The 71,911-nt window shown below is 48.1% G+C and overlaps 4 pseudogenes and 1 gene segment (V, D, J or C); 4 read left to right on the top strand and 1 right to left on the bottom strand.

Annotated features, from left to right (window-relative positions):
* Positions 1-14,013: 14,013 nt before the first annotated feature.
* On the top strand, positions 14,014-14,483 carry LOC144273272 (Ig heavy chain V region PJ14-like). The segment is given in 2 exon segments: positions 14,014-14,059; positions 14,170-14,483. Coding segments are annotated over 2 exon segments (360 nt in total).
* A 22,386-nt stretch (positions 14,484-36,869) lies between these two features.
* On the top strand, positions 36,870-39,781 carry LOC144273271 (immunoglobulin heavy variable 4-61 pseudogene; annotated as a pseudogene).
* A 17,731-nt stretch (positions 39,782-57,512) lies between these two features.
* Positions 57,513-59,923, bottom strand: LOC144273269 (immunoglobulin heavy variable 4-59 pseudogene; annotated as a pseudogene).
* Positions 59,924-60,358: 435 nt separating this feature from the next.
* LOC144273268 (immunoglobulin heavy variable 4-38-2 pseudogene) lies at positions 60,359-61,877 on the top strand (annotated as a pseudogene).
* A 6,544-nt stretch (positions 61,878-68,421) lies between these two features.
* LOC144273267 (immunoglobulin heavy variable 4-59 pseudogene) lies at positions 68,422-70,361 on the top strand (annotated as a pseudogene). Its single transcript, XR_013347743.1, has 3 exons — positions 68,422-68,523; positions 68,619-68,946; positions 70,070-70,361. The product of XR_013347743.1 is annotated as an immunoglobulin heavy variable 4-59 pseudogene (transcript).
* The last annotated feature ends 1,550 nt before the right edge of the window (positions 70,362-71,911 follow it).

The raw sequence follows: 71,911 nt of genomic DNA, 5'->3' as shown, positions 1-71,911 counted from the left end.
GGCTCCTAGCCTCCTTGGGCGCTATTGGAAATTCCAGACTTTGCTGTCACAGAAAAGGTTCCATTAATTTCCCCAAATGTTCCCAAGAAATGCTCTATTGAAATTAAATGTGGCTGTGATGTTCCAAAAAGGTAAGTGAGAGTCAAGTGCCGAACCCCCTTGAGTTTCAATGGAATTTGGGCACCCAAATAAATCCCTTGCACCATTTCAGATTTCTCAGGCCCTGGCGGAAATCAGTTCACGGCCTCAGGCAAAGCCAGAGATCCCCCAGTGTATGCAGAGTTCACACTGTCATCTTTTATACCCACGCTGTGAAACCCGCATGCACATTCCTGCTTCCGGGGGTCTTGTTTAAATACAAACCCCCTGATTCTAGGAGCCGCCCTCGGTCTCTTCCCAGACACAGAACTGCCCGGTCCTGCCTGCTGGGGACATTTTCCACCTTCACCCATTAGGAACTTGCTACTGATATTCCTACCTATGCTGGGGCCCCCTTCCTGTGAGCTCCTGTGGGGAGATTTGCTGCTGGATTAATTCTAGTGGCCCAGATTGTCAGTGGGGGAGGAGTCCGGGGGGAGGTAAAAGAATGAAGAGCCCGAATCCCAAAGAAGTCAGTGGGTGTTGGGAACCTAACTCCCTTCAGCTCAGGGTTTTTTTTTATTTTCACACGTGCTCCTCCCCCAGGGGATAAAACTCATTTACGGTTTCCCTTTCCAGGAGTCCTCTCCCAAGTGCAGCTGAAGGAAACGGGCCCGGGAGCGGTGAAGCCCGGGGCGTCCCTTAAACTTTCCTGCACCAACTCTGGAGACTCGGTTTCTAGCACCAGCGCCACCTGGGACTGGGTCCGGCAGCCTGTGGGGAAAGGGCTGGAGTTTATGGGGAGCATCTGCGACAGACCTAGCAGGTGGTACATAGACTACGCCAGGTTTCTGCAGAGCCGAATGAGCATCGCACAGGGCACCGCCAAGAACCAGGTCTCCCTGCAGCTCCGCTCGCTGACAGCTGCGGACACCGCCACCTGTCCCTGCGCCAGAGGCAACGCTCAGGGACACACAAGCAGGCAGCTGTACAAAAACGGGAAGCGGGTTTTTCAATCGTGCAGCCAGACGTTGAGTACCCCGGGGAGACTTCAGGCGTGATTCTGCTTCGCCTTTACCCAGGCGGTGTCATTGGCAAGCTACAATGGAAGGGGAAGATATGAACTGGCTCTTAAAATCAATTAGCGACGAGGCCATTCACACTGCGTTCCTCTAGGGACATGGGCATCTTCACAGGAGAACATTCTTCTGGAGCGGGGGGAGGAGGATACGGACTGTAACTGCTTTCAAAATACAGTAGCAAACAAGCAAGGTGTGTTCCCTCCTCCTGCTGAGATAGATGTCAAATTCCGGTAACACAGAAAGTGACAAATCAGTGGGATAAACATATTGATTAAAAACGTCTTGGCGACCTGAAGTATTGATAAAGTCCTCTGTGTGCGTTTGATTTTTCATTACATGCATTATGATGTGAAAAAGGGAAAAAGAAAAGAGAGGGAATGGAGACTCCTCCACCTTGACTGCAACAGAGTACAATTTTATGAATGAGATAGAAAATGGGTCATTTCTCCTCTTATTCACCTTTGGTGTAACACGACCCAAAGATAAAAGTATCGTTCATGGCCTCGTGATCTCCTGTGGCAATGACACAAGTAAGTTGTGCGAAATTCTGCGGGAAACTATTCCCTTCAAAGAGGAGAAAAATGTTTGAGACAAACACTTGCAGTGGAGATGCTGGCCTTGCCTCTACAAATAGTTTTCAGCATCATGCTCTATTCTCTGGTATTCTACTCTCTGATAGTGCAATCATGAAACCAATGCTTGTATCCCTTCTCCTGATGGCCACCCCATTGCGTACGTATTGCGTGGGACAGATCTGCACACCACCAGGTGATGAATGGGTTGTGGGATTAATTCACAGGGCTCTGTCTTTTCCACAGGGGTCCTGTCACAAGTGCAGCTGGTGGAGTCAGGACCCGGGACTGTAAAACCCTCAGAGACTCTCAGCCTCACCCACTCCATCTCAGGGGCCTCCTCGGACACCCTGGGCGGTAATTATTGATGGTGGCTCTGGATCCGGCAGGGTCGCAGGAAAGGGCTAGAATGGATGAGGCGTATAGCGCAAGAGGGAGGCACAAACTATGCTGCTTCCCTCCAGAGTCGCATCAGCATCAACCTTCCAAGAACCAGGTCTCCCTGCAGCTCCGCTCGCTGGCAGCTGCGGACACCGCCAGCTAGTACTGCTCCAGAGACCCACAGTAACACGGAGCAAAGCAGGGGAAGCGGATTCTGAGCAGCCCAGGGAGACCAGTTTAACTCACTTGTCTACCACAACAATGAATCCACCCCTGCACTAGCCTGCTGCCGTCTAACTTTTGGGGTGTATCTTCATGACTGGGATTAGGAGCTTGTCAGAGCTCTCTCAGCTACTCCTGTTTCAAAGGGGACTAGACCAAAGAGTTCTAAGGAGCTATGAAAGCACATCCCAAGGGTGCCTTGCGTTTAGGAGGCAGTGTTGCTATGCTCCACCAACAAAGAGATGGTCTATGGAATGCAGACACCTGATAGTGTGCATAGATCTATGTTCTCTCAACATGTCTTTGGGAATCAGACCATTGAAATGGAAGGGGCTAATTTTTCAGGATGCCAGAAGATGAGGAAGCTTTAAAAAACAAACAGAAAAAAACAACAACAATGCATGTTACATGTTACCAGCAAGAACAAATGGATTTACACTGGCCATTGCCAAGTTTAGGCTTTACATTTGGGGAAGGTTTCTAACCATCAGAGGAGTGAAGTTCTGCAACAGCCTTCCAAGGGGAGAAGTGGGGGCAAAAAACCTAACTGGCTTCAAGAATGAGCTTGATAACTTTGTGGCGGGGATAATATGGTGAGTCTGCCTACAATGCCATGTATTCAATCTGCGACTGCTAGAAGCAGCTATCTCCAAGGGCTGGTGATCAGACACTAGATGGGGAGGGCTCTGAGTTACTACAGAGAATTCTTTCCCAGGTGTCTGCCTGCTGGGTCTTGCCCACATGCTCAGGGCTTAACTGATCACCATATTTGGGGTCGGGAAGGAATTTTTCCCCTGGTCAGATTGGCAGAGACTCTGTTTGTTTGTTTTTGCCTTGCTCTGCAGCATGAGGCACGGGTCACTTGCAGATTTAAACTAGTGTAAATGGTGGAGTCTCTCTAACTTGAAGTCTTTAAACCATGATTTGAGGACTTCAGTAACTCAGCCAGAGGTGAGGGGTCTTTTACAGGAGTGGGTGGGCAAGGTTCTGTGGTCTGCAATATGCAGAAGGTTAGAATAGATTATCATGATCTTCCATTCTGACTTTAAAGTCTATGAAAGCCCTGTCCTCAGTGAATACTCACTCACTGTTAAGTGACAAATGGCACACATTGCAAACGTTGGTATTCTTAGAATAATAACTTTTCAACAGTAGACCTCAAATCTCTTTACAAGGAGAGGGAAGAATTGTCCTCCTTCTTGTTATAGATGGGGAAACTGAGGCACAAGATAAGGACTTGCCCAAAGTCACCCTGCAAGCCACAGCGAGGGAAGACTCATAGGCTCATTGATGTTAGGGCCAACAGGGACCATCCTGATCATCTAGTCTAGTCACAGAACCTCACCCACCCATTCTGTGATAGACCCCTGACCTCTGGCTGAGTTACTGAAGTCCTAGAATCATGATTTAAGCACTGTCTGAGCTCAGAATAAACCCTTCGCTCCTCAACGTCTACTTAACCTACAATAAGCTTAACTGGGGGAAAAGAGACAATTCTAGGAACTCATTGATTTTATTTCATCTAATTCCTTTCCGTTAATTTAATATTGAATCCCAGTGATCAGATTAAACTCCTCACAAAGAGACAGTATTTCTTTGATAGGGAGCTTCTCTTCCTCCTCCTTTCACCTCCTCCTAACACACTCTGTTCCCACAACGAGCCTCAGATGTCTTATCAGGGAGGTTGCCTAGGGAGGCTGTGGAATCTCCATCATTGGAGATTTTTAAGAGCAGATTAAACAAACACCTGTCAGGGATGGTCTAGATGGCGCTGGTCCTGCCATGAAAGCAGGGGACTGGACTAGGTGACCTCTCGAGCTCCCTTCCAGTCCTATGATTGTACAAACGGGGAACAGTTTAAGTGAACTGGGAGCCTAAGTCCAACTTTCAGAAGTGACTTAAATTTAGCAGCCTAAATCCCAGAGAAAATTATTAGAATTTAGGTCCCCAAATCATTTAGTTACATCAAACCCAAAGCCCTGAGGCTTTGCCAATTCTAGATGAATAAACAGTGTTGCTGAAAGACACCACAGCCCCACTACCAGGGGTGGAGAATCCGCCGTCCCCAGTGTCTGTGCAGTGTCAGGCAGAACCCCAAGGCTCAGGAACATGCCACTCTGGCTACATTTCCTTCTGATTGCAACTGTTTCCGCTGGTACTTTGTTTTCCTGAAGACAACGGGGAGTCCCCTGGTTTTGTATAAATCTCGACAGGAGCCAGGTCTGCAGGGATTTCATTGTGTCTTTATTTGCTGGTGTCCGGTCCCAGGTCCACCTGTTGGAGTCCGGAGGGGGTGTGAAAAAGCCGGGAGACTCTCTGCGCCTCTCCTGCAAAGCCTCCAGGTTCACCTTCAGCAGCTACTGGATGAGCTGGGTCAGACAGGCCCCTGGGAAGGGACTGGAGTGCACAGGGGAAATACACCCAACTTCAACTACGCACAGACCTTCAAGGGACGCTTCACCATCTCCAAAGACAACCCCAACAACCTGCTGTATCTGCAGATGACCGGCCTGAAACCCGAGGACACCACCCGGTATCACTGTGCCTGACACACAGTGAGGGGAAACCGGCCTGAGCTTGGACTAAAACCTGCCCTGTCGCTTTCAGAATCTGGTAGCTGCTGGTGGGTATCAAGCACCAAAATCTGCAGAGGAGAAAAGGCAGAAAACAGGGGAATCTACCAATCCCTGTCCCTCACCTCCACTTTCGTGTTCTGGGCAATTTACCCAACGTAGAGGTTCACACTCATACAGGAAGGCATGTATGAGAGGGGCTTCCCCACCCCGTCCCCCTGCCACTTACACACCCGGGGGGGTCCCCTTCTCCACCCACCCCAGCCCACCCCACCATACCCAGCACCTCCAGATTCTCCATGTGCTGGGACTGATGCAACATAAATTATATCCGACAAACAGATCTTTGCGGGAGGGAACATCTGTGACGAAGTGGGACTGTTCTTAATGTTTCCTCTGATTAGTGTGGGGGTGCCTCAGTTTCCCCTAGGCAGTTCTTAAGTATCTAGGGGGTGGAGTAAGGGTGTATGATCGTTGCAGAGCCCTAGAGGGCATGTGTGTGCAGGAGTCTGGACACAGAGAATGGCCAACACCCTGTTTCCTGGCAACTGATGGCCTGGGCCCTCCCCCCCCGCAAGGTGAGAGCTGAAGGGTTGGAGAACAAAGGAATCAGGTGACCACCTGGCCCGGGAAAGGAACAAAGCCCAGAGGAGGAGGGGCTGGAGGGGGTTTTCAGTTTGGGGCTGGCTGGGACATGGAGTGAAGTGCAGACGTGGTTGTCTGGCTCACTGCCCCCCCAAAATGGACCCAGCTGAGGGGTCCTGTTCTCTGCACCTGCAAGCTCTGTTTTAGACCATGTTCCTGTCGTCTAATAAACCTTCTGTTTTACTGGCTGGCTGAGAGTCACGTCTGACTGCAAAGTTGGGGTGCAGGACCCTCTGGCTTCCTCAGGAGCCCCACCTGAGCGGACTCGCAGGGGGAAGCGCTCGGAGGGGCAGAGGATGCTGAATGCTCCGAGGTCAGACCCAGGAAAGTGGAAGCTGTGTGAGCTGTGTGTCCTGAAGACAGGCTGCTCACAGAAAGGAGACTGCCCCAGAGTCCTGACTGGCTTCATGGGGAGCAGTTCCAGAGCATCGCCCAGGGACTCTGTGACAACATCTGTTTGTCCTGAGATGGCCCAGGGCTTCGACTAATGGCGCCCGAAACGGGGCCCCCAGGCCCAACCTCAACAAAGGGAATAAATTACTATTAATTATTTATTATGATCCAGGATAATATTATAACTAAACAGCAGTGATTCAGGACTCACAGTTTTATCGCAGGTGCTAGTATGCCCCAAACTGAGGTAATGTATCAGCCCCCCACAATGCTTAATGTCGTTGCTTTCACAACGCCTCTGTGAGACAGGGAAATGCTGCTGCCCCCCTGTTCGAGATGAGGAACTATCGAGAATGAGTCTATAAAATATTTGCTGGCAAAGTTTGAGACTGCGCCAAAGCTGAGGAGGGGGAGGAGGATGAAGATCATGGTGATGCTGATTGAAAGGGGTCTAGAAGCGCTGGGCTGTCATTACCAGGGCTGCAGCTTCCTTTCTTGCTTTCTCTCTTTTCTGCTACAATCCCTCACTCCCGGCTTCCTCTCTTTCTGCTCTGACAGCCCTTTTCCGGATCCATGCAGGACCGGCTTCCCACTGTGGAGGACTCCACACAAACACATGGCACCTGATCCGATGTAGATCCAAGCCACCTAAAAATCCCCTGGGGTTTCAATGGGATTTGGGTCGGAACGCTACAACACATTGATACACATTTACCCTCTTCCCCTGGAATCAGAGGGCAGGAAATGAGATCACCCAGGGAAGCAGTTTGTGTGTCCTATAAGGTGCGGGACATGCAAATCAGAGTGACAGTTTCCTGTTTAAATCTCTGCCTCTCTCTGCCCAGGCTGCACCCGGAGACACAATCCGCAGCCCCTGGGTCTGTGCAGTGACCAGCCAGTCCCCTGAGAACTTTCCCCTTCAGCACCCGGGAAAATGAGGCTTTGGCTCTATTTAGGGTTCCTTACAGCAGCTTTGGAAGGTAATTTCAGCCTCTCACACCATTGGCGTGGCAGGGGAACAGTCTATCAGTCTATTAATTGCTCTTAATATTAATGCGAATTATATTGTGTTTCTATTCCCAGGTGTCCGGTCCCAGGTGCAGCTGGTGGAGTCCGGAGGGGGTGTGAAGAAGCCCGGAGACTCTCTCCGCCTCTCCTGCAAAGCCTCCGGCTTCACCTTCAGCAGCTATCACATGAGCTGGGTCCCTCAGGCTCCCGGGAAGGGGCTGGAGTGGGTCTCACTCATTTACACTGATGGGAGCCAACAATTTTACGCAGACTCAGTGAAAGGGAGATTCACCATCTCCAGGGACATCTCCAACAACCTGCTGTATCTGCAGATGACCGGCCTGAAGCCCGAGGACACCGCCCGGTACCACTGTGCGAGAGACACAGTGCGGGGAAGCCGGGCTGAGCTCAGACAAAAACCTGCCCTCGCTGGCTAAGGGCAAACTCGCCGCTGGGGGCGCTGCAGTTCTACAGCTCGCAGCGGGGAGAGCCGTGAAATTAATTACTCCTCCCTTGAGCTGCCTCGCTGTGGCTCTCTCTCACACACACAAATGCAGACATTGGCTAACCGCACTATTTGCAGAGACCAGCCCGCAACTTTCCCTTGTCCCCCAATACACTCTGTGCCCCACACTCCGCTCCTCCCCAACTTTCCTCACCCCCCTCCACCTCCCAATACCCCAGGCTGATAGAACCAACGTTAAAGTGTATGAATTAAAACGTGTTATGTAAACCCACCTCTAACAGCCAGGCTGAGGGTTTCCAAGCTGCCCTAGAGATACGCAAAAAGAAAAGGAGGACTTGTGGCACCTTAGAGACTAACCAATTTATTTGAGCATAAGTGAGCTGTAGCTCACGAAAGCTTATGCTCAAATAAATTGGTTAGTCTCTAAGGTGCCACAAGTCCTCCTTTTCTTTTTGCGAATACAGATTAACACGGCTGAAACCTAATAATACAGATTAACACGGTTTGTTACTCTGAAACCTAGAGATACGGACACCTCATGCCTATTATAACCCCTCGGGAGCTCTAGAAGACACATCTGCCTGATACCCCAGTACCCATTCACTCCTGTGCCACAGACAACTTATCCCTACCCCCATGTCCTCCCACTGCCCTCTTTGCAGGAGCCAATTTACCAGTTTTTAGAGCATTTCCCGTAAAGCGGTGCCTTCTCTGGCTCTGTACCCCAGATGCAGCCTCGTAGAACAGATTCATAACAAAATAAAAGTTTAGAGATCCCCTTTTAGAAGTGCACTGGGCTGCCTCAGAGGAATTTCGCAATCCCACTCAGATGTTTAGAGATGAACTATCCGGATTCTCCCCTGCTCTGCAACTTGCGTTCCATTTCTAACCTAGCCTGCAAAGCAGATGGGCTGTGGGCCTGTTCTGATGTTCAGCGCCTCCTACACTTTCAGAACAGGGGCAGATTCACCTCCCATTACTGGAGTGCACGTCAGCTGATATATAGAACAGGGGGAGAAACCCAATTTGTCAGGTGACGAGAGCCACAACATAAATAACCTGCTGATGAAGACTCCACGGGAACAGGGTCACAAACATGTCACAGGCTGAACTTTATTCATCTCCGCCAAGCCCAGGTACACAGAGTGTCAAGGTCACGTTACAAGCCGTTCCCTGGCTTAGAACAAGGGGGCTAGTTAGACCAAAACATTGCTCACCATGTATGTCTGCTACAGAGATGGACGGGGAAATCTTCAAAGTTACTCACACAGGCTGGGTGCCGCTCCCTTTCTTAGGGAGCCTGGATACCAAACTGCCCTTAGTAAATTTTCCTCCGAAAATGTTCCAATTCAATCGTTTAAAATAAAATATGCTTTTGTTTGTTTCCTCGTATTGAAATAGACACTATTTTCCTAGTGGTTTTAAATCTCTCAAATTGTGGGTGCCCAGCTTGGAATCCCTACATGGGGATTTCTCACCAGAAAATGCGCCACTCCCAAACTCGGAGAACCAAGCCCCTTCCAAAGCCTCTCCGACCCGCCGAGTTCAAAATTGAGGCAGTTCAAAGAGCTGTTTTTTTTGTTTGTTTGTTTGTTTTGTTTTGTTTTTTGTAAATCATGGCCAAGGAGCACAGCAGGAAAATGCGTGTTACCGTGCTAATGACTCCCAAGTTCTCTGTTAAGAGCAATGTTCTCTGTCTCTGGTCACGTATCAGGCAGTGTATTAAGGACACACACAACATTTGCCAGACTCTCTGGATGTGTCACTCTCCTCTCTGAGCTCGGATCTCGGGATTTCAAGTCGATTATTAAAAGTGGGATATGCAAATAGGGTTAGTTAGCTCCCTGCTTAAACCCCGCCATTCCCCAGACCCTGCAGCTCCGCCTTTGGGAAGCCAGAGCCTTGTGGGGCCGGGCAGTGAAAGAGTCCGGAGGGGACGTGAAAAACCCAAGACTCTCTCCGCCTCTCCTGCAAAGCCTCCGGCTTCGCCTTCAGCAGCCACTGGATAGACTGGGTCCGCCAGGCTCCTGGGAAGGGGCTGGAGTGGGTCTCCGGAATTAGCGGAGGGGGCAGCACGTATTACCCCGCTTCAGTCCGGGGTCGCTTCACCGTCTCCAGAGACACCTCCAGCAGCCTGCTGTACTTGCAAACGGCTGGCCTGAGACCCGAGGACACCGCCGTGTGCTACTGCGCCAGAGACTCACCCACCTGCGGAAGCTGCGCCAAAAACCTTCCCCTGCAGTGTCTGGAGAAGGACTTGGCTGCTGGGAGGCGCTCAAGCTCTGAACTACGAAACGAAGCTCGGATATAGGGACAGAGTAAAACCAGGGAGGTTGTTCGCTGGCCCAGGAAGGGAACAAGCATGTAAAACCCAGAAATATTTCAGCTGTGCTGCACAGAAGCTGGTGTGTCCATACTCTCTCTCTCTCTCTCTCTCTCACACACACACACACAGCAAGAGAGATTTGTAAAAGGGAGACTGCAAATACTCATCTCCTTGCCTGTTCAGAGTTCCTTTCCATTTAGCCAGTCAGTGAACGTTAAGGGGGAACTTTTATCTGGTTTCACTGGGATTTTAATAAGACCCTAAATAAAAGATACATCACAGAGACTGGTCGACAGCTGTTTCACATTGTGGAAGATCCACTGATTTCAATAACCTTATCCCTATACACAAAAGCTGAGGATTCAAATAGAAAAAAAAAAGTCCATTATTTAACACAGGGGCGCTATTTATACCTTAAGATGTAGGCGCAATACCTAGAAAAGTTCCTTTGAAAATGCCAACAATATTTAGGAGGCGGTTCTAGCTACACATTTAGGAATTTATATTGTCCCCTGTCAACAATCAGTGAGGAATCAAAAAGGGAAAGTGATTAGCAATTGGTTATTTAAGCAGTTAGCAGCTATTGATTATCCGTAACAGGGCACAAACCTGGGATCTTCAGAAAGCCTAAGGGAACCCCAGTCTGTAATTTGGGACGGTCAGTTAGAGCAGGAGGTACCAAGTCGGGGACAGCGGTGAAGAAGCCCGGAGAGTCCCAGGCGGTGAAATGTGCAGTCAGCGGGTTTAACGGTATGGGCTGTAACACGTTCTGGATCCGGCAGGCTCCTGGGAAGGGGCTGGAGTGGCTGATTTACTATTATTCTCCGTCCGACAGCAGCTACTCTCCGGCAATCCAGGGGCGATCCACAGGCTCAAGGACAGCTCCAATTTCTATTCGCAAATGACCAGCCTGAAAGCCGAGGACACCGCGGGCTATCACTGTGCGAGAGACACAGCAAGGGGAAACCTGCCATGCTTCATACAAAAACCAGCCCCCTCCTCCGCAAGTCAGTGAATGGCAGTTAGTCTTTAAGGTGCCACTAGACTCCTGGTTGTTTTTGTGGACACTCACTCACTCTCGTAATGGGAAGGGGGCAGCCGTTACACCGAGAACAAAGGGAAGGTCTCACATAGAGTTTTCATGCCGCTATTCACCACGGTGGAAACTGGGACAACAGTGAAAAGTTTTCCCCTCTGCCCTAGAGGTTCTGACCCAGTCTGGTCCACTGGTCACAGAGCCCAGAGAGCCCGACACCCGGTGTATATACTGAGAGAGGCTTTCGCATTAAGCGGGGCTGGGAAGGGGCTGGAGTGCCAGAGCGGCTCGCAGAAATAGTGCAGAGAGTTCTGCAAATGATTTTTCTGAGGATGAAAAGAGAACTGAAAATACCACCAAAACCGAAGATCGCATAGGTCAAGGAGAAGACCCTGATGACAAAGAGTATGAAGACGAATGCCCCGATCTGGTTGACTTGTCAACATTGAACAGAGAATTTCAGGAAACTACCACGTGCTTCTGCCATAGAGGGGAGGATTCACAGCTTCCCAGGACAGCTTCAATTTCTGTTTACATAGGAACGGCCCGAGAGCCAACAACTCATCCTTGCATTATTGTGCCAGAGACCCCGGTCCTGGGAGCACGACTGTCTCCATTGCAACTACCGGCGCGGGGGGGGGGAGTTAAACATATACATTGTACTTTAACTCCCTACACAATTCCCTCTCCCATGACCTCAGGAATTGGGAAACAGGGCATGGATCACGTGATGATTCCCTGTTCTGTTCATTGCCTCTGGGGCACCTGGCATTGGCCACTGTCGGCAGACAGGATACTGGACTAGATGGACCTTTGGTCTGACCCTGTATGGCCCTTCCTATGTTCTTAAAGAACAGTTGCATTATTTATAAAGAGATTTTAATATATTCCAAAGCCAGAAGGAAACCTTGTGATCCTCTAGTCTGACCTCCTGCATAACAAAGGCCACAGAAGTGGGTCTATGGGAGATAGGCACCCAAAAGCTCTGTGAAATCAATAGGATTTGGGCTCCTAACTCGCTTAGTTTCCTTTGGGAATACCAGCACGGAAGAAGAGTTAGTCGTTTGAAGCTGGAATTTATCTGATACCCACAGTAAAAATCCACTATGTAGGAGGAGATTGAACAAAGGGAAGTGACTATGGCTGGAATTCTAAAGGGCACTAGGGGTGTTAGGTGCTCAAATCACGTTGAAATTGGTGGGAAGACAGGGTCCTAGACACCTTTAGGCTTTTTTAAAAAAAAAGCTCTGTACTTCCAACACAATCTTCAAGGAGACCTTTAGCTTTCACACCTCCCTGACCAAGACAGTTCCCTGGTCTCAAGCCAGAACAAAAGAGTTCTCCTTCGGGGTTTGATCCAACGACGTCTAAACCTGAGAAGAGCATCTGTGTTGATCGCAATAAAGTTTGGGTCTAGCCCTAGAGCCATGTCTAGAGATTTGAGTGAAGGCAAGTGGTGATTTCTCTCTTCGGCGAAAGTGTATTCCGGACCCCAGCACACTTTGTTGGGCGCTGCACAAACACAGAAAGTCCCCTCTGAGCCTTAGTTACCCTAATTCTGCTGATCAGTGACAGATGTTCGTACCGCTTATAAAGAGGGAAATATGTAAATTACGGTGCCAGTTTCCTGTTAAAAGCTGTGTCTCTCTCTGCCCGGCTGCACCTGGGAACAGAGTCCCTAGTCCCCTGTGTCTGTGCGGTTACCAGACATTCGCTCTGAGAACTTTCCCCTCCAGCACCAGCGAAAATGAGACTTTGGCTCCTTTTAATGTTCATTCTGGCGGCTCTGGAAGGTATTCTTTCCATTGACTCGCTGGCAGAACTAAAATAATATTATATTATTGTTGGTTTTAAACCAATATTTGTCACATGTCCTTATCCCCAGGTTCCCGGTCCCAGGTGCAGCTGGTGGAGTCCGGAGGGGATGTGAAAAAGCCCGGAGACTCTCTCCGCTTCTCCTGCAAAGCCTCTGGGTTCCCCTTCAGCAGCTACAACATGGAGTGGGTCTGACAGGTTCCCGGGAAGGGGCTGGAGTGGGTGGCTGAAATTAACAAGGCTGGATCGAACCAGTGGTATTCCCCGGCTGTTCAAGGGCGATTCACCATCTCCAGGGACAATTCCAACAACCTGCTGTATCGGCAAATGACCGGCGTGAGAGCCGAGGACACCGCCCGGTATCACTGTGCCAGACGCACAGGGAGAGGAAACCTCGTAGTGCTCATACAAAAACCAGAGCGGAAGAAATCCCATTTCTCCCCTGCGCCACACAGCCTTGGGCCACCATCGTGAGAAAGAAGAAACGGGGTGAAAAAACCTAAAACCTTCGCCGTCACTTTTTCACTGCACAGCTCCAGAGGGAGATGCAGCCCCCTGCAGCTCAAAGCAGAGACCCTTCTCGGAGCGCTACTTTCTCTCTTCAAGCCAGAAGCCTCGCTGAGACGGATGGGAGACTTCCAGAGAGTGAAGAAAGCAGCATTTGGCCCCCGATCTCCGTCTGAACTTCCTACGGCACATTCCCCTCCGTTCCCTGCACTTTTCAGCGGAGCCGGACATTGCTGGGCAGGGGCCTGGAGGGGAATTAACTCCCAGCCCTCGCTCTGTGCCCTGGTGAATTTTCACCAGTCAGAGAGTGTCTCAGCCCAGTGGGACTCTATGACCCGACCCAAGTCACTGACCCCCCCCCCCCAGTGGCCGGCGGCTCCACAGCCCCACGGCTCAGGGGATACGAACAGGCCCTTAATACATGTTGGGGGAAGAGTTGTTTTTAAAGGTATTCATGTCTTCCTTATCTAAAAGTGAAATGAGGAACCAAGGGCTAGAGGGAGATTATATGCCTGTTTACTGATTTATACTGAATGGGTGATAGATAGATAGATAGATAGATAGATAGATAGATAGATAGATAGATAGATAGATAGATAGATAGATAGATAGATCACGCAACTGCTTTTATTTAGTGGGGATATATTTTCAAATTAAATGGTGAAAAGAAACGCAGTAAGTTTATCCACATTGGACTCTCTCACCCACCTGCCATTAGATTTTTACAACTCTAGACTGTGTCACACACCTCCTAGATCGCCTTTTATATTGTCCCCGGCCCCTGGCCCATGCAAATGAGCTCCCCGGGGCCCTGTTCATAGCCCAGCCGCTGGCCGCTCACCCCGCACAGAGCCAGCGCTGGGTTTCAGCTTCCCGTCCCGCCTGGGGAACCAGCCGCCAGCCGCAGACATGACCCCCAGCCTGGCCATCGCCTTCCTCCTGCTGCTCCCCGCGGGTAAGGGCGGGATCTGCGAAGCAGCTGGGCGCCCTGTAGGGCATGTTCCCTAATAGCTGCGCTTCCTTGGGAATCACGGCAATATTTCCCCTTTATTTCCTATTCTCCAGGTGTCTATTCCCAGGTCAGCCTGGTGGAGTCCGGTGGGGGAGTCAAGAAGCCCGGAGAGACCCTCAGACTGACCTGCACCGTGTCCGGATTCTCTCTCACGAGCTACGATATGAACTGGGTTCGCCAGCCAGCGGGGAAGGGGCTGGAATGGGTCGGAGCCATGTGGAGGGGCGGAGGCACTGCTTACAGCGATGCTCTCAAAAGTCGCCTCACCATCACCAGAGACACCTCCAAAAGCCAAGTGTTCCTGCAGCTGACCGGTCTGCAGCCCACAGACACCTCGGTGTATTACTGTGCCAGAGACACACAGTGAGGGGGAACCGATCAGAGCCGGCACTCAAACTAACCGTGCGGAGAGCCAGCCTGCCTGTGAGAGCCGCCGGGAGCAGCAGCTGCCAGCCCCGCGCTCTCTCTGCTTGATTGCTTGTTCGCTTCCTCCAGGCTCCAGACCAAGTTCCCATCACTAGCGATTTAAATCGCACATCACCCAAAGGCAAAGAGAGAATGAGAGAACTCCCAAGGCTGGCAGTGAAATCAGGAGTCACACCTCCTGCTCTACCATTTCATCTGCCGTTCCGCTGAGAATTGAAGGGGGGAATCTCCACTGACACTCTCGCTGCAACAAGTAGACAGTTCTTCCCGACCACATCTGAGAATAGAAATCAAGAGCCTTTTTATCTCCTGCTGACTGTAGGCCCAGAGTTGTACAGGTCTCAGATCCAGTCGCTCTGTGGTGTGGATCACAACGTGTGTGTCATGAGCAGAACAGCACACTTATTCAGAGCTACGAGCTAACACGGCATGGTGGCTCTATGCCGGCAAGGCGGGGAGCAGGTTGCATCTCTTCCCCCTCAGCCTGTTCCTTGATAATTTAGTGTGGGTGAAATTCCCACCGTCCCACCCCCCGCCGCCGGGATGACCCAAAAGAAGGCGCTATGCACCTGCTGAGCTCAACTTTCTCAGCCCTTGTTCTGTCATTTGTACAGGCACCAACTTTCTCTGAAAGTGGAAACTATTTTCATAAGCGTTTTATGTGTATTAAATGTTGGGTGACCAACATAGAATTCCTGCTGGGGTTTCCTCATGAGAAATTACTACACACCCAGATTCTGAAAGCCAATCTCCGTTGAAGGCACCTCACACTCAACAATTAAGGCAGTTAAAACATTTTTTGATTTTTAAGTCATTTTTTAAAAATCTTGGCCCATGGGCACACTAAGCAAATTTATATATCAACAATAAAGGCCGAAACGTTCTCTGCTAAGAATAAAAACAACGAGGAGTCCGGTGGCACCTTAAAGACTAACATATTTATTTGGCTAAAACACACTTCTTCTGCGAAAGCTTATGCCCAAATAAATCTGTTAGTCTTTAAGGTGCCACGGGATTCCCTGTTGTTTTTGTGGATACAGACTAACATGGCTACCCCTCTGATACTTGTCACTCTGCTAAGGATGTTATCTTAACAATTTACCATCTCGCTGATCAGTTTAACAGGTAGTGTGTTATGGACAAAGTCACTCAGCCAGAGCCAGATCTCTGGATAAATCACTCTCCTATTTGAGCTCTGAGTCGGGGATTTCAAGTCAAGCAGAGGATGAATTTATCAGCCCTTTACAAAAAGCCAGTGTATGCAAACGCGGTGACTCAGCTCCCTGCGTAAAACCCTGCCATTCCCCAGACCCTGCAACCCTAGCACTGAAAAGCCACAGCCCTGAGCCACAGCAGTCAATCTCCCCAGAACACCCCACACAGGCAGAGACATGAGACTTTGGCTTCTCTCCTTGGCAGAGCTCAGAGGTGATTTACTCCCCAGCAAAGGGAGACATCCCCAGGTTTCTTCTCAAGAAGAATCTTCTGATGCCTGACTTGTCCTTATTTGCAGGTGTCAGGTAACAGGTGCAGCTGGTGGAGTCCGGAGGGGATGTGAAAAAGCCCGGAGATTCTCTCCGCCTCGCCTACGAAGTCTCCAGGTTCATCTTCAGCAGGTCTTGGCAGGGCAGGGTCCCTCAGGCTCCCGGACAGGGATTAAAAGGGGATTCCTCTATAGACACATATTACCTGATTCAGAGAAAGGGAGATTTATCATCTCCAAAGACAACTACAGAGACTCGCTGCGTTTGCACATCAGCGTCTTGAGCCTCCAGTACAACCGACTGGCATTGCTGTGAGACACTCACTAGTGGAAGCTCAAGCAAAACCCTTCCCTCTGAGTGGATGTTCTCCCTTTGAGGTGCCCAAGCTCTGCAAAATGTAAACAGATGAAAAGGGATGACCCATAGGAATTTAGACACCCTATTTCCTCTCCTTTAATAATGGTCCCCGCTCTCCCAGTCGTCACTCTCACCAGAAAAAATACGATGCCCTAAGTAAAATATTTTATCATTTGAACACAGCGGTATCTTTCTTCCTGTCAGCAGAGTGACGAGAATTCACAGCTCCCTCGCTAACTGTACAGGATTTATTCTTGATTGATTTTGATAGTCCAAACTTTACTTTCTCCCCACGTGGCTGGCACTGTGGATAATCTTGCAATCAATCCCGCATGTGGGGTTTCTGGTGAAGAACCAAACACATTCCTCCCACTAATTAGCGTTCTGGCCCGAGATTTACCAAACACAACCTCATTCACATTTGTAGACAGAACGAGAAAAATCAGAGTGTTAGGGTTCTGTTGAGGAGTGTGGATAAGGTTTGGGATAAGGGTATGATTAGGGCCAAGGTTCGGGTTGGGGCTAACGTTGAAATTAGGTTCAGGGCTAAAGGAAGGATTCCAAACATTTATTGCTATCAAATAACCCTTAGGAGATTGTGACGCTGCACCTCCAAGGTGCTGAGTGGGATAAATAGTCTTCCACATGAGAGCTAAATATTTCAAGTCTGTCCAGTCAGGCACTCAGCCTCTTGCACGATTGGACATTTTCTATACTGGCCTCCCTCTTTAAATCCCCTTACCCACATAATTACCTTCATTTAGGCTTCAAGAAGCCCACTCATCATTAATCTACCATTAGAAATCTGGGACTCAAAGCACCGCCAGTCCTAGCACCCCCGCGGAAGCCCCATCAGGCTCACTGCCCTGTCTCCCGCAGGTGCCAGTAGGAGCTGTTTCATCGCATGCAGGGGAGAAATAACGAGCAGATTAAATTCCATAGCTTGTGTTCTGCAGGGAGTCACACTGGGTGGTTACAGCAAAAACAAGGGAGTCCTTGTGGTACCTTAGAGCCTAAGAAATGTATTTGGGCATAAGCTTTCGTGGGCCATAATCCACTTCATCAGATGCATGGAGTGAAAAATAGAGTAAGCAGGTATAAATATACAGCACATGAAAAGATGGGAGTTGTGTGCTGTATATGTACACAGTCTTGAGAGCGCACCTCAGTTTTCAGGCACCTATGCATCTGATATTCAAAAAGAGTTTATCCTCCACAACTTCCCTATTCTTTCATCAAATATCGTTCTACGTCCCTAATCCCAAAGACTTTAACTTTAGTGGGTGTGTTTGCAGTGACTCCAATATTTATTGGTTCAGACCACTGACTCCTGTCCCTGAGCTTTGGCCATTCAAGCCAGCTGTTTATTTCTCCCTGATGCAAAAAATATAATCAGTATCACACCGCACTGTGCTGGAGACTCACGCACGAAGGGACTGTCTGAATACAACTTTCTGAAGCCTAGCAGAGGAATGTCAAAATTACTGAAGAAAGGAACAACTCTTATAAGGAGGGTGATATGCAAATAGAGGTTATAGTTTCCTGCTTAAATCTGCCTCTCTTTCTGTCTAGGCTGCACCCGGAGAGACAATCCACAGAGCCCTGGGTCTGTGCAGTGACCAGCCTGAGAACTTTCCCCTCCAAGACCAGGGAAAATGAGACTTTGGCTGCATTTAGTTTTCATTGTAGCGGCCTTGGAAGGTATTTTATCCCCTTCAGAGGACTGGGGACTACAGAGGAATGTTATTATTTTCGCTTTTATATTAATGAGATATATAGCATGTCTTTTATTTAGTTTCACACCTATTGTTTTATAGAGTAAGGAGTTAATGTATGTGGTTCCCTCATTCTACCTTATTCATTCTTTCTATTCTCCCATTGCTCCAGGGGTCCGCTCCCAGGTTGTCTTGACCCAGTCGGGTCCGGAAGTGAAGAAGCCCGGAGAATCCATTCAGCTGAAATGCACCGTGAGCGGGTTCAATCCTGATGATTATTGGATGTATTGGATCAGACAGGCGCCCGGGAAGGGGCTGCAGTGGCTGGTCAGCTACTGGAAATCTTCAGTGAGCAACCACTATTCTCCCATCGTCCAGGGGCGAGTCAGAGTCTCCAAGGACAGCTCCAATTTCTACTTGCAAATAAACAGCCTGAAACCGGAGGACTCTGCCGTGTATTACTGTGCCAGAGACACAGTGAGAGGAAGCCAGTCTGAGCTCAGACAAAAACCACCCGTTGTGGTCTGTAGGGGAAGTCCCAGCTAGTTTAATGCGGAGAGTCCAGACACTGGGAACTCAGAAAAGGAAACACTTTCTTCAGGTCATGATGGGCTGATTTAGCCTAGATCAGCTACACAGAAGACAAAGAACCAGGGCCTGGTCCCTGTCTGACTGATAAAGGTTAGGGAGACCGTTGCCCTCAAATCTTTTATTGAAATATTTATTCCGTGGAGAATAAATTGTGTGAGCAAAAGGCTTTAAAACACCCTCGCACAGACCTCATTTCCCAAAAGGGAGGAAAAGGCAGGATAAGCAAAGCCTCACGGCTGTAGAAAGCAACCGAAAGACACTGTGGAGCGCTGTTCTAGAGCTGTGCAGTGTTGACTTAGAAAGGCTTTAAATACTTCCTATAAGAATTGGCCTCACCTCTGTTGGGCTCATTGATAAACTATTATCTATACAATATGAGAACAGAGCGCAAATTCAGATTCCCCAGCCTTTTGTCCATCCATTCCGAATCTATCTCATGCGCACCTCCTTTCCCCACCCCTCCTTCTCTCAACCCATGGCCACAGAGTTCCCATCACAGACTGAGGAGAGTGTCTCTTCTATTTATACATGTCCATGCAAATTATTAACCAAATGCCCCAGTTAAATTCTGCCCTGCCTCTAACCTCGCAGCTCCCGCTATACAGACACTCTGGCTTGTCTACAGTTTCTCATTTACTCCCCATCCTTGAACATTTTATTTTTCTACACCCAGGAAGCTTGAGATATTAGTTCAAAGTATTTCCATTTTTTGCAATATCCAAGTTAAGTTTTTCATCCCTAAAAGTCATAGGATGTAACCTGGGTTCGAAGGCCCACAGATATAATACCGATGGAGTCTGAAAAGAGAGCATATCTTTTCACACTTCTCTATCTCAATAATCATAGAATCTTTAATGTCCACCTGTCCTGCTCTCTAGCCCAATATTCCTCTCTCACACAACATGAGTCAAAGCCCACTAATGACACTGAGGGGGAAATATTTCCCTTCACTACAGTGGATTTCAAAGCAATCCCTTGAAGTTAAGGGCAAGTTAATTAAGAACATAAGAACGGCCATACTAGGTCAGACCAAAGGTCCATCTAGCCCAGTATCCTGTCTTCTGACTGTGGCCAACCCCAGATGCTTCAGAGGGAATGGACAGATCAGGTAATCATAGAATCATAGGCCCAGAAGGGACCTCAAGAGGTCAACAAGTCCAGCCCCTGCATTCATGGCAGGATCAGCACCATCTAGAACATCCCTGACAGTTAGCTATAAAAAATCCTTCTTGTGGTGGTATTCTACTTGGCTTACCTGACATGGTGGCAGAGCAGTGGGAACAAATCCTGAGATCTGTGCTCCTGGTTCAAAATGTGAAATTGCAGAACTACTAACTGTAGTCTGTAACTTATCATCTAAACCAGCTTCTGTACCAGATGACTGGAGGGTAGCTAATGTGACATCAATTTTTAAAAAGGGCTCCAGAGGTGATCCGGGCAATTACAGGCCTATAAGCCTGACTTCAGTACTGGGCAAACTGGTTGAAACTATAATAAAGAACAATATTGTCAGACATATAGATGAACATAATTTGTTGAGGAAGAGTCAACATGGTTTTAGTAAAGGGAAATCATGCCTCACCAATCTACTAGAATTCTTTGAGGGGGGTCAACAAGCTGTGGACAAAGGGGATCCTGTGGATATAGTGTACTTTGATTTTCAGAAAGCCTTTTACAAGGTCCCTCACCAAAGGCTCTTAAGCAAAGTAAGCTGCCACGGGATAAGACGGAAGGTGCTCTCGTGGATTGGTAACTGGTTAAAAGATAGGAAACAAAGAGAAGGTATAAATGGTCAGTTTTCAGAATGGAGAGAGGTAAATAGTGGTGTCCCCCAGGGGTCTGTTCTGGGACCAGTCCTATTCAACATATTCATCAATGATCTGGAAAAAGGTGTAAACAGTGAAGTGGCAAAATTTACAGATGATACAAAATTACTAAAGATAGTTCAACCCAGGCAGACTGCAAAGAGCTACAAAAGGATCTCTCAAAAGTGGGTGACTGGGCAACAAAATGGCAGATGAAATTCGGTCTTGATAAATGCAAAGTAAGGCACATTGGAAAGCATAATCCCAACTATACATATCAAATGATGGGGTCTAAATTAACTGTTACCACTCAAGAAAGAGATGTCAGAGTCATTTGGATAGTTCTCTGAAAACATCCTCAAATATACAGCAGCAGTCAAAAAAGCAAACAGAATGCTGGGAATAATTAAGAAAGGGATAGATAATAGGACAGAAAATATCAACTTGCCTCTATATAAATCCATGGTACGCCCATATCTTGAATACTGTGTGCAGATGTGGTCGCCTCAGCTCTAAAAAGATATATTGGAATTGGAAAGGAGTACTTGTGGCACCTGAGAGACTAACAAATGTATATAGAACGCATGAACGAGTATGAACGTTTTAAACAAAAGGCCAGAATTAGGATGAGGCTCACCCCTGAGCATGCCCATCCGCGGTTCAGAGCCCTACGGTGGAAACCAGAAGTGGCATTTTCCCGACACGCCGACCACACTGTGAAAAATTGCGTTGCCTGGATATCAGGAGCAAATGCTAAGGCTCTGGAAGAGCTGTTGCTCCTAATGCAAATGGAGCAGTCCTTTGAGGGTGTTCCTGAAGAGATACAAAGATACATCCTAGATGGGAAGCCCAAAAGCATAGTCAAGGTGGGGACGATCAGAACCACATGGGTGGAGATGGCAGAGAGGAACAAAGCTAGTAGCTGTGTGTGGGAATACCAGAGAGGGAAAACAGAGATGGCACACCACCACCAGGGACAGCTGAAGGCCCTACCTCTAAAGGAGGAGCTCTCCACACAGCCAGGGAGATCTCACATACCCTCTCTTCCCACCACCCTACTCTCCAACAACCCATCTCACCCCAGCCCACAGTCATCTGGGCTATGCTTTAAATGTAATGAGCTGGGGCATGTAAAGGCCAACTGCCCCAAGACCACTGGCCGACTGCAACTCATCCTCCAGGGGTCACGTTGAGAGCCTTCAGGCCCGGATGCCTCTCAGATACCCCCAGAGCGAAAGGAAACCATGAGTGCGGATGGGAGGAAGATTACTGCATGAAGAGACATGGGAACACAGGTGTCAGCTATCCACCAATCCCTATTGACCCCAAATTCATCGACCTAGAGACCCAAGTGATGGTGGAACCCTTTAAGGCCAACTCTTTTAACCTACCTACAATCTAGTTGCTATCCAGTACAAGGGCTCATCAGGAAGATGGACTTTTGCAGTCTATGACAATTATCCCATTCTCATGCTGCTGGGAGAAGACTTAGCCAACCATGTGCAGTTAACCAAGAGGGTGGTGATGGTCACCCACAGCCAGGCTAAGCAGACCTCCACACCTAACCCTGTTCCTGAGCCTTCTACAAGGGCCCAGTCTGTGTCTCCAGACACCACATGCCCAGGGACCTAGACAGAGGTGGTGGAACCAAACCCCATGCTACCATCTATGACAGCAGTTGCAGATGCGGTTCCTGAGACCTAGCCAGAGCAAGTCCAAAAAAAACAGAACTGGCGGAGCAGCCAGCACTGGATCCAGGTCTTGCAACCCCATCAGTGGAGCTCACGGCACCAGCGGAAACAACACCAGAGGGCACCATCTGCAGCTAAACCTGCACAAGAGTCTGAGCCGGAGCTGGAAATACACCATAATGCACCAGCAGAGAGCAGTTCATAGTTGGCACCCCCATTTCCTGTGTCGCTTCCAGAGGGACCAAGCCCAAGTCCACAACCCTAAGAGGAACTGATGTCTCCAGTATCAAGGGAGCAGTTCCAGGCAGAGCAAGAAGCGGATTAAAGACTCAAGGGAGCTTGGATTGTAGCATGGAGCGACCCACCATCTCTCAGCTCTTCTGATATGTCCAGGTTTGTTGTAGAAAGAGGACTTTTATACAAGAAGACCCTTTCTGGTGGGCACAAGGAGGACTGGCATTCTCAAAGACAGCTGGTAGTTCCAACTAAGTATAGGGTAACGGTCTTAAGCTTAGCCCACAATCATCCTAGTGGCCATGCTGTGGTGAACAGGACCAAAGACTGTTTGGAGAAGTCATTCCACTGGGATGGAATGGGCAAGGACGTTTCTACCTATGTCCGGTCTTGTGAGGTGTGCCAGAGGGTGAGAAAGCCCCAAGAGCAGGTCAAGCCCCCTCTCCATCCACTCCCCATAGTTGAGGTTCCATTTCAGTGTATAGCTGTGGATAGTCTGGGTCCTTTCCCTAAGAAGACCCCCAGAGTTATGGGGTCAAGTCATTCAAGGCATGCAAGCATCCCAGAGTAGTAACCTCTCCAAAGAACTATGCTGCCCCCGGTGCACTTACAGATACAGTTATTAGGAGTGTGTTCAAAAAGAGGCACAAGATTCTAATATCGCTTAGCACTGGCTGAGGAGCCCAAACCCCTAGTCCTGTAGAAATTAATGGGAATACGACTGTCCGTTTTAAATAATACGCAGTGGGAATGTTGAACCCCGAGAGAGGAGTCGGAAGGACTGGAAGTTGGAAGGAACCCCGAGCAAGAGGCCTGGGAGGGAAGGGTCAGTGATCTACCGCTTTTGTACTGAGGCTGATAATTCTCTGTGATTGAAAATCATCCCTTTTCCAAGAGCCAGCACAGGATCCTCTCCAACTACCGAGCCCCGCCACCTAAGGCTTTTTGTAGGAGTTATCAACCGGTGAAGCCTTGTGCTGCCCTTCTGCACAGGGATGGTTTTTATTCTATCTCCGCAGCATTGAGCTCTCTCCTCAGACCAAGCCACAGAGACTCCAAAGATATTTCCAGCAATATAGAAAAACAAAACAAAACAAAACAAAACCAAAAACAAACAACCAAACAAACACCACCACCAAAAAACCCAAGAAATATTCTGAAGCATCTTAGTTAGCAAAGTCTGTTTCTGCATTCAGTGACCGGGTTACCCTAAGAACTGAAGGTATCAATAACGTATCTCGCTCCTAGTTTATAACACTGACTCCAAAATTAAAGAGGGAATGCGGGGATAGATAGATAGATAGATAGATAGATAGATAGATAGATAGATAGAGGGTGTGGATGGAGATAGATAGATAGATAGATAGATAGATAGATAGATAGATAGATAGATACGAAAACACAGCCTACAGCCATAGTTTCAACACCCTCTTGAAAGAGACCATCATTTTTCACACCTCTGACAGTGGTACACTGAGCTTGTCAGCTGCGTCTGCCCTGCTTTCTTGCCAAAGAGTCTTCTCTCTTAAAGCCTAATCCCAAACCTATAATGGGAGTCTTTGCAGTGAGTACAACAGACTTTGGACCAGGTACTAGGATCATGTATATGAATTTCAGGTCATTGGAGGCAGCTGTTCATTCTTCTCTTAGGCAAATGTATATTCAGGAGCCCATCGCAAGTTGTTAGTTGCAGAAAAACAGAGTCTGACTCATCTCGGAGCCCTACTGAGAGCGATTCAGGTAGTTAATGGAATGAGTCTGTTTCTTATAAGGGGCGGGATATGCAAATACGGATGACCTTTCCTGTTTAAATCTGTCCCTCTCCCTGCCCAGGCTACACCCGGAGACACAATCCGCAGGCCCCTGTATCTGTGCAGTTACCAGCCAATCCCCTGAGAACTTTCCCTTCCAAAACCAGGAAAAATGAGACTTTGGCTCCATTTAGTTTTCATTTTTGGGGCTTTGGGAGGTATTTTTGTCCCCTCAGTAATTTGCACAGTCAGGTGAATGTTATACTGTTGCTATTTTTATGTGATTTGTATTGTGGCTTCCTTCCCAGGTGCCCGCTAGCAGGTCCAGCTGGTGGAGTCCGGTAGGGATGTAAAAAAGCCGGAAGACTCTCTCCTGCAAAGCCTCTGGCTTCACTTTCACAGAACATAATATGCACTAAGTCCGTCAGACTCCCGGGCAGGGGCTGGAGTGGGTGTCTGGAATTACCTCCCAAAGCAGATCGAACCAGTGGTGTTCTAAGACTAAGGCGATTCACCATCTCCAGAGACAGACAATTCCGTCAACACGGCATATTTACAAATGAGCAGCATGAAACCGGAGGATGCCGCCGTGTATTACTGGCCAGAGACACGGCGAGGGGAAGCCGGTCTGAGCTCAGACAAAAACCTTCCCCTGCAAAGACAGGGGAAGGGATTTCCTGGGGGTGGCGTTCACGCTCCACAGCAATGAGAACGCACACAAAGTATCTCCCCTTATCGATCCCGACACAGGTACCAGGGGAGAGAGCGGCTGACTCCATCTCCCCCTGGGGAGCGCAGGGAGCAGATACCCAGGTTGTATTTCAGAGGAGCAGGAGAAAAGAACAAGTGCATCCCCCCTCGCTCTGTGGATGCCCATAGTGACTCTCTGATCAGCTACTCCGCAGTTTAAGGCTTCCTCCTTCTCCCAATGAGGTCTGTGGAGAAGCCGAACCCTTGGTGCAGGTCAGGGGGCATGCTGACCCTGAGTGAGGGTTGTTTGAGGGATCAGTAATCTCTCAGTGATCTTCCCCCTCAGTCCATTAATAATTCTCTGGATAAAAACCCACCCTTTTGTAGAGGGGCCAGCACAAGCCCCTGTGTATCTACAGAGAGCAACATTTTAGTGTTTACCTATATTTGAGGGTCTGATGCCCAGATCCACATTCCCACAAAAATCAAGAGGAATTATTTCTCTGAGTTTCATGCACAGTGATGAGAGGGAGAAGGTCAAAGCGGGTATGAATTCAAACCCATAAATATGTATGGGAAGGGGAATATAAATGGAATTATCCAGGGGGTATTAATTTGAATATAAAAAATAATGGGGATATGAAATGGAGTATAAATGGGACTATAAAGGGAAATAGGAATAGATATATGACTGTGAACTCCTATGGGATGGGACTGGCAATATTAATGGGAGAGTGAATGGGAATATGAATAATAGCATCAACGGAAATGCAAATCCAAAATAGAAATACCAAAAAAGAAAAGCAATAATGTTTACTAATAATAACTGACCTGCAGTCCAGCCTGGTCCTATTCCCCAGTTCATCCTCTCTCTACTCTGATTCATGGGTTTTTTTTTTTTTTTTTTCCATTTCCCTTCAGTTAAAAGTGTCATCAAGGGGGTATAATACTGAGATGCCACCTCACACTAAAACTCTCCCCTCTCCTTTACACCTACCTCCATTACCCCTCACGGCCACTCTCACCTCATAGAGACCCCTACATTAATGCCTATTTTCAACCTCTCTGTACCTACCCACCACAGCTACCCACAACCTCCCTCACCCCTCTATTCTCACCCCCCACTGTCCCACAGCCACTTTGATACCATAGAGACTCTAAAATCAGGCCGTGCTCACCTGCCTTACATACCTGACACCACTGTCAGGTACAGTTACTGTCATCCCATAGAGACCCACTCACCCTGGCCCGTTCCCCTCCCTTCTACAGCTAATCCAGGCTCCCTCTTCATTCGAACAGCAATGACCTCTGTAAACATCTCTTACTCCCAGGGGACTGGATCTCACATATTAATGCTGCTACAGCCCCTCCTGATAGCAATATGCAAAGCCCAGGAATCTTGGCTCCCCCCACTCCCCAAAAAAGCAACCAAGCCCCACACATAAAGTCCAGGGATCACAGTGCAGCTCAACCCACCCGAGATCCACTCTGCCCCATCGCTATAAGTAGGCATTGCACTGGCCTGCCTCTCAGTTGCAAATTCCCACCATCAGCCTAAACCCAAAGAAGCCAGGTAATGAGGAGTTAAGGGGAAAGAACATATCCATGCTTTTCTAAACCCACCTGAAATTCTTTGCTGTGCGCAACATACTGTGACCCCTAACCCTACCCCCAAAGATATTCTGCCCTTAGCACATTCACCTCCCTGGCACTGTGCATCCAGATGTGAACTCTCTGGCTTTACACTTTCCTCCAAGCACTTTTCCCTACTATACTGACATTCTGCAACACAGGCCATGCACCATGCATGAGGACCTGGCCCTCTGGCCAATGCACATTTCGATAGAGCGGGTCACTGCTGGGAAGACGAATGGCCCCACTTCGTTTCAGCGCCCCAGGGAATCTTCACCCCTCCAGTCCGTGTCCCGACCGAATGGAAACCTGTGACCCGACCCCAGCCACTGACTCCACAAATGACAGCCCCGCTGTGCATGGGGGGTCAGAGGGTGTCTTCAGAGTGGAACTTCCACTTGACTAGAATAAACAACGAGGAGTCCTTGTGGCACCTTAAAGACTAACACATTTATTTGGGCATAAGCTTTCGTGGGCTGGAACCCACTTCATCAGATCTATTGGTCTGAATTTGTTAGTCTTTAAGGTGCCACATGGCTCCTTGTTGTTTTTGCTGATACAGTCTAACACGGCTACCCCCCGCCCCCCAAAACCTGTTTAAATCTGTCCTTCTCTCTGCCCAGGTGGCACCCGGACAGACAATCTACAGTCCCCTGTGTCTGTGCAGTTACCAGCCAGTCCCCTGAGAACTTTCCCCTCCAGCACCCGGGAAAATGAGTCTTTGGCTCCATTTAGTTTTCATTTTAATAACTCTGGAAGATACTCTCTCTCTCTCTCTCTCTCTCTCTCTCTCTCTCTCTCTCTCTCTCTCTCTCTCTCAGTACACTGGAGATGCAGAGGAATGTAGGAGTATTTGAAACTCACATTGATATGATTTATAATGTATTTCTACTCCTAGGTGCCCGGTCCCAGGTCCAGCTGGTGGAGTCCGGAGGGGATGCGAAAAAGCCCAGAGACTCTCTCTGTCTCTCCTGCAAAGCCTCTGGGTTCTCCTTCAGCAACCACAGCATGCATTGGGTCCTAAAGGCTCCAAAGAAAGGGCTGGAATAGGTGGCTGAGGTCAGCAAACCAACTGGATCGAACCAGTGGCATTCACAGGCTGTTCAAGGATGATTCACCATCTCCAGAGACAACTCCGTCGCCAGGGTGTATCTGCAAATGACCGTCCTGAAACCCGAGGACACCGCCTGGTATCACTGTGTGAGACACGGTGAGGGAAAATGAATTTGTACCCAGGCAAAAACCTTTTGCTGTAGTTTGAAAACAATGTCTTAAGCTCTAAGGGGAGATAAGGGCTATAAAGGACAACTCTGAGAAATGAGACAAAGGAAAAAATCAGTTACTGTGATGTTCATAGAATCATTGAATTGGAAGGGACCTCGAGAGGTCATAAAGTCCACTCCCCTGCACTCAAGTCAGGACTAAGTATTATCTAGAACAGTGGTTCTCAAACTAGGGCCCCGCTTGTTCAGGGAAAGCCCCTGGTAAGCTGGGCCATTTTGTTTACCTGCTGCGTCTGCAGGTTCCACGGATCACGGCTCCCACTGGCCCGGTTTGCCAGCTCCAGGCCAATGGGGCCTGCCGGAAGCGACGCAGGACCTAGGGATGTGCTGGCCGCCCTTCCTGCAGGCCCCATCAGCCTGGAGTGGCTGCAGGAATTATGACCTCTGGAAGTCATCAAGTCCAGTCCAATTCTTCAACAAAAAACTTGAAAAACAGACTCCAACCAGAGACTGCTGAATTGGAATTAATTTGCAAACTGGATACAATTAACTTAGGCTTGAATAGAGACTGGGAGTGGATGGGTCATTACACAAAGTAAAACTATTTTCCCATGTTTATTTTCCCTCCCCACCACGCACTGTTTCTCAGACGTTCTTGTCAACTGCTGGAAATGGCCCACCTTGATTACCACTGCAAAAGGTACCCCCGCTCTCCTGCTGGTAATAGCTCATCTTAAGTGATCACTCTCCTTACAGTGTGTATGGTAACACTCATTGTTTCATGTTCTCCATGTATATAAATCTCCCCACTGTATTTTCCACTGAATGCATCCAATGAAGTGAGCTGTAGCTCACCAAAGCTTATGCTCAGATAAAATTGTTAGTCTCTAAGGTGCCACAATTCCTCCTTTTCTTTTTCCAGTTCAGTGGTTTAACCAGAGCGTTATCCTTCATCTTTGGCTTTCACGGGGTCAAACACAGGGCTCCTGTCACAAATTGTGACTTGAACAGATGGCACATTTATACGGATATGAAGAATATCCAGAGTTATCAGCTAATCACAACCTGTATTTGAAAGGGATTTTAAACCTGGTGCTTCAGGGTTTAAGCCAATCTCTCATTACTGGAAATCAGGATAAGATCTAATGTGGAAGGCAGGTTACCCCACACTACCCACTACAGAGTTTCTTACACTTTCCTCTGAACCATCTGTTAGGGGCCACAGTCAGAGAGATAAGAAAAGGAGGACTTGTGGCACCTTAGAGACTAACCAATTTATTTGAGCATAAGCTTTCCTGAGCTACAGCTCACTTCATCGGATGCATACTAACACGGCTGTTACTCTGAAACCAGTCAGAGAGATGATATTGGACTAGATGGAACATGGGACTGACCGCATATGGCCATCACTATGGTCCTATGTAGGTATGCACCCTGGCTAATTCTCTGCAGGTGGTGACAAAATGAGATTTCTGGAGCACAGCTGAATTCTCCCCCTTTGTGCCTGGGGACATGTCCCCTTTTAGCCAGAGCCTCCCTCTGACAGCCCTTTTTATCCTAGCTGAGTGAAACGCGCATGCAAATCCCTGCCCCGGGGGTTCCTGTTTAAATACAAACATCTGGTTCTAGGGGCCTCAGTCTCCCCCCGACACAGAACTGCTCGTTCCTGCCGGCTGGGCACATTTTAGTCCTTGATTGCAAACAATGAAGTTTCTGGTGCTTTTCCTTTCCCTAATGGCCGCCGCGGGATGTAAGTAACGGCTGCAGGGGAAGGTAAATGCACAGTGATGGGGAATGGTTTCCTACATTGATGCGATGTTTTTATTTTCCCCTCAGGTGTCCTGTCCCAAGTTCAGCTGGCCCAGTCCGGTCCAGGGGTGGTGAAGCCCGGAGCGACCCTGACACTGACCTGTGCTATCACCGGTGACTCGGTCACTAGTCTCTACTGGGAATGGGTCCGACAGGCTCCCGGGAAAGGGCTGGAGTGGGTGGGACAGATCGACTGGTCCGGCTCCAAGTGGCGCATATACTACGGCCCGTCTTTCCAGAGCCGAGCAACCCTCAGCGCAGATTCCTCCAAGAACCAGTTCTCCCTGCAGCTCCGCTCGCTGACAGCCGCGGACACCGCCACCTATTACTGCGCCCGGAGAGACACGGTGACACGGGGCAGAGCGGGGCTGGTACAAAAAGGGGAAGCGGGTTCTGAACAGCGAGGCCACATTCAGCAGGGTTCACCGAACAAATCAATACGAATTGAAAACAAGGGACATACGCAGATGAGGAGGCAAAAATGAAGCGGCAGTGTTGTCTAGTGGATAGGGCAGTGCACTGGGCATCAGGACACCTGGGTTCTTTTCTGCCACTGACCTCTGGGTGACTTTGGGAAAGTCACTTCCCTTTGCTTTCCCCTTTGTCTGTTTAGGCTGTAAGCTCTTCTGGGAAGCGACTGTCTCTGACTGTGTCTGGGATGTCTAGATACTACGATAACACCAGTAATTGGTACTAATAACAACAAAAACATGCATTGTAAAGCCCCAGTGCCCCGATCCTACTCCCCGGCAGGAGCTGGCCAAGTTACTGAAGTTCTCCGATCTTGAGCTAAAGACTTTAAATTACAGAGAAGCCACCTTTTACTCTAGTTCACATGAGCAAGTGACCAGTGCCCCACACTGCAGAGGAAGGGAGGAAAAAACAAAACAAAACAAAAAACCACAGGGTCTGTGCCAATCTGACCTGCCGGAAAATTCCTTCCCTCCCCAAATATGATGATCAGTTAGACCCTGAGCATGTGGGCAAGACCCACCATAAAGATGCCTGGGAAATAATTCTCTGTAGCAACAAGTGTCATAGATTTCAATGGGGACTACCGATGTGCTTAAAGATAAGTACATGTGTAAATGCTTTTGGCAGTAGGGCCTAAAAGGCACTGCACTGGAACTCAGGAGGATCTGGTTCTAATCCTGATTCTTGCTTGTTTGGTGACCCTGGGCAAGTCACTTTAATGCCACATGCCTCAGTTTCTCAATCTTTAAAAATGGGGATAATTTTACTGCCATCCTTTGTGAAGCATTTTGAGACCTGGGGAAAACTGCTATATAAAAGCTATTTATTCTTTGTTATTGTTGTTGGTGGTGGTGTAATTTCACCCATGGCTCTTTGCAGGGTCTTTAACTCAGAGCCCAGGAATACTCAAGTTACTGACACAAAATACATTCATATGACCTGGATATACATGCTCACATACCAGTCTGAAATAAATTGTTTTTCCAAAATGATTTAGTTGACATTTGTGTATAGACAAGACGTCCATGTTTGAGAGATTGAGCCTTAAGGACAGAAATGTACCTATCCTGTTTTGCCTGATAATATGCCACTTGAATATGCCACTTGAATAGAGAAGCTCATTTAGCACTGGGAGTTCATCTCTGACATAAAAAAGTTATTTTATTGTGCTTCCTGTTTTAAAAGGAATCATAAAATCATAGAACTGGAAGGACCCTCCAGAAGTCATCAAGTCCAGTCCCTTGCACTCATGGCAGGACCAGACACCATTTAGACCACCCCGACAAGTGTTCAGGATAATTCTCTGATCCTGAAGCTCTCAGAGGACAGTCCCTCTGTGTTTGTGCAGCCATTATTATCAGAACAGTTTCCATAATCAAACCAGATATTACAAGAAAGCTGCTATATAAGTACCAAAATCCAGGTAATTATCCTGTGAAAAACTTCTGGATTCACCTTCAATGACCACTATTAGGGCTGGGCCTGACAGGCTGCTGGAAAATGACAGAAGTGGGTTTCTTGGCTATGCAGCCCAACTTATAGTGTTGTTGCATTTTATGCGGATAATTAAAAAGTCATCCACTCTCTCCAGGAATAATTCCCACAGCACCCTGTATTTACAAATCAACAGTCTCTGACCAGTGGACAGTGCTGTGTACCTGCCTGAAAGTTACAGAGAGTTAAAAGTTAATACAAGACACACAGTGCCTCTGTCTCCCAGCAGGGGGCAGCAGATGCTCACAGACAACTCAATGGGAACAGAGAAAACATTTATCCTTCTGCAGTTCTAGGTCCTGAATAGGAGCTGAGGCACACCAGTGTAAATCCAGAGTAATTTCACTGAAATCAATACAGTTGCACTGGTGTAAAGAACCAGAATCAGCTAAAACTCCCAGGATGGTATTTTCAAAACAACTTAAGGGGATTTGCTCTGGTATTTTCAAAGGAGCATTTTCAAAGTAGCCAAAGAGAAACAGGTGTGGTATTTTCAAAGCAGTCTAAGGGAATTTGGGCTGGGATATTAAAAAAGCCTAGAGAAAGGGTTAGGATTTCAAAGAGACCTAATGGAGTTGGAGTAACAGCCGTGTTAGTCTGTATTCGCAAAAAGAAAAGGAGGACTTGTGGCACCTTAGAGACTAACCAATTTATTTGAGCATAAGCTTTCGGGAGCTACAGCTCACTTCATCGGATGCATACTGTGGAAAGTGTAGAAGATCTTTTTATACACACAAAGCATGAAAAAATACCTCCCCCCACACCACTCTTCTGCTGGTAATAGCTTATCTAAAGTGATCATTCGCCTTACAATGTGTATGATAATCAAGTTGGGCCATTTCCAGCACAAATCCAGGTTTTCTCTCCCCCCCCCCCCACACACACAAACCCACTCTCCTGTTGGTAATAGCTTATCTAAAGTGACCACTCTCCTTACAATGTGTATGATAATCAAGGTGGGCCATTTCCAGCACAAATTCAGGCTTTAACAAGAACGTCTGAGGAGGGGGAGAGGGGAGGGGTAGGAAAAAACAAGGAGAAATAGGTTACCTTGCATAATGACTAAGCCACTCCCAGTCTTTAGCCAAACCTAAGTTAATTGTATCCAATTTTCAAATGAATTCCAATTCAGCAGTCTCTCGCTGGAGTCTGGATTTGAAGTTTTTCTGTTGTAATATCGCAACTTTCATGTCTGTAATCGCGTGACCAGACAGATTGAAGTGTTCTCCAACTGGTTTATGAATGTTATAATTCTTGACATCTGATTTGTGTCCATTTATTCTTTTTGTAGATCCTTAATAATGTGTTGGAGGGGTTTTAGTTGGGGGCTGAAGGTGACGGCTAGTGGCGTTCTGTTATTTTATACCTAACAAAGAAAATAACAGAACACCACTAGCCGTCACCTTCAGCCCCCAACTAAAACCCCTCCAACACATTATTAAGGATCTACAACCTATCCTGAAGGATGACCCAACACTCTCACAAATCTTGGGAGACAGGCCAGTCCTTGCCTACAGACAGCCCCGCAACCTGAAGCAAATACTCACCAGCAACCACATACCACACAACAGAACCACTAACCCAGGAACCTATCCTTGCAACAAAGCCTGTTGCCAACTGTGCCCACATATCTATTCAGGGGACACCATCACAGGGCCTAATAACATCAGCCACACTATCAGAGGATCATTCACCTGCACATCCACCAATGTGGTATATGCCATCATGTGCCAGCAATGCTCCTCTGCCATGTACATTGGTCAAACTGGACAGTCTCTACATAAAAGAATAAATGGACACAAATCAGATGTCAAGAATTATAACATTCATAAACCAGTCGGAGAACACTTCAATCTCTCTGGTCACGCGATTACAGACATGAAAGTTGCGATATTACAACAGAAAAACTTCAAATCCAGACTCCAGCGAGAGACTGCTGAATTGGAATTCATTTGCAAATTGGACACAATTAACTTAGGCTTGAATAGAGACTGGGAGTGGCTAAGTCATTATGCAAGGTAACCTATTTCCCCTTGTTTTTTCCTACCCCCCCCCCCCCCAGACGTTCTTGTTAAAGCCTGAATTTGTGCTGGAAATGGCCCACCTTGATTATCATACACATTGTAAGGAGAGTGGTCACTTTAGATAAGCTATTACCAGCAGGAGAGTGGGGTGGGAGGAGGTATTTTTTCATGCTTTGTGTGTATAAAAAGATCTTCTACACTTTCCACGGTATGCATCCGATGAAGTGAGCTGTAGCTCACAAAAGCTTATGCTCAAATAAATTGGTGAGTCTCTAATGTGCCACAAGTCCTCCTTTTCTTTATGTTCATATAAGTATGTTTTATGTGATCTAAGAAGGTCTCTTTCCTTCCAGTAGAAGGTAGCACTGACACAGGCTCACACAAACAAAAATCAGCACAAAAAATCTCATTCTCTGCCGGACGGGGCAGCAGTCTTTCTCACACCCACCCGCACTCCGAGGCAGTTCTTCAACATGAAAAGCACCTAATAATACGGCACTGTGTTTCTCCCCATCCTGCAGTCCAGATTCTGCCCTGTGTCCTGCCATCACAGCCAGTGTTCTGACAAAGCCCAGGAGCAGCATCTCCTCTCCATTCCCTTTTCCTGCCCTGTCACCAGAGATGCTTTTCAGGCTTTGTGGCCTAAACCAGCACAGCTCCGATGTTCAGCTGCTGCTCCTTCGCCATGAGACATTCCCATGACAGAGTCATTTCCCTGAGGACATTGTTAATATCTATTTCATATGCCCATTGAAGGACATGAATCCACACAGCGTAGAGGTCAAGCACAGGAGTTTATTATGTACAGTGCTAACAGAGTGTCACCTTGCTTATTAGGCTCAGATGCACTGTTAATTAATTGATTACAATGGAATATATGGATTTTCCATGGGCGGGGGAAAGTGACGGGGTAGGCAGTTCCACACCTCTGGATAGGTTTAGCTGCAAGGCATGATAGCACAGTAGCCAATGGTCAAAAGGTTACATAATGTCTCCGCCCATGGTCTCAAGTTAACAAATTAACATTAAGCATTTATTTAGTACTTTAATAAATGTATTAGCATAAAATATATATGTTGAATTCTGATTTGGGGTCCATAGGAATGAAGTAGTTCCTTTGATTGTTCAACAGATACATATCTGGGGTAAAAGCAAAAAACAGTGAAAGTATATGTCAATAACGATTGTCTTTCAAGTTGTTCATTTGTGTTTTAAGGCAGGCATTGGTCCCTGGGAAAGGGAGGTGGGAGGAGTCCATATCTTATACTGACATGTTGCAACCTTTTCATAAACTCAAGGTTGGATGTGTGGGAAGAACATCTCCCTACAGAAGAAACTAACACAACAGAAACAGGGCTTCTTTGTTCTATTTGCAACTTTGACTAAGACACAATTATTGTGCCCAACGTCTGGCGTTTTGCTGACCAGGCAGATCTTAGCAAAAGCAAAGTTCTGTTTTGTTATTCTGCTTTCTCTTAGCTATTGCTAGGCCTCTGACCTCTTGACCAAACTCTGGGCTTTGGGCCTGTACACAAATCCATATACCAGGTTATTACATCAGCAATGGATTTTAACACTTCACCCATCATAACATTTTCCCATAGCAACCGGTACAAGAGAGACACCCTTTTGCTCAAATGTGGAGAAACAAAAATAGTTATACAGGGAAAGAAAGAAAGAAAGAAAGAAAGAAAGAAAGAAAGAAAGAAAGAAAGAAAGAAAGAAAGAAAGAAAGAAAGAAAGAAAGAAAGAAAGAAAGAAAGAAAGAAAGAGAAAGTTTAAGTGCAGACCAGGGGATATAAGCTAAACCCTAGAAAGGCACTTTTCCACCCAAACCAGAGTGTACACTTGGGGTTAGACCAGTATCGCCACATGGATTTAAATTCACAGTTTCGTTTATAACAAAACTAATTTCCCCTCTAGACAAGGCCTAAGTCACACTCATGCAACTTTGTTTCTAAATCAGTCTTCACTCCCTAGAGCACTCAGCTCTGGTCTACACACAGCTTTTGTATCCATATGTGTTTGAGATAGGAGACTAATGTTTTCACCCACAAGGGTATAACAGTGCAACACCTAGTTTGTATGAGGTTATACCAGTGTAAATGTGCCTTACTCTAGTCTATCTTGTTCCCCTTGCCTCTGGGTCATGAGCAAGCATTTTGTCTTATTTCTCCTTGGACGTTTAAGAGAAAAAGCAGAGTACATGAGCCCAGAATATTGGTTGTCTCTGAGTCATTCGTGCTTTTCTCAGATATGTCCCGAACCCAAATGAACCGGGCATAGCTTGAAATGGGGTCACCGGATACTTTACAGGTCAGCGTGAGAGACCGGCTGGGCTTCAGCACTGACATACCCCACAAGTTTCACTCCCCACAGCAGCGCCCAGCAGTGTCTCTCTCACACTGTCTCTCCCCCTCAGAGGTGTCCCTGCTACAGGAAAAGCACCGGACACTAAGGCAATGCATTTCCCCTGAGCATGTGCTCTAGACCAGTGGTTCTCAAACTTTTTTTTCTGTGGACCACTTGAAAATTGCTGAGGGTCTTGGAGGACCATGTAATGATCTTTCCGAATGTTGTTTGTACCGTTATCTAACTATTGTAAAGCCCTTTGGATAAAAGTGCTATACAAAAATAATAGTTAACTTTCTTTTGTTCTACAAATGAAAGCACACAACTCATATTTTAATATCAATCGTCTTACCTTTCTAATGAGATAGATGTGCTCTCTCTCCCCTGCCATGGCAGCTCCTGAGACGGGGCTGGGAAGAAGGGGGTGTCCTGCGCTGCGGCAGCCACAAAGCTGGGCTGGGAAGGAGCGGGGTCTCTCCCCAGCAGCCCTGGAGCTGGGGAAAGTCACCTTTTTCTCTGGCCACCGCAGTCCCACAAGTCCCAGATTTCCCCCACCCCCTCTTCTCACCCCACTGCCCCCTGTCACCTACCCCATATTCCCCCCAAGGCCACCACCTCACCTTACATGGGCATCTTCTCCAGGGTCCAGGCACCTAATTAGTGGAGCCATGCCTGCGTGGCTCTACTAATTAGGTGGGTGGCCCTTCATTCTCTTGTGTGGGGCCACCCAGGCGTGCACGTTATGGGGAACTATCCACGGACCACCTGAATGGAGCTTGTGGACCACTGGTGGTCCACAGACCACAGTTTGAGAACCTCTGTCCCTGGGTTACTGCCCTCACGGCCTTTATTCGGACAGAGCCCAGAACCTGCATCTCCCCTCCCTGCCCAGCTCTGTCCCCTTTCCCTGAAGCGGTTTCTCACACTCTGGTGCCTGGAACCAGCCTTTGGCTCCCCGCAGATGCAGCTGCTTCCCGCACAGACACTCCCGGGAGAGTCTCATGTCTCTGGACATCTCCTCTCTCTTGTCTGTATTGTCCAGCTCTGCCCGGGGCGTTCGGCAGCAGGCGCGGCTGGAAGGCTGGATTCAAACCCCCAGTGTAGGGACCCGATCCACAGTCCTTTGCCTCCCTTTGAAGGGCTCCAATGAATGTGAATTGACTTTGGGTCACACGCTAAGACACGAAGGGGATGCGTGACTCTGCTGCCCACCAGACAGCTCCCTACCTAGAGGTGTCCCCCCTTTATACCCGCTGGGTGAAACCCACATGCAAATCCCTGCCCCCGGCAGTTCCTGTTTAAATACAAACCCCTGAGTCAGGGAGTCTCAGCTTCTCCCCAGACATGGAACTGCCTTGTCCTGCCCGCTGAGGCATTTCCCTTCTTTTATGAAAACAAGAATGAAATCTCTGTGGCTTTTCCTTTCCCTGTTATCGTCCCCTACCTGTGAGTGTGTATTAGATAGCGGGGAAATTGGGGACAGATTCACAGATTCATTGGCTGCCTCATTACTTCCATAACTTGTTTCCCTCTGTTTCAGGTGTCCTCTCCCAGGTGCAGCTGGTGCAGACTGGCCCGGGCGTGGTGAAGCCCGGACAGACCCTCACACTGACCTGCGCTGTCTCGGGTGTCTCCATCACTGACAGCAGCTACGCGTGGAGCTGGGTCCGGCGGCCCCCGGGGAAAGGGCTGGAGTGGGTAGCACGTATATACCCACACAACGGGAGAAAGTGGTTTGCCACGTCTCTCCAAAGCCGGACCACCATCTCTTCGGATACCTCTGTTGCCGACACCCAGTGCCCAGAGGCAAACAACAGCAGGGGTTCGTTGCCCGGTATGCATCACCCAATAAACACAATGGGGTGGAGAAGCAGAAAAGTTTATTTGGAATTCCAAAGAAAGGTACAGAGAGAAAAATCTCAAATCCTGCACACCAGAGCAGGTCATTACACACACTTTTATATTCCTTAATGCTACTGCACTACACATCAGCCAATCAAAGCTTTGCACAAATGCTCTGCCTTCCTTATATGGGTTACAACAATGTTTATTTCCTGCAACCTCTAACAAGCTTTCCTAGCAACTTAAACAACCAGCACATTCTGTCTGGCCTTGTAGCTGTCTCTCCTATTATCTTTAACTTGGTGTCAGCAAACCTTACACTATGAGGCATTATCTACAACTGCAACATTGTTTTAAGAGCAAAAGAGCTTACTCAAACCAGCCAGCCCTGAGTTCTATTAAGGGGGTTGAAAAGAAGCCCTTAGGCCTACAGCAGGGAGACTTCCTCGACCCTTATGGCCTTCCATCCCCTTGACTTAACTAGTGGCCATGCCCTGGGGTCTCCAACACCTCCTAGAACCAGGTCTCCCTGCAGCTGGCCTCCCTCGCAGCTGCAAACACCGCCATGTATTACTGTGCCAGAGACACACAGTGACACAGAGCAAAGCAGGGCTGGTACAAAAAGGGGGAGCGGATTGTCTAGACTCACTCGGGGCCCTTTCACACTCACGTCTCCATTAGAAGCGGCATGAGACACTGGCCACAAGGAGGTTTAGGAGGAGGAAAGGGGAGAGGGAAAATTCCTTGTCTCCTCACTCAGCTCCTTGTAAAACAGAGACACAGAGCTCACATCTCATGGCTTCCCCAGGGGGAATCAATCAGACAAGGAACCAGCTCTTATTCCCAGCAGCAATCCCATAACCCTTCTGGGTACCAGCTACAGAAGACAGTGCTGCCTTTCTCCCTCAGGAGCCCAGGAATTCCCAGCAGGGTTCAAGTCAAGTTCGCTTAGCCCAATAACCTGTCTCTGAGCATGACTAGCGGGGACTGCTTCACATAAGGACCCCACATCTGAGGATGTGAGAATATCCACCCTCCAAATCACGTCTGGCTCTGGCCTCTAACAGAGATTGGGTTAAACCAGAGACACTCACACTGTGGCTCTCCAGCCGCAGGGGGCTTTTTAATGTGTTTCCCGCCGGCCTTTGCAGCACCTGGTATGATTTAATTATGAACCCATCCAAGTTATTAACCAATCAGGATGTTTTTATTATGTTATTAACCAATTGAGTTATCGACTTGCACTAAGTTATTAACTTACTGTGGGAATTTTATAGATATAGATATACAGATAGACATCTAAATAATATATTATATATAAATACATATATACTAAATAGATAGAGAGAGTGTGTCTTTATGTATACATACGCACTAAATATTTTCCCTGTCGTTCACACTACTGTGACTCTTTGGGTAATATTGGTGGATAATTTGGCTCCTGAACCCCTGAGGCCTGAGCATGACTGGTTTGAACCCTAAAGGACAAGGTTTAACATCCCTGCCAAATTCTCCCCCTTCCCCCTTGCCAGTGTGTGTTCCAGCCCCGCTCCTGACCTACCACAATAACAGGCCTCCTTTGGATACAGCCCAGAACTTTCCTGTCTCCCAACTTCTCTCCCTCCTGCTCCTGCCCTGAAAGCTGTTGGCTGGTGCTACTTGGGAAAACCAACCTTTCTCCCTCCCCGGGTTAGATGAGCGACTCACGACCAGTCCTGGATTTTACCCTCACACATGACGCTGAGAAGTCTCATTATCCCCATTTTACAGAGGAGGAACTGAGGCCCTGACTCAGTAAGGCTGAGATTATCCAACCCGCCTAGGGGGGTTGGGCACCCACCGCCCACTGACACGAGCGGGCATTGTGCACTCAGAGTCCCTCGGTGGATTCACACAACGGCAACAGGGAGAGAGTGCCTGATGAAGGGACTGACCCTGTGACTTCTGTCCTGTCTCCTAGGGCCCCAGGCGAATCACCAAAGACGAATGTACAGCCGGGCTGAGCTGGCCGCGTGGTCTCTTTGCGGTGCAAAGGGGACCCCTGTCCGAAGGGGACATCACCATGTACTGAGCGCTCACCCCCTGCCGTCTCTTATACCCGCCCTGGGGAACCCGCATGCAAATCCCTGCCCCAGGGGGTCCTGTTTAAAAATAACCCCCTGGTTCTTGGAGCCTCAGTCTCTCCCCAGACACAGAACTGCCCGGTCCTGCCCGCTGGGGAGTTTCCCTCATTGCATGAAAACGACAATGAAATCTCTGTTGCTTTTCCTTTCCCTGTTCTCTGCCCCCTCCTGTAAGTGTTTACTGAGAGCGAGAAAACTAGCAACAGATCCACAGATTCTTTCGGTGGCTAATTAATTCCTTGCTTTGTTTCCCTTTCCCCAGGTGTCCTCTCCCAGGTGCAGCTGGTCCAGTCCGGCCCGGGAACGGCGAAGCCCGGAGAGACCCTCAGTATCACCTGTAAAGTCTCTGGAGTCCCCGTCAGTGATCACTACTGGAGCTGGAACCGGCAGCCCCCCGGGAAAGGGCTGGAGTGGATGGGGTTTATCCGCAGCACTGCACAGGGGGGGACCACAGAGTACAACTCGGCTCTGAAACCTCGGCTCACCATCACCAGGGACACCTCTAAAAACGAAGTTTATCTCCAGCTCCGCTCGCTGACGGCTGCAGACACCGGCACCTATTACTGCGCCAGAGACACGGTGGCACGGAGCAGAGCCGGGCCTGGCACAAAAAGGGGAAGCGGATTTCTCAAGAGTCAGCCGACATGAACACTCAGTTCGTGCTGTAGGGGGTGAGACAGACGGCGCATTGCTGGCGCAGGTATTTTCTCCACCTGAACACATTGGAGATGCAGGAGCATGTCATATTTTTGGCATAAATGTCTTATATTGTAAACACTTTTTTTGGTATTTCTTTGCCTCCTTTTAATTGATGGAGAATGTATTTAACTTGACTGGATCCTTCACTGTTCCCTGTTTTCTCTCCTCCCTTCCTCACTCCTCTCCCCCCCCCCCCAGGGGCCTGTTCGCAGGTTGTTCTGACCCAGTCGGGTCCCGAAGTGAAGCGGCCGGGGGAATCCACCCAGCTGAAATGCGCCGTGACCGGGTTTGTTCCGAACGACTGGTGGATGGATTGGGTCAGACAGCAGCCGGGAAAGGGACTGGAGTGGCTGGTGCACTATCATAAATCTTCAGTCACGAATTACTACTCCCCCACCATCCAGGGGCGGTTCACAGCCTCCAAGGACAGCACCAACTTCTACCTGCAAATGAGCAGCCTGAAAGCGGAGGACCCCGCCGTCTATTACTGTGCGAGGGACACTGACACACAATGAGGGGAAGCCGGTCTGGGCTCACACAAAGCCTCCCCGCTTTAGAGACTGGGGATTTGTCCACTGGCGAAGCCTTGTGCTGCCCTTCTGAACAGAGATGGGTTTTATCCTATCTCCGCAGCACTGACCCTTCTCCTCAGACAGTGACTCCAGAATAATTTCCAAAAATGTAGCCAACAAACAAACAAACAAACAGACAAACAAACAAACAAACAGATATATTCCGGAACATCTCTGCAAAGTCTGTTTCCGCACTCAGGCACCAAGTTACCCTGAGAACGCAATGGACAAAAAAGTAGCTCGCTCCTAATTGATAACTCTGACACCAACATTAAAGAAGGGGTAGAAGGCAAAGTGAGAGAGAGAGAGAGAGAGAGAGAAAGTGTCTTCGTATGTGTTTGACTAAGGACTTGGTTCATGGTTGGGTGCTGTGTTAACAGCAATAAACGAACAGCGGGAAACTTTACAAGGAAAGCGAAGAAGAGGATCAGGGACCTCTTAACTGATCAGAATTTCAGCAGTGTAAATATCGAGAAGGATTATTCTGTTTCTGGAGCAGACTTTATATATACACAGAGAATATGAAACAATACCTCCTCCCACCCCACTGTCCTGCTGGTAATAGCTTATCTAAAGTAATCGTCAGGTTAGGCCATTTCCAGCAGAAATCCAGGTTTTCTCACCCTCCACCCCCCCACACAAATTCACTCTCCTGCTGGTGATAGCCCATCCAAAGTGACAACTCTTTACACAATAAGAAAAGGAGTCCTTGTGGCACCTTAGAGACTAACCAATTTATTTGAGCATGAGCTTTCGTGAGCTACAGCTCACTTCATCAGATGTATCAGAACCTGGATTTGTGCAGGAAATGGCCTAACTTCATTATCATGCACATTGTGTAAAGAGTTGTCACTTTGGATGGGCTATCACCAGCAGGAGAGTGAATTTGTGTGGGGGGGGTGGAGGGTGAGAAAACCTGGATTTCTGCTGGAAATGGCCTAACCTGACGATTACTTTAGATAAGCTATTACCAGCAGGACAGTGGGGTGGGACGAGGTATTGTTTCATATTCTCTGTGTATATATAAAGTCTGCTGCAGTTTCCACGGTATGCATCTGATGAAGTGAGCTGTAGCTCACGAAAGCTCATGCTCAAATAAATTGGTTAGTCTCTAAGGTGCCACAAGGACTCCTTTTCTTTTTGCGAATACAGACTAACACGGCTGTTACTCTGAAATCTGTTTCTGGTGTTAGAGCAAAATGACAATGAGAAGTGACAATAACTCAAGTGGCGCCAAGGATCAGAAATGTAATTTATCCTCGAAAATACTTTCTTGCAAAGGGTTGACTAAAAATAAAACACCCAGATATTATCCAGAATACGAGCTTGGGTCATTTCTTCAAGGGGGTGCTGGTGGAGAACACACGGGTATGATACCTAAGGGAGGGGGAGAAGGGATATTCTCAGACAGTTACTGTCTTCTGACATAAATCCACTAACTAATGTCACCCAGAGTACGTTAATATCAGCCGAAAGGCTCTAATTTAACTCAATGCATTGCAATAAAACCCTTATTCACTATAAATGTATGTCTGACTGTACAGTAAATGCAGTACTTTTGCTAACAAGATGATAAATCTCTACCGAACACGGAATAGGATTTAAGAGATGGGGTGAGACAGTTAAAGGCCCAAATCCTACTGAATTTCGATGCCATTTTTGTTCTTAATTCCCTTGGGCTCTTTTGAAATCCCATCCAAAACCACAGGAGAAGGGGTAAAATTTCTCTTCTCGAGATATCCCTTCATTCCAAAGAAGGCGCTGTCTTGCACTTACATTTGACTGAGAATTTCAACGTCCTTTAAGAGTGTTAAATGACCAAATTCTATTTATTTAAACTGAGTTTGGGGGGTCCAAATACCTTAGGCTGTTTCACATTTCGCTGAGCTGAACTCACTGTCTCGGGGGGTAGGACTGGTTCCAAGGAAAGATCCCCAAGTGTAGACAGAGCACACACCCTGTCAGCTTTTATATTAATTCTGGGAAACCCCCATGCAAATCCCTGCCTGGAGGGCTCCTCTTTAAATACAAACTCCTGATTGGAGAAAGCTCAGTCTTCCCCCCAGACATCGAACTGCCTGGCCCTGGCTGCTGGGGACAGTTTTCACCTTCACTTAAGATGAAACTGCTACTGGTTTTCCTGTTCATGCTGGAGGCCTCTTCAGGTACGTGCCGAGTGCGGGGAGGGGTCAGGAGGGTTCCTTGCTGCAGTGACTGCAGAAGAGGAGATGTTCAAGCAGCCTAAAGGAATGAGATGCCCGGATCCCAATGCAACTCAGTGGCATTAGGGTGCCTCACTCCCTTAGTAGACGTCTCAGGGTGTTTAATTTTCTCATGGTTCCCGCTCCCAGGGGATAGGAACCTGTCTCACGGATTCATTTCTCTGTTTCCTTCCCAGGTGTCCTCTCTCAAGTGCAGCTGAAGGAAACGGGTCCGGGAGAGGCGAAACCGGGGAGTCCCCGACACTCACTTGTACCATCTCCGGAGACTCGGTTTCTAGCACCAGAGCCACCTGGGACTGGTTCCGGCAGCCGGCGGGGAAAAGGCCGGAATGGATGGGGTGCACATGGTACAGGTCTGGCAGGTGGTACACTGAGTCCCCCAGCTCTCTGCAGAGTCGAATGATCATCACACCAGACACTTCCATGAACCAGGTCTCCCTGGAGCTCCGCTCGCTGACAGCTGCAGACACCGCCGCCTGTTACTGCTCCGGGAGAGACACACAGTGACACGGAGCAAAGCAGGGACCAATCGAAAAAGGGGAAGCGGGTTTTCCACAGTGCAGTGAGGTACTGGCTCCCGTGACACCGGTAACAAGGCGGGGATTCTAGACCTCATTCTCCATGACCTTTACCATGTGTAGTCATTTACAATTTGCAACGGAAGGGGGGCGAATTAGTGACTCTAGCAATCGGTCAGTGACTCTGTTCCCATTGAGTTCTTTGAGGGTGGTGGGCATCTTAATTAGGGGAAATTCTCCTCTTGGAATAATATTATAAGGAACTTAGCGGTGTTCAAAGTACACATGCACACAAATTAACTTTATTTCTTCCAGGTGATGAAATATATGTCTGCCTCCTCCAAAAGAAAAAGTCAAAACGCCACAGTAAATAAATATATCTAGGACCTCCTGTAAAATCCTCTATGTGCCTCTGATTTTTCATTACACCTGTTATCCTACGAGATATAAAGAGTAATAGAGTGAAAGTACAATAAGCCACATTACCTCCAAAAGAGTTACTCCTCACTTACAAAAGGAGTACTTGTGGCACCTTAGAGACTAACAAATTTATTAGAGCATAAGCTTTCGTGAGCTACAGATCACTTCATCGCAAGCTTATGCTCTAACAAATTTGTTAGTCTCTAAGGTGCCACAAGTACTCCTTTTCTTTTTGTGAATACAGACTAACACGGCTGTTACTCTGAAACCCGTCTTCTGAGTTAGTAGATGAACACAATCTAATGAGAAAAATAATATTCTTTTTTAAAAAATAAAAAAATCTTTGCCCGAATGATATCATGTGACAAGGAGTTCCACCGGTAAATTGTGTGGAAAAGGATTCCCTTTATCCATTTTCAATTAGAAAAAAAAATAATTTCAGGCAAACATTCGCAGTAAAGATAATGTACTTGCATTTATATATAATGTTGAAGATCATGGACTAGATTTTCAAATATATGGAGATGCTCAAAGATGAAGATAGATGCCCAGTGGTATTTTCAAAAGCTCCTGAATTAGCCACCTAACTCCCGTGGAGGTGTTATGTTATATCCCCCGCACAATCCATTGGGCCCAGAGTCCTTCAAACCTGAAATGTATTTTCTCCTTCTGTTGTAAAATGAGGACAAGCCCCTGAGAGTGCACCCTCTTTTAACCTGAAATCTTGCCAGACACTTTCAGCTTTCGTCCCCACCCCCAATTGGGTGAAACAGGCCTGTATGGCCCTGCTTCAGTGGGTCCCTGTTTAAATACAAAACTCTGATTCTAGACACAACAATATCCATACAGGAATATCTCTTTCACAAAGTCTCCCACAATATCTGCAAATAAATATGAAATCCTTACAGACTTTTATCTTCTATTGGCCTTTCCTTCAGCAGGGAATGAATCATTTCTCTTTATAACTCTGTCTCTCATTCATGTGTTTTCTTTTATTCCATCTAGCCCAGCATCCTGTCTTCCTACAGTGGCCAGTGCCAGGTCCCCCAGAGGGAATCAACAGAACAGGGAATCATCAAGTGATCCATTCCCTGTCAATCATTCCCAGCTTCTGGCAAACAGAGGCTAGGGACATCATTCCTGCCCATCCTGGCTAATAGCCATTGATAGACCTATCTTCCATGAATTTATCTAGTTCTTTTTTGAACGCTGTTATGGTCTTGGCCTTCACAACATCCTGTGGCAAACAATTCCACAGGTTGACTGTGCATTGTGTGAAGAAATACTTCCTTTTGTTTGTTTTAAACCTGCTGCCTATTAATTTCAATTGGTGACCCCTAGTTCTTGTGTTATGAGGAGTAGTAAACAATACTTCCTTATCTACTTTCTCTACACCAGTCATGACTTAATAGACTTCAATCATATCTCCCTTAACCATCTCTTTTCCAAGTTGAAAAGTCCCAGTCTTATTAATTGCTCCTCATATGGAAGCCATTCCACACCTCTAATCATTTTTGTTGCCCTTTTCTGAACCTTTTCCAATTCTAATATATCTTTTTTGAGATGGGGCGACCACATCTGCACACAGTATTCAAGATGTGGGCGTACCATGGGCTTATGTATAGGCAAGATGATATTTTCTGTCCTATTATCTACCCCTTTCTCAATTATTCCCAGCATTCTGTTCACTTTTTTGACTGCTGCTGCACACTGAGTGAATGTTTTCAGAGAACCATCCACAATGACTACAACATCTCTTTCTTGAGCGGTAACAGCTAATTTAGACTCAAGCATTTTTTATGTATAGTTGGGATTATGTTTTCCAATGTGCATTACTTTGCATTTATCAACATTAAATTTCATCTGCCATTTTGTTGCCCAGTCACCCAGTTTTGAGAGATCCTTTTGTAGCTCTTCGCAGTCTGCCTGGGTCTTAACTATCTTTAGTCTCCCAGCAGATGTCCTCTCTGAAATCCAGTTGATCTAGTTGGGGCCAAGGATCAAGGGATCCTGCAATCATGGGAAAGTAGGTGTGGAAAGGCCATCAAATCCATCCACCCATATTCAACGGCAGGACCAAGTCCACCTTAGCTAGAGAATGGTGAAGAATTCTGGCTCATGTCTCACGAGCACTCAGAGTTATCATTTCCTTTGGATTTCTAAGCAACCTGCAATAATAATCTATATCACCCCCCACATGAGCCATTAACCCATTACTACTAGCTCAGCATTTTATATATGAGGACTACAGAAAGAACTCAGAAACAGGAATGGCCAGATTCAGTGAAACACACCACATATCCTGGAAAAAGCAAACAGCGTGATTTGAGGTGTGCAACTGCCAAGTTTTATTTTTACTATTAAATAATTGACTAAAAGAAAGAAAGAAAGAAAGAAAGAAAGAAAGAAAGAAAGAAAGAAAGAAAGAAAGAAAGAAAGAAATTATGCCCCAACCTTATCTGGAAAAATCTCTTGTAGAGTAAGTGTCGTGTGTTTAATCAGTAGGGGGCACGGTCGCTACAAAGAAATTGACTAAGTAAAGAACCACCAGGAGAGTAAATAGATCAATGTTCTCTCAAAAGGGTTTTGGGAGCCAGACCATTGGCATGAACAAGACTGAGTTGTTTGGGTGTTCATATCTCTCGTGCATTTTCCTGAATTTCTTCACCCTTCACTTAGATCCTCCTCCACCTTTGTCTAGAGCAAGTTACAAATGACAGCAAGTTAAGTGGTGCACATTCCTTACAGATGTGCTCAGGGGCAAACACCACGGACATTGCTCTTCCCAGCAGTGGTAGTAGCTGCTTTTCATCAGCTCTAAAAGCTCTTCTTAAGGAGAGGTAAGAATCATTAGCCCCTTTTTTTTACAGATGGGAAACTGAGGTACAAGGAGGAGAAGGGACCTGCCCACTGTCACCCAGCAGACCAGGGCAAAGCCAGGAACCGAATCCAAGTCTCCGGAGTCCCGGTCTAATGCGCCATCCTAACAGACCAGACAGCTTCGCCTCTATAGCATCATCAGCATCACCATGGCTTGTGCTCTGCTGAAGGTCAGACTAGATGGTCCTAATAGACCTTTCTGGTAATAACAACAATAATAAACTGTGTTCCCTCCCCCTTGACTCACCCAGGACTCCAGGCATCTCATATTCATATCAGGGTTAAAGATGTAGGGCCTTACCAGGCGACTGACTCGCTTTGACTATGTATCTGTGCAGCGCCTAGCACATGGGGGCTATGAACTTGCTTTCGGTTCTAGGACATACCTCGATAATAATGTGTGTCATCCACATGAACCATTAACTGATGACTATTAGGCAGGTGCCACATTTATGAGGAGGACAGAGAGAACCAATTTCCTCCTGCTTTGCATGAGAGGGCGGGGTATGCAAATGATTATTTCGCTTCCTCTTAAGAATAGATTAGGTCCGTTCTTTACTTCAGCGGTCCCTGCAAAAGTCAAATCTGTGTCATTCCCTCTGGATCTTCGTGCCTGTTCCTAGCTGATTTCCAGAAGGGAAGATGAAAACTTTGCTTCTCTCTCTCCTTCTCTCTGCTATTGCAGCATGTAAGTACCGAGGAGGGAGCAGTCTCCCGTCTCTACCGATCCCGCTGCTGGTCATCTCTCTGACTGAGATTTCCCCTTGCTCTTTGCAGGTGTCCGTTCCCAGGTTAAACTGCTGCAGACCGGAGCAGTCCAGGTGAAGCCCTCACAGACCCTGAGACTCACCTGCTCAGTCTCTGGATTCTCTCTCACGTCTAGCGGGAATGCAGTGAGCTGGGTTCGACAGGCCCCGGGGAAAGGCCTGGAGTGGTTATCCATTGTGTACTGGGATGATGACAAGCGCTACCACGAATCCCTCAAAAACCGATTGACCATCTCCAGGGACACCTCTAAAAGCGAGGTGTATCTGGAAATGAGAGGCATGGAAGCCGGAGACAGCGGCACCTATTACTGCGCCAGGAGAGACACAGTGACCCAGAGCACAGCAGGGACTGGTACAAAAAGGGGAAGCGGATTCTGAGCTGTGCAGTGAGGCCAGATTAACTCAGAGCAAGGAGGTTCCCCCAGCCAAACTCCCTATAAATGAAAAGAAAATACAGAGTAGGAGAAAACAGCTGCTTAATTTTTTCCCTCTCAACTTGATACTGCAGAAAGAGGAATCTCGAGATTCAATGACACGCACCAGAGCTCCTGGAAAAATCAATCAGCTTAATTGAATACATATAACTTCCAAGCGTTTCACAGTTAAACACGTAAATACATCCAGTCGTTACCAAATGCCATAGAGATTGTATTGTATTGCTGATTAAGTATTGTATAACTTTTAAACCAAACTTTGTACTTTTGGATAATTTAAGCATTATGTCAAGATGTACAAACACTATTTCCTCAACCCGTAGATTATATAATTTTAACATTAGGTTTAATACAATTTTTAATCTGTATCCCCTTTCTAGGGGCCCTTTCTGAAGTAAAGTTCGTTCAGTCTGGTCCTGGAATCATGAAGTCCTCAGAATCTCTCCATCTGACTTGAACCGTCTCCGGTTTCTCCATTGCCAGTAGCGGTTATGCTTGGCCCTGGATCCGACAGGCTCCTGGCAAAGGGCTGGAATGACTGGGCTAGATCCGGCTCCATCCCCTCCCTCCCTTCCCTGCAGAGCCGAATTTCCATCAGCACCGACAATTCCAGCAAGGAGCTATACCTGCGGCTCCGCTAGCTGACAACTGCAGACACCTATTACAGTGTGTGAGGGAGTGGGATTGTTCTTAATGTTTCCTCTGAATAGTGTGGGGGTGCCTCAGTTTCCCCTAGGCAGTTCTTAAGTAGCTAGGTGGTGGGGTAAGGGTGTATGATCATTGCAGAGCCCTAGAGGGCAGGTGTGTGCAGGGGTCTGGACACAGAGAATGGCGGACACCCTGTTTCCTGGCAACTGATGGCCTGGGCCCTTCCCCCCTGCAAAGTGAGAGCTAAAGGGTTGGAGAACAGAGGAATCAGGTGACCTCCTGGCCCAGGAAAGGGACAACGCCCAGAGGAGGAGGGGCTGGAGGGAGTTTCAGTTTGGGGCTGGCTGGAGACATAGAGTGAAGGGCAGACATGGTTGTCTAGCTCACTGGCCCCAAAATGGACCCAGCTGAGGGGTCCTGTTCTCTGTACCTACAAGCTCTGTTTTAGACCATGTCCCTGTCGTCTAATAAACCTCTGTTTTACTGGCTGGCTGAGAGTCATGTCTAACTGCGGAGCTGGGGGGCAGGACCCTCTGGCTTCCCTAGGAGCCCCGCCTGAGTGGACTGGGTGTGGGAAGAACAGGGAGGGGCAGAGGATGCTGAATGCTCCGAGGTCAGACCCAGGAAGGTGGAAGCCGGTGAGCTGTGTGTCCTGAAGACAGGCTGCTCATAGAAAGGAGGCTTCCCCATAGTCCTGCCTGGCTTCATGGGGAGCAGTTCCAGAGCATCTCCCAGGGACTCTGTGACACTGTGCTAGTCAGTGACATGGTGACACTGAGACCAGCAGGGACCTGTACAGAAAGGGGAAGCAGATTTTAAATGGTGCAGCTGATAGTCACATGCACAGCCAACCAAAACAAAAACACTTTATACATTGACCATTTAATTGTCTTTGAAAGAGAGAAAAATTAGGCAATTGTGCCCACCTCTATTCAGAACGTCTTTGCAAAGACCATTTCCCTTGCCCTTGGTTTTCCATGTCACTCTGATCTTTTCACCCCTCCTCTGGATCCCTGTTCTCTGTCTATGGCATCAACCTCAAGCTCCTTGTCTTCGTGGAAAGCGTCTTTCTTAAGATTTTCCCAGCAATGGGCAGTGGCGATACATGAAGAGCTATTAAAACCGCCCAGGGGAAGTCCGAGAAATAAAATGAATTTTGGGGGTTTAAAGGATTTGTGGATCCCGGACTGTCACTTTATATTCGTCACAGCTGCAAGGCAGAGCCCCTCAGAAGACCGAGTCCGCGAGCAGACGAATTTTCATGGGCTGGGAAGAAAAAGAACCTCGAACATATAGAAACCCAACAAAACCCGGATTCAAAAGCAGCCTTGCCAGTGCTTCGCGCTCCGCCCGCTGAAGAATATTTGTCTTTTCTCCGCATTTACCGCGCCTCCTGGTCCAGCACGGAGGAGCGGCACCATCCAAAAGAACCAAGCCTATGTTACCTGCTTATGCGCTGCAATTCTCACAGCTGCCATGTGGCGGCAGTGTTGAATTGATAATTAACCAGAAACCTTGAAATGAGCTGTAGCTCACGAAAGCTTATGCTCAAATAAATTTGTTAGTCTCTAAGGCGCCACAAGTCCTCCTGTTCTTTTTGCTGAATCCTTCAGGAACTTTCCTGAAATGGGAATAGATTCATGTTACTCGGATAGGGTGTCTCTGAGAGTGGGGGGTGAGTTTTTCCCAAGGGCTGAGGAAACGTCTGGAAATTTGTTTACATTATTTTAATTTCCCCAGACTTTTTACCTCCTGGTTTCCGCTGGGTATCTAATATGCTGCAGCTAGAGAAGCCCCATGTGGACTTTTGTGCTTACCCAAAGTTTGTATTCCCTAACTCCAGAAACATTCTGTTCCCCCTTAAAAGATACTGGTGTTCTTACGAACTAGGGGTGGGGTTTTCAAAGGCGCCTAAGAGAGATAGGGCCCACATGCCATCCAAATCCAATGGGAACTGGATGTCTCATTTCCTTGGGTTTGTCTGAAAACCCCTGTCTGGAAGCTTCTCTCTTCATACAGTCTATGAGAACAATTTCTGTGAGTGGAAGAAAGCAATTCAAATGAAAAGAAATACTTCAAGTAGTTGTTTTAAAAGTACTATCCATCGACATGGATGTTACTGGAAATTACTTAAACAATGTGAGTACCGGGTAGGTGCTGCTGTGTATGTGTCTGCGTTGGGCGAGTGTGTGCTTTGTGCGGGTGTTGTCAATGTCTGTGCTCTATGTTTGTGCGAGGTTGGTCTGGCGTGTCCATCTGTATAGCAGGGTTGTGGTGCGGGTGCTGTGTGTGTGGCTCTTGTTGCTGTTTTTGGGATGCAGCTGCCTGTGTTTTGTGAGCATGTGTGCTGCCTGGAGGGGTGTGTGTCTGTGTGTCTCCGTGTTGGGGTGACCCTGTGTGTTTGTTGGGGAAAACTGAAAGCGAGAGATGGAGAGAGTCTAACTACTTTCTTTAAAACCAATGTTAGCCTGAGCGTTTGTTTTGACTGTAGCCTAGCAACTGAGTTAATGGGATTTGGTCACTTATGGCCGGATTTTGAAAATAGTATATGGGAGGCGAGATTTCCAAGTGCTTCTCCCTAAGTGAGTCAGCGAAAAGTCATTGGAGCACATGCTCAAGAACAAGAACTGACTCCAGCTGAAGTTCTGCTCCAAATATTACAATTAAATTACAACTTCCTCAGTTCAGATCAGTTCTGGTGTCCACTAAAGTCCATGGCAGCAGTTCCTGTGAGGTTAGTGGATGCTGGATCAGACCACAGGTCATGGGTCACGTCCACCTGACACGATCTTCATCTGTAGGGAAGGAGTAACCCAGTAATCTCCTTTCCTCTCTTCTATACCCTGTGTGCTGAAACTTCATGTGAATTGCTTGTTGGGGCTTTCTTCTCAAAAAGAAACTACTCACTCTACTCCGATTCGGTCCCCCTCCTGTAGCTCAACTGGAGATTTCTTTTCTAGCGGCCTCCTCCGAAACCCAACTGGAGATTTGCCCCAGAGAAAGTGTCCTTGCTAGAGACGATGATGTCTTTATGCATTTTCCTTCTCCTCCTGGCTGCCCCTTCATGTAGGTAATTATCTTAAGACAGAAAGTAAAACCTTGATGTTCCCACTTCAGTATTAAAGTGCGCTGAAATTCTTATTATTTTCCATTTTTCCAGGTGTCCTCTCAGAGATTCAGCTGGTGGAGTCCGGCCCGGGAGCGGTGAAGCCCAGAGAGACCTTCAAACTCACTGTGCTGTGTCTGGTTACTCCATTTCCAGTGGGTACTGGTGGCCCTGGATCCGGCAGTCCCCTGGCAAAGCGCTGAGATGGATGGCAGAGATGGATGGAGATGGGAGCATATCCTCTGCCCAGTCTCTTAAAAACAGATTAGCCATCTCTGTATATGTTTCCAAAAATGAATCCATCTCTTCTATTACTGAGCTCCCTGACAGCTGCAGATACGCCGTGTATTACTGTGCCAGAGGGTGACATAGTGAAACAGAGGAAATAAAAAATTGAAGTGTTTCGATACAGTGCAGCGAGGCTGATTGAGTGCAAGGACCTGCCACTCCCCAAACGAGTAAATAGGAAGGCAAGGGACACCTGAGTGGAACAAAATAGTCACCTTCCTGCAGAAGAAAGGAGAGAAGTCACTCCCAATGGGTAGGGCAGCTAACTGGGAGCCAGAAGGCCTGTGTTTTTGTCTAGGCTTGGCACTAAACGTCAGGAGCCCTGGATCCCAGTTCTGATGTGTATATGTACATGGGGATATTCAGGAAAATCCCCCTTTAATGCAATTCAGGCCATTTTTCTTCTGAATGAGACCATCCACCCGGAAGGATTTAATGCACCTTCACGTCACATCTTTAGTTAATTAATCTTAAACTTTTCTGGGTTATATCATGTAGACAAGACCCTAGGCTCTTCTGAAAATCTCACTTTAACTTCCTAAGGGACTCGGATGTTTTGGAAAATCCCACCCTAAACTGACTATACGAATGGGACTGAGATGCATTCAACACAGGATACAGTCTGGGATGTTCAAAGCCTAGGGGAATTAGATGCCAACTGCCCTTAGAAGTGAGTTCCCTTGTGCTCCATTCACACCCCCTCCAATTATTCTTTTTTTATCTCCTTATTCCCCTCCCACTGGAAAAGTCCCATTCATTTCAAAGGGCCCAATGTCAAGTCTTCGAAATACTTAGCATGATTCTCCTCTCACATACACAGGAGTAAATCCGGACCAACACCATTAAGGTCCAGGCAGTTACACTGTTGCAAAACTGGTGTGCCATAACCATACAGCTAAGGTTTCAGAGTAGCAGCCGTGCTAGTCTGTATTCACAAAAAGAAAAGGAGTACTTGTGGCATCTTAGAGACTAACAAATTTATTTGAGCATAAGCTTTCGTGAGCTACAGCTCACTTCATCGGATCCGATTAAGTGAGCTGTAGCTCACGAAAGCTTATGCTCAAATAAATTTGTTTGTCTCTAAGGTGCCACAAGTCCTCCTTTTCTTTTTGCATGCAGCTAAGGGTAGCCTAAAATTCCTCCTTACCTGTAAGAGGTTAAGAAGCTCAAATAACCAGGTTGGCACCTGACCAAAGGGACCAATGGGGAAAGAAGATACTTTCAAATCTTGTGGGTGGGGCGGGGAGGGGGGGAGAAGATTTGATGGTGTGTTCTCTGGGGAAAGCAGAGAAGCATCAGGTCAAAAAACCCTCCTTCTCCTATAACCCATCCTGTACAAGTCTCTGATATTACAAAAAGAGTAAGTAAATAAGGCAAGGCGCGTTAGATTACCTTTTGTTTTCAACTTGTGAATTTTCCCTTTGCTACAGGGAGGTTTATCCCAGTTTTTTGTAACTTTAAAGTTTTGCCTAGAGGTGAATCCTCTGTGTTTTAAATCTGATTACCCTGTAAAGTATTTACCATCCTGATTTTACAGAGGTGATTCTTTTACCTTTTTCTCTTTAAATAAAATCCTTCTTTTAAGAACCTGACTGATTTTTCCATTGTTCCAAGACCCAGGGATTTGGGTCTTTGATCATTTTGTAACCAATTGGTTAGGATATTATTCTCAAACCTCCCCAGGAAAGGGGGTGTAAGGGCTTCCGGGGGGGGATTGCTGGGGGAAGAGGAACTCCAAGTGGTCCTTTCCCCTGGTTCTGTTAAATCACTTGGTGGCGGCAGCGTTACTTAAACCCAAGGTACAAGGGAGAATTTGTGCCTGGGGAGTTTTTAACCTAAGCTGGTAGAAATAAGCTTAGGGGGTCTTTCATGTGGGTCCCCATGTCTGTACCCTAGAGTTCAGAGTAGGGAGAAATCCCTGACATGGTGTATGCAAGAGAAGAACCAGCCCCTTTATATTTTGCTTTTCATTTTTCCATGTACATTTTTCTCCTGTGTTTGAGGATCATTTTTAAAGTTTAGGCCTGAAATTTTCTAAGCCACCTAAAGGGTTTGGACACTCACTGGTTTTCAGAAGGAATTGAGCATTCAGAGCCTCAATGCAGCTTTGGGGATCTCAACTTTTTTTTAGTCCTTGTCAGGGGAAGGATGTTCTGGTGCTGAGTACACTAGCCTGAGACACTGAAGAACAGGATCACATTTCATGGGATGAGGGCCAGGAGACCTTCCTTTCATTCTGTACTGTGCTGAAGACTGAGTAAGAAACTTGAGGCCAGATTTTTTAAGGTTTGTAGGTATCCAGAGAGATTTTTCAAAAGGCCCCTAACTCCCATAGGTTTTAAAAGATATTAGTCTGCTCCATGCTTCCTCAAATACCATTAGGTGCCTGTCTGCTTCTTTAGTTGACTAAATACTTTTGAAAAGCTGGTCCAGATGTTTTCTCTGTATTTAGGCACCTAAAGATGGAGGTAGGAGCTTAGGTATTTTGAAAAGCCTGCAAGTTGCCTATCTTCATGTTCAGGAAACTAAATAGCCTTAAAATCTGGTCCTTTGTGCCTAGTTTTACCTATCTGCATGAGGGTAATGTTATTTCTCTACCTCACAGAGATGTCGTAAGATGAAATACATTAAAGACTCTGATGAGCTCAGATACTACAGTCATGAGGGTATATAAGTTCTATAGGTAAAAAGCCACATTCTCATTCACTGCAATAAACCAGAATTCATGTCCAGTTTTTACTTCTTTCTGGTGTGGAACACTGGGTGAAATTAACTTCTGTGTAGAGGGCTAGTAAAAGTCCTGTGCATCTGTCATAAATATAAAGGGGAGGGTAACCATCTTTCTGTGTACAGTGCTATAAAATCCCTCCTGGCCAGAGGCAAACCCTTTCACCTGTAAAGGGTTAAGAAGCTAAGGTAACCTGGCTGGCACCTGACCCAAAATGACCAATGAGGGAACTAGATACTTTCAAATCTGGAGGGGGGGGGAAGGCTTTTGTCTGTCTGTGTGATACCTTTGCCAGGAACAGATCAAGGATGCAAGCCCTCCAACTCCTGTAAAGTTAGTAATCTAGCTAGAAAATGTGTTTTCTTTGTTTTGTCTTGTAAATTCGCTGTGCTGGAGGGAATGTGTATTCCTGTGTTTGTGTCTTTTTGCAACTTAAGGTTTTGCCTAGAGGGATTCTCTGTGTTTTGATTCTGACTGCCTGTGAGATTATCTTCCATTCTGATCTTACAGAGTGCTTCTTTTATCTTTGTTTTGTTCTTCTAATAAAGTTCTGTTTTTTTAAGAATCTGATTGGGTTTTTAGGGTCCTAAGAAACCCAAGCTGGTCTGTACTCAACTTGTTTATTCTCAAGCCTCCCCAGGAAAGGGGGTGTAAGGGCTTGGGGGGATAGCTGGGGGAAAAGGAACTCCAAGTGGTCCTTTTCCCTGGTTCTTTGTAAAAGCGCTTGGTGGTAGCAGCATACCCTAGTCCAAGGGCAAAGATTTTGTGCCTTGGGAAAGTTTTTAACCTAAACTGGTAGAAATAAGCTTAGGGGGTCTTTCATGCGGGTCCCCACAGCTGTACCCCAGAGTTCAGAGTGGGGAAGGAACCTTGACAGCACCACTTAAGCTCTCAAAATAGGGGTAAAGGAATAAATACTCTGCTGAATTAAGTGGACACAATTCCAGTGAATTTTTCCCCATGTGAATTGTGCTGTCCCTCTGCACAGGAGTCAGTGTCACCCATTGAGAGGTACACCACAAGGAGCTGAGATTCTGGAAGAATTTACCCACCTGCCTAGCCTCATTGGTGTGCTATACACCATCTGTGAAACCTGTATGCAAAAATCACTTCCTCCAGGTTTCCTCTTTAAAGAGAAACTCCAGAACCTGAGTCTGTCCCAAGGAAATGAGCTGGTGATTAGTAGCAGAGAAGTCTCTCCAGAAAAGAAAAAATATGAAACTATTATTGTTCTGTATTTCCATCTCAACCTTCCACATGGGTGAGTATTTGGAGGTTGACTGTGGGAAATAATTACTTGGGCTGGGTTTCAGGGAATTAGGTGTCCAGGTCCCATTCAGTCTCAGTGGGACCTTGGGTGTGTGTCTTTGAGAAAACAAGCCTTGATTGCTGGTTTATTACCTATTCCATTAATGCATTTCCCTCTCTTGCCAGGCCCCATCTTGGGGTTTAAGATGACCCAGTCTGGTTTGGGAGAGGCAAAGGTCTCAGGGTCCCTCAGTCTGACCTGTGCTGTCTCAGATTCTGCCCTCTCTACTGGTAAAGACTGGTGGCATTGGCTCAGGCAGCCTCCAGGAAAAGGGCTGGTGTGGCTGGCATTGATAGACAGATATGGGAACACCCACTATTTCCCTGACATTAAAAATCGAGCCACCATCTCTGTGGACCCTTCCAAGAACGAGTTTTACCTGCGAGTGGACAGCCTGAGTCCACAAGACACGGCAACATACTACTGTGCGAGGAGCACCTACCAGATGCAGAAACCACCGTGATACATGCGAGCACAAAAACAGGCCTCAGCCTGAGCCCCCAGAGGCCATCCTTTTTTCAGTTGCAAGCCTTTCAGACCCCAGCACTAAGCCACATAGGGTTCTCTAAATCTTATGTGAAATCATGGGGATTTAAGATCCTAAATCCTAAAGCCACTTTTGAGAAATGAGGCCTGGGTTCCTAGTTCACTGAGTGCTTCTGAAATTTTTACCCTGCGTCATTTTTGAAAATGGGATTTAGGCTTCTAATTTATGAGATGCTTTTCAGAATTTTACCTTACATTTATTTATTTATGGGCAATCTGTTGAAAGAGACCCATTTCCATCAACAGATTCACTAGTTACTTCAAAATCTGTTGCTTCCAGCGGGCTAGATTACTTGTTAAAACCGAGGTGCTGCAGAATGCGCTGCTAGGTCCAACAACTGAAAGGAACAGAAAAGAAAAGAAAAGAAAAGAAAAGAAAAGAAAAGAAAAGAAATTATGTGTGTTTAAATATATAAATAATTCTCTTCTGGTATAAATGAACAGAACTCTGGTAACTTCTATGCCAGTGAATTTCTTTCTAGGTGGGTCACAGACCATATATGTGTTTAAGTTAACAGAAATTAATGCAAGAGAGGAAGCAGTCATACCTGAAAGGGAAAGACACACAGGTGTTTTTTGCTCAATTCCAAGACAGTAAAAATGGGCTATTTATATGACTTCCACCTGCATGTGGACCACAGGAAAAAACCCATTCATTCTCTCTCTCTCTCTGCTTCCCTCTCCCTCCCTCCCCCAATTCCTCTCTCTCTCTTGCTCTGTCAAGGTTCCCTCCACCTCCAACCTTGTATTTTGCAAAATTAATCCTAAATTACAGGAGAATTGTACTGTGGCTCCCCCAATGCACATTCCTTGAGACATTTGTACCTTCAGACTCTCCCATTATCTTAAAAGCATGAAGATCTCTAAATGACTACAGTAGTGCTTGACTTCCCCAGGGGCACAGTGGAGTTAGGTGCCAGGTTTCTGTGAGAACCCCAGCCTGAAATAATTTAATGTTCAGTATCTTTGAAAATCTTACTCTATGTGACATTCCCCATGTCACAAATAAAGTCCGTGTTTCAGTCGGGGAAGGGAAGCTTCGTAACTCCCTTTTCCAACCACTTGATCCTACTCTCCCCTAAGTGTTAGGAATAGAACCCAGGAGTGGTAACTTCCAGCCCTTTCTGCTTTACCTGTGAGACATCAATCTGCTCCCAAACCTGGGATAGAACCCAGGGAGTCCTGCATACAAAGCTCCTCTTCTGTAAGCCACTGGCCCCAATTCCCTTCCGAGATCTGGGACAGAACCCAGGAGTCCTGACTCTCAGATTCTCAAACACTCTACACTCTGCTATCTTCGTAGATTTGGATAAGGAACCCAGGACTCCTGTCTCCAAGTCGCCACTTAGATCCCACTCTCCTACCGGATCTTTAAAGATAAGCCTGGATGCCTGACTTCAAGCTCCCCTGCTCTAACACACTAGACTACACTCCCTTTCCAAAAGTGAAAATAGAACACAGGAGACTCCAGCCCCCCCTTGTCTAATCGCTGACCTCTCTGACTTCCCTTTAAATTCATTTCCTGAGCTGCACAGATGCTTCCCCTAAAGAACAGAAGGGGGAGGAGAGATGTAGCGACAAAATAACCACTGGGTTGTTTTTATATCTGTCACTGAAGCAAGTAAGTATACGTCATGCAAATCAGCCATTTGGCTTTCTCCTTTAAATAAGAAACCCCCAGAGCAGTGGTTCTCAAACTTTTGTTCTGGTGACCCCTTTCACACAGCAAGCCTCTGAGTGCAACCCCCTTATAAATTGAAAACACATTTTTATATATTTAACACCATTATAAATGCTGGAGGCGAAGTGGGGTTCGGGGTGAAGGCTGGCAGCTGGCGACGCCCCATGTAATAACCTCACAACCCCCTGAGGGGTCCTGACTCCCAGTTTGAGAACCCCTGCCCCAGAGGTCTTTGTCCATCTGAATCTTGAATGGATGGCGGCATTCTTGTTAAATCTTCCTGCAAAAGAAAGATGAAAGCACTGATCATTTCCCTTGGCCTACTCATACTGTGGCCATGTGAGTTTTGATAGGAGGCAGTGGGACATAGTTATTTGTCTTACACCATCTTTCTGTGTGATGGATTCCTTCTTTCTTGTGTGTGGTTGCTTGTGCTTTGAATTCTCCTCCCCTTTTCTTCCCAGGTGTCCTTTCTCAGGTGCAATTGAGACAGCCATGAAAAGCAGATTCTGAAACCCTCAGGGTCACACTGGCTGACCTGTGAAGTGGCTGATGTCCCCATCACTGATTCTTATGACTGGGGATGTGTCTGTCGGACTTGACAGAGCCCGCTGGAATGGATTGGACACACCCTTCCCCATCATTTCAAAACCGATTACTCATATCTAGGGACAAGTCCAGAAATTAGTATTATCTCTTGTTGAATGCACTGACCACTGAAGACACCACCATTTATTATTATGCTGCAAATAAATACTACGGCCTCTCTGGTGCAGTAATACGTGGTGGTGTCTGCAGCTCCCAGGGAGGCCAGCTGCAGGGAGAACCGGTTCTTGGAGGAATCAGGGGAGATGGTGATTCGACTCTGGAAGGATGAGCCGTAGTTTGTGTACCAGGTGGAACTGCAGTAATATCTCCATCCCAGCCACTCCAGCCCTTTTCCAGGAGGCTGCCGGACCCAGTGCCAGCCGTGACCACTAGTGATGGACTGACCCGAGTCAGTGCAGGTCAGCGTGAGGGTCTCTCCGGGCTTCACCGCTCCAGGGCCGGATTGGATCAGCTGGATCCAGGCATGGTCACCTGCAAAAGGAGGAAATTTCACGAATTATAATGCTGTTCCGAGGACTGACCGGGGTCTCCCCCTGCTCTGCTGAAGTCAAAGGGCATTTCTCCCTCCAGTACAAGAGAAGTAGGATTTTTCCTATCTGCCTCGCACAGACACTCACCAGAATGGGTGGCTAAGAGGAAAAGGAAGGTGAAGAAGGAGTCCATGATGGTCTGAATTAATTAACAGACTTCCCAGTATCCGGGACTGGGCAGTTCAGTGTTTGGGGAGAGACTGAGGCACCTGGAAACAGGAGTTTGTATTTAAACAGGAACCTCCCCGGCAATGTTCCCTCTAATTTTTGACAGGCCCTGTGCGCAAAAAATTTCTTCTGTGCAAATGTTTGTGTGCTTGGTGTTTTGCCGTGTGCTCGGGATTTAGGATTTGTGTGCATGCTCAGAGCTTAGAGGGAACAGTCCCCCCTGGGTAGGGATTTGCATGCAGGTTTCACCCGGCGGGGAGGGGAGATGAAAGGGGCCTACAGGGAGCTTGTTCGAGGCTAAATGAGGGAAACAGACTGAGGTGCTGCAGCTGCTGCCCTGCGGGGAACAGGGGAGAATTGACTGGCTGATAGATTAGGTCTGGTGTCAGGTGGAGGGAGGATGGGTGAGTTTATCTCCCTGGGGCCTGGCCATTGTCATCAGTCAAAACTCAGGATTTGATCTGTCTGGGAGATGAGGCTCTCAGATCAGCTTCAGAGGCAGAAAATAAAGACGTTTATTCAGGGGAACTTGGAAATAACCTTAAATATGGTTAATTTAGGGCTGGCTTCTGCTCCCAATGAAATCACTGATGAAACTGCCAGGGACCAGTCATGCCCACAGTGACGGGGATGACAAGGATCTAAAAAGAAAAGGAGTACTTGTGGCACCTTAGAGACTAACCAATTTATCTGAGCATAAGCTTTCGTGAGCTACAGCTCACTCCATCGGATGTATGCATCTGATGAAGTGAGCTGTAGCTCACGAAAACTTATGCTCAAATAAATTGGTTAGTCTCTAAGGTGCCACAAGTCCTCCTTTTCTTTTTGCGAATACAGACTAACAACGCTGTTACTCTGAAAAAAGGATCTAAAATAATCCCACAGATATCAGTGCTGTTGTGCTGGATTTGTACCAGTGTAAATGAGAGTGGAATCTCGTTTTCACTGACGAGATAACAGCAGGATTGGACCAGATGGAGAACTGCTCTGATTCCAGTAGAGCTGGGTGGGAAAATGGGTTGTCCCTCTCCCCGAAAGCAATGACTTTTCTTCAAGAAAAGAAAAGACAAGACACTGACAAGTAAACATTTTCAATTATCACCAACCTTAAAATTATTTTTTGGCCAAAACCCAACATTTTTGCAGCCAAATACCCTGCCCGGTTACACAGCCCTGAGAGAGCCACTGAACAAAGGAGCTAAAGAGCTCGAGTGGTTTCAGCTCCTTTTCAAGGGTGATATGGGAGTGTCTGATCTTTATGCAAATCTGACAGTCACGGTCCCCGTTTAAATAGCATCTCCTGAGTTCTCATGGGACCCGCCTGCCCAGGGGCTAAAGTGAATTTCATTCTTTGCCCTTTTTTCTCACCTTTTCAAGAAGATGGAAAAGGCATTGTCACTTCTGGTTTTACTCACTCTCTCGCCCTGTAAGTCAGGAGGAGAAATCCGGGGGGAAATGATCAAACCCTGAGGAAGAGCGGTCAGGATTTAACTGAAACATTTCCTGTCTTTGCAGGTGCCCGGTCCCAAATCCAGCTGGCCCAGTCCAGGCCGGGTGTGGTGAAGCCTGGAGAGACCCTCACACAGACCTGCGCCGTGTCTGGTTACACCATTTCTTCTGGCTACGACTGGGGCTGGATCCGGCAGTCTCCTGGGAAAGGCTTAGAATATATGGGGTATATATACGGACCTAGCCAGGGCACCAGCTATGCCCCGGCTTTCCAGAGCCGAATCACCATAGCCATAGATTCCTCCAAGAACCAGTTTTCCCTGCAGCTCCGCTCGCTGACGGCTGCAGACACCGGCACCTATTACTGCACCAGAGACACGGTGATACGGAGCAGAGCAGGACCCATACAGAAAGGGGAAGCGGTTTCTGTACAGACATGCGGGGCATTTAATGCTGTCATTTTCTCTTGAGAGACAGAGGCATGAATTGAGAAGGAGAGAGAATGGCTAAGAGTCAGGATTTCATAAAGTTCATACAAGGAAATGATACTCTAATATTACATAAGAACATGAGAACGGCCCTACTGGGTCAGACCAAAGGTCCATCTAGCCCAGTATCCTGTCTGCCGACAGTGGTCAATGCCAGGTGCCCCAGAGGCAGTGAACCCAACAAGTCATGATCAAGTGCTGAAAACAATGCCATTTTTCACTGCAGGACTATGGTTTAAACAAGGAAATCACTGGCAAACCCCAACTCTCACCGTGTTCTCTTGTCCCCAGCTGCTTCCCCACCCCAGTTTACAACACTCACTAGATGGACTCTACATGGATCCAGGATGGGGGGTTATCAGGGATCTGGAACAGCTGCATATGTGGCCAGATTAATAAAACTGGGACTTTTCAGCTTGGAAAAGAGACAGCTAAGGGGGGATGTGACAGAGGCCTATAAAACCCTGACTGCTGTGGAGAAAGTGAATAAGGAAGTGTTATTTACTCCTTCCCATAACAGAAGAACCAGGGGTCACAAAATCAAACTAATAGGCAGCAGGTTTAAAACAAACTAAGAAAGTATTTATTCACACAGCGCACAGTCAATCTGTGGAACTCTTTGTCAGAGGATGTTGTGAAGCCCAAGACAATAACAAGGTTGAAAAAAGAACTAGATAAATTCATGGAGGACAGGTCCATCGGTGGCTATTAGCCAGGATTGCAGGGACGGTGTCCCCAGCCTTTGCTTACCAGAAGCTGGGAATGGGTGACAGGGGATGGATCACTTGATGATGACTTGTTCTGTTCATTCCCTCTGGGGCACCTGGCATTGGCCACTGTCAGAAGACAGGACACTGGGCTAGATGGAGATTTGGTCTGACCCAGTCTGGCTGTTCTTGTGTTCTTATGTTCTTAAGAAGCCTGGAGGATTTAGGAACCAGAATCTCACTGGATTTCACTGGCAGCTGGAGGCTTAGCCCCCTACCTGTCTCTGTTCTTCTCTGTCCCTTGTCGCTGGAGTGTGTCAGCAACTCACAACCATTCCTGGATTTCACCCTCTCACTCTGCACATGAAGCAAGGAAGTCTCATTAACCCCATTTTACAGACGAGGAACTGAGGCCCAGAGTCACAAAAGCAGAGATTATCCAACCCGCCTAGGGAATTTGGGCACCCACCACCCACCAACACGAGTGGGAATTGCACACGCAGAGCCCCCAGGCAGATTTACCCAAAGGCAACAAGGAGCGAGTTGGTGATTTCGGGACTGACCCTGCAACTCCTATCCTCTGTCCTAGGGCCCCAGGTGAATCACCAGACCAATACACAGCTGTGCTAAGCTGACCATGCGGTCTCTGTGGGGTGTAAAGGGGACCCCTGTCCGAAGGGAACATTGCCATGTACTGAGTGCTCACCCCCCTGCTAGCTCTTATAGCCACCCCGGGGAACCCGCATGCAAATCCCTGACCTGGGGGGTTCCTCTTTAAATACAAACCACTTGTTCTAGGAGCCTCAGTCTCTCCCCAGACACAGAACGGCCCTGTCCTGCCCACTGGGGAGTGTCTCCATTAGGCATCACAATGATACTGTCACTGCTCTGCTCCCTTGTCCTACTCACTGCCCCATCAGGTGAGTATTTCATGGGACACTTAGAAACACCAATGTGGAAATGCACCAGGGAGATTCAGCCCTGTTTTCTCTTCCCCCAGGTGTCTTCTCCCAGGTACAGCTGGTCCAGTCTGGCCCGGGGAAGGTGAAGCCCGGAGAGACCCTCAGTGTTACCTGTAAGGTCTCAGGTCTCTCAGTGAGCGCCAACTATTGGAGCTGGCTCCGGCAGCCCCCTGGGAAAGGGCTGGAGTGGATGGGACGCATCCAGAGCACTGCAGAGGGAGGCAACACAGCTTACAACTCAGCTTTCGGTAACCGGATCACTGTCACCAGGGACACCGCGAAGGACGAAGTCTATCTCCAGCTCCGCTCGCTGACAGCTGCAGACACCGCCACCTACTACTGCACCCGGCAGACACAGTGACAGAGCAGAGCACGGCCTGGCTCAAAAAGGGGAAGCGGGTTCCGTGCAGACACTCAAGACCCTTTCACACAAACTTCCCTGCCCGAAGCAGAGTCAGGCATAGACTGGGGGGTGGGATTTATATTCAGACGGTGGGGGAGGAGGAAAACTTCTATCCGCTCACGTCCCTGCAAGAGACACACTCAGGCGCTGGCCTATTCCTACTCAACTCCACTTGTTTGGAGGAGTCAGTGGCACTAATGTGCAAGTGTAGGTTCACACATTCACACTCACACACACACACATTGTCACACTCACACCCACCACACACTCACTCACTCACACACTCTCTCACACACAGGGCAGGCTGGAATCCTTCCCGCAGCGGGCAGGACTCACACAGCAAACTGTGTGTCTCTTTGAAAATCGACTCGGACGTGAAGCACTCCATTTCCCTCTACTGCATCGCCCCACCCTTTGGCTCCCCAGTCATGCGGCCCTGTTCGGTTAATACCAACACAAGCTGCGTTTTCTGGCCACCTCCAGCACCACTGCCTTTTATTAAAGTCAATTGCCTCTCTCTGCTGTGTGCTGCCAGACCTTCTTCCCCTGCAGCTTGACCTCCTGCCCCATCAGATCTGACACAAGCAGGAGAGACTCATTTCCACTCACAGCACCCGTGCTCTGTCTATATTTACTCTATCTCCCCAGCACGTTCTGTAGCGGGCCCTGTTCGAATGGGGAGACACCAATGGACTTCACTGCACAAGGTCACCCTGTAAGACGGGAAGAGCGTGTGTGACCCTCCCAAGTGTGCGACAGCACTCCCCGGAGAGAGCTCTTCCTGGTACTTTATCCCCTTGGGGTGGCACCTGCATGGTGATCCCTGTCCCAGTGGGGCCCTGTTCTTTGACCCTCCAACCCACCCTCTCACAGCCACCTCCTCTCGTTACATGTGTGCTCAGCTGAAAGAACTACCTCTCTGTGGTGTAAAGGGGACACCTGTCCCAGAGGGGACATGGCCATGTACTGAGCCATGTACCCCATCTTATACCCACCCTGGGGAACCTGCATGCAAATCCCTGCCCTGGGAGATTCCTGTTAAATACAAACCACTGGTTCTAGGAGGCTCAGTCTCTCCCCAGACACAGAACTGCCCAGTCCTGCCCGCTGGGGGTGTTTCCATTAACCATCACCATGACACTGTCACAGCTCTGCTCCCTTTCCCTACTCGCCACCCCATCAGGTGAGTGTTTCATGGGACTGTGAGAAACACTGAGGTGGGGAAAGCAGCGGTTCCAAGAGAATCAGCTCTGCTTTCTCCTTCCCCCAAGGTGTCCTTTCTCAGGTGTAGCTGGTCCAGACAGGCCAGGGAGCAGTGAAGCCCGGATACACCCTCACACTGACCTACACTTTCTCGGGTTACTCCATCACTAGCGGTTCCGGCTGGCACTGGGTCCAGCAGCCTCCCGGGAAAGGTTTGGAATGGCTGGGACTGGGATATTACAGCGGTTCCACAAGGAACATGAACTGAGGCTCATCTTTCCAGAGCCGAATCACCATCTCCACAGATTCCTGGAAGAACCAGGTCTCCCTGCAGCTCCGCTCGCTGACAGCCGCAGAAACCGCCACCTGTTACTGTGCCAGAGAGACAGTGACACAGAGCAAAGCAGGGAGCCACAGGAAAGGGGGAAGTGGAGCCTGCACCGACATTCAGGCCTCTACAACACATCCGATGAAGTGAGCTGTAGCTCACAAAAGCTTATGCTCAAATAAATTGGTTAGTCTCTAAGGTGCCACAAGTACTCCTTTTCTTTTTGCGAATACAGACTAACATGGCTGCTACTCTGAAACCTACAACGCTTTTATTTATCTGTCTAGAAAAGCAGGAGACCCACCTTTCCGGTAGATGGCAGTAAAGGGACAGCCACTTGCAGGGGGTGAAAATTCATGAGGACAGAGGAAGAAACCAGTGAAGAGTGATCGCTTCATCAAAACGTGTCTGCACACAGGTAATTAACTACTGACTGTTCATTCCAGGCCATGTAAATTCTGCCTCTGGACGTCCTCATCCCATCCTTCTGCTAAAAGCAAACAGGACTAGCCTGGGGGCAACACATGCACCACGATATTGTATCCCTTCAGGAAAGAGTTTGGCCTGAAACAGTCAAAGTTCACAGGGATTTAGTCACACTAAAATAAATTTAAAAGTTCTCTGCCATGGTCTCCCCGTTGGCAGCCACATTCATCCACACACCAAACCCAGTGTCATTCCCTCCAACACACCCAGAAAGGGTACATGCTCCAGTACCGCCCCTGAAAGCAAGGCTCATTCACTCCAGTCACACCCACACACACACACCCTCGTCTGGAGTCTCTATTCCCTTTCCAGCTGGGGATATTTATTGACTTCCCAGCCATTATTTTTTTCTCTCTCCTTCTCCTTATCTATCAATGTCTGTTAATAATGCCCACTCCACTACCATCCTATCTGAGTATTTTACAATCCATAACATACCCCCACAACACTTCTAGGAGATCGGTTAGTCCATTTTGGGAACTGAGGCCTGGAAATCTTATGATCGTGTACTGTTCTATCTTTGGTAATTGTATGGCTTCCATCACCGCAGTATCTGACCTCACAATCTTATTAATATATTTCTCCTGACCACATACCTGTGAGGCGGGGGTGGTGTTATTCCCATTTGACAGAGGATGAAGTGAGACCCAGCCAGACTAAGTGACTTGCTCAGGGACACACAGAGACTGTGTGGCAGAGAAGGAAAAAGAAGTGAAGGCCTTGTCTACACAGCACTTCCAAGTTGGAGAGCATTGGAGAGCATCAGCCCTGGGCTCTATAACTCTCCAGGTGTCCACACTAGCAAGGCACTTAGAGGGCCTGTTCTCTGCAGCTGGAGCACCCCTAGTAATCCACCTCCATGAGAAGCATAGAGCTTGCTGCACCCAGGCTGAAGCACCGGGGTGTCAGTGTGGACAACTTGTTGCATTACTGCATTGTGATTGGCCTCCAGAAACGTCCCATAATCCCTTGAAGTCAAATGACTGCTCTGGTCATTGTCTGGAACTCGGCCGCAGGCATGGGGCTATCCCCTTTCAAAGCTCCGTGTCTGGCAGCTGGCTGCTTCTCTGCCCCGGGACACAAAGCAGCAAGACAGCCTGCTGACACTCTGCCCCCAAAACATAATGTCTGTCCCCCCACATACACACAACACACTCCCTGTCACACTCACCCCCCACCCCACCCCCCATTTGAAAAGCAGCTGGCAATCTCTTCGGATGCCCATGGAACAATGGGATTGGGAATCCTGCATCGCCTGACGCTGTGCCTGCCCCATTAGGCATTGCAAACCCTTTCCAGTGCAGGCCGCATCCACTTGCACACTGGGATGGCTACCACAATGCACGGCTCTCTGTGGCGTTGCACGAGCTGCTAACGTAGACATGCTCCAGGGTCACAAGGAGCAAGTGTGACCACACAGCAGCAGCGCTTTCCCTGCAGCGCTCTACATCTGTATAGACATAGCCAAGGACAGTAATGCGGACTATTCCCGCAGGCGGGTGGAAAGGACCATACACATCATATAAATGATCTATTATGCAGCCATCACTAGGGTCGCCACAGCGAAGGTTACACCAGGGACTTGGTTCGAAGCTGAATAATGAGTCTGGGCTAAAGCCCCCATACAGTCAGTTCAGCTGCAAAACTGATGTGTCAGTTCAGGGGCTGGGATGCAGATCGTGGTGCCAATTCGAGGTTATTTCACCTAGCGATTCCCGGCAATAACCCCTGCCCCCAGCCAAAGTGACCCGCGCTGGCATGGAAGATCTCTGAGCCTATTTAAAGTTGTACAAACCCTTCTGCCAACGTGTTGTCATGGAGAAGAAGAGCAGTGGCTAAAGCCCACCACAAACTGAGCCCCTTGTCCTGGGAAATATTAGAGTGAGAGTCTAGGGGATCTGAACCTCAAGTTCCCCTTTAATAACATAACAGAGGGAGCTAACTGCCCACCTAGCTCCGGTACTTGTTCGTCCAATCAACAATCAATAACGAATAAGCAACCATCAATAATCCAAACCTGCTGAGTCTGGGACACATCGGGGAAAGTGTCTGGGGCTTTGAAACAGGAAAAGGTGCTAAATAACTGACCTTCCTGGACCCAGAATTCGAGCTCTTCAGGCCCTCCTTTGTTTACACGAATCAGTGGACACCAGAAACTGATGGGGGGGGGGAGATGAGCGTTTAAATTCCATTAATTATGGGTGTTTGCAATTTCCTCTTCTTCAGTCCACTAGCCAAGCATTTATCCGTCTCTGTGTGTCTCTGTCTAACCCACTGCCTCTGTCTGTCCAATGTGGACACAGAGAGGCAGAGCCGCGCCCGGCCTTTTTATCAGCTCTCTCGCTCTCTCCTTCCTGGGGCGCTCCCACGTTATGCAAATCCCCGCTCCGGGCTCTGGGTTGAAGTAGCGGCCCCGGGGCGCTCAGACCCGCCGTGTCCCCCAGGCGCTGAGCTGCCCCTTGCGAGCGCTTTGTTGTCCCCGCCTAGCGCACAATGAACTCTCTGCTCTTCCCCCTGCTCCTCCTGGCTCTGGCCCCGGGTGAGTGGCTGCGGGAGGCTGCGGGAGGCCGCGCTGATTTGGGGCGGGGGGGAGAGAAGGTGGGTTTGAATCTGACCGATCCCTGCTTTTCCCAGGTGTCCTGTCCCAGCTCCGGCTCCAGGAGTCCGGCCCGGGGGTGGTGAAGCCCGGAGAGACCCTCACACTCACCTGCACCGTCACCGGGGGCACCGTCACCAGCAGCTACTGGTGGAACTGGGTACGGCAGGCTCCGGGCCGAGGGCTCGAGTGGATGGGATACTGGAGCGGGGGTACAAGCTACAACCCGTCTCTCCAAGGCCGAATCACCATCACCGTGGATTCTTCCAACACCAAGTATTATCTGCGGCTGGGCTCGCTGACAGCTGCAGACACCGGCACCTATTACTGCGCCAGACACAGTGACCCGGAGCACAGCAGGGACCCGTACAAAAAGGGGAAGCGGATTCAAAGCAGAGCAGAGAGGCCAGTTCAGCAGGGAGTGCTGAGTGCAGACCCGTCCCCTGCACACACACGGACCCTGGCAGGTTTCAGTCCCTCCGGCAGGGAGCAGCAGGAACACACCCACCCACCAACACACAGAAGATGTGTGAATGTGAAACCCCTGCTTAGAAATCACTATTCCCAGGACATAAAATCACACAACCCTAGGACTGGAAGGGACCTGGAGAGGTCTCTGGTCCAGACAGCAGAACTCACGGCAAGACTAAGTATTATCTAGACCAACCCTGACAGGTGTTTTTTTAACCTGCTCTTAAAAACCTCCAATGATGGAGACTCCACAACCTCCCTGGGCAGTTTATTCCAGTGCCCAACCACCCTGACAGCTCGGAAGTTTTTTCCTAATGTCCAACCTATACCGCCCTTCGCGCACCAGAAGACAAGACAAGATTTCTCTCAGATGTTGCTGAATTATGTCATTCTTAATCTAATGAAATGATGTCTTTACAATACATTGAAATAAGTGTGTAACTATTGACAGAGAGTGAGAAAAAAGATTAAAGAAAAGGTAGTGTAATACAAATCTGTGTGTGTGTTTGTTTCCCGTTTTCCCCACCACGTTGGCTGACGTTCTCCCAGCAGAAGTTTCAGCCACACACGCTGCAGCTCCTCTTCCAGCGGGTAAATCGGCACCAAAGAGTCGAGACTTCGGTGTTGTCATCAAATCTCTCACACATTTACGTAGGGAGCAGGAGCTTCAACCCGCTCGCTGCTTCTCCCCTGTCCATACAGCCCGCCCCCCGCCAGCCAGCCCCTTTCATCTCCCATCCCCGCTGGGTGACACCCGCATACAAATCCCTGCCCCGCGGGTTCCTGGTTAAATACAAACCCCTGGTTCTAGGAGCCTCAATCTCTCCCCAGACACAGAACTGCCCGGTCCTGCCCGCTGGGAAGTTTCCCTCCTTGCAAGACAACGAGAATGACATTTCTGTTGCTTTTCCTTTCCCTATTCTCTGCTCCCAGCTGTAAGTGTCCTGGTGGGGGTGGGGGTAGTGGAAGCCGGAACAGACCCATCGATTCATTCCTCTCTTTGTTTCCCTTTCCCCAGGTGTCCTCTCTCAGGTGCAGCCGGTCCAGTCCGCCCCGGGGCAGTGAATCCCAGAGAGACCCTCACCCTGACCTGCGCTGTCGCAGGGTTCTCCATCACTACTCAGCATTATCCTGGGACTGGCTCCGGCAGCCCCCGGGAACAGGGCTGGAGTGCCTGGGAGAGATTTATACCTATAACGGGGGTACAAGCTGTCCAAGGCCGAGTCACCATCTCTGGAGACACCGCCGAGAACCAGGTCTCCTTGCAGCTCCGCTCGCTGACAGCCGCGGACACCGCCGCCTATTACTAAGCCAGGAGACACCGTGAGATGGCCCAGATTGCTGTGACTCCCAACGGGCTTTCATGACAAAATTTAAGTAAAATTTAAGATACTTTTTCAAGAGAATAGGGAGGGGGGAGGGGGCGAGAGGAGACAGTCTCCCAGTTCAGCTTCCCTGAAACAGACACACACACTGACCTAGGCTCACTCAGCTTTGGCTGTCTGGGGAGTGGGGACAGCAACGAGGCCAGAGAACATGAGGAGACTCACACACGCCGGCGAGCGCGACACGATTCCATCCTTCCAGCAGAAAGCCCCAGTCACACAATGAACCGCTGTATTTGAAACCCGACTGCAGACTGTATTTCTCTTGTCTATTTCTCACCATTGTGCGCCCACAATCCCAGCCCTTCTTCTAATGAAGCCCAGAAGCTGCATCTTCCCCGGATTCCGAGTTCCCTCCACTTTCACTAAAACGGTTTGTCAGTCTCTGGTACCTAAAACCAGCCTCCCTATCCCTGCAGCTGCGGCCCCTTCCCCATCCGCAATTCCCGGAGAGTCGCTTTTCTATTGGCAGTGTCTCTGCCTTGACTATGTTTATTTTAAATGCTCAGCATATTTTGCAATAGCCAGTTCTCCAGTGGAGAGACACCTGCTGACTTCAAGGGACTTTTGCTCACACGAAATTAAGGGGGTGCGTGACTTCCCCTCCACCAGACACCACGGCCTAGCCAGACGTCTCTCTAATGGTTTATCTCCGTTTGGTGACCCTTGCCCCATGGAGTTCTCTTCCCTGCCAGTCCAGGCCCCCGCCGTCTGGACCTGCCTTCCTACTCCCACACAGCCTCCTGTCCTTCCATCTGTCCTGAGCTGGGCACAGTGCCTCTCTGTGCTGTAAAGGGGACACCTTTCCCCAAGATAGGAGACATGGTCATGTACTGAGCGCTCACCCCCTGTCATCTCTTATACCCGCCCTGGGGAACCCGCATGCAAATCCCTGCCCTGGGGGGCTCCTGTTTAAATACAGACCCCTGATTCTAGGAGCCTCAGTCTCTCCCCAGACACAGAACTGCCCGGTCCTGCCCGCTGGGGAGTTTCCCTCACTGCATGAAACCGAGAATGAAATCTCTGTTGCTTTTCCATTCCCTGTTCTCTGCCCACAGCTGTGAGTGTCTCTGGGAAAGGAGGGACATTAGGGACCGATCATTAAATTCGTTCCGTGATTCATTCAACCCTCCCTGTTTCCCTTTCCCCAAGCGTCCTCTCCCCGGTGCAGCTGGTCCAGTCCGGCCCGTGCGTGGTGAAGCCGGGAGCGACCCTCAGTGTCACCTGTCTCTGATGTCTCCGTCAGCAGCTACTGTTGGAAAGGGCTGGGGTGAATGGGGCGCATCCGGGATACTGCTAATGGGGGACCACAGAGTACAACTCGGCTCTCACACCTCGGGTCACCGTCACCAGGGACACTTCGAAAGACGAAGTTTGTCTCCAGCTCTGCTCGCTGACAGCTGCAGACACCGGGACCTATTACTGTGCCCGACACACAGTGACAGAAAAAGGGGCCTGGCAGAAAAAGGGGAAGC

The sequence above is a fragment of the Eretmochelys imbricata genome, chromosome 13 (assembly GCF_965152235.1).
Source record: "Eretmochelys imbricata isolate rEreImb1 chromosome 13, rEreImb1.hap1, whole genome shotgun sequence".
Classification (NCBI taxonomy): domain Eukaryota; kingdom Metazoa; phylum Chordata; order Testudines; family Cheloniidae; genus Eretmochelys; species Eretmochelys imbricata.
Note: the sequence above shows the minus strand (reverse complement) of the source record. Positions and strands in the feature narration are given on the sequence as shown.